At 48.2% G+C, this 71,908-nt stretch overlaps 1 protein-coding gene and 1 pseudogene across 1 annotated transcript; both read right to left on the bottom strand.

Annotated features, from left to right (window-relative positions):
• Positions 1-35,135: 35,135 nt before the first annotated feature.
• LOC117978492 (rho GTPase-activating protein 23-like) lies at positions 35,136-65,192 on the bottom strand. Its single transcript, XM_063598083.1, is given in 15 exon segments — positions 35,136-35,894; positions 36,482-36,523; positions 42,767-42,892; positions 43,741-43,830; positions 44,111-44,160; positions 44,386-44,545; positions 48,164-48,244; positions 52,164-52,285; positions 54,446-54,557; positions 54,847-54,903; positions 56,181-56,759; positions 62,332-62,475; positions 64,425-64,482; positions 64,694-64,805; positions 65,030-65,192. Coding segments are annotated over 15 exon segments (2,268 nt in total). The 3' UTR covers positions 35,136-35,522.
• A 1,338-nt stretch (positions 65,193-66,530) lies between these two features.
• LOC134729378 (immunoglobulin heavy variable 3-15-like) lies at positions 66,531-67,111 on the bottom strand (annotated as a pseudogene).
• Between the last annotated feature and the right edge of the window lie 4,797 nt (positions 67,112-71,908).

The raw sequence follows: 71,908 nt of genomic DNA, 5'->3' as shown, positions 1-71,908 counted from the left end.
TTATTACCCACACCCACCCCTGTCATGAAGCCTGCTGGATCAAGCTTATGCTGTTTTCAGTGAAAGTGAATCCAGAGGCTTTGCAGAAAAGGCAGAATTCCTGGTCTGTAGTATTTCTCTGTCTGACTCTGTTAGTTAACTTCACAGGGGACTTCTGCAAACACAGAGGCAACAGACTGAGAACAGCCCCACCTTTGAGCAGCCACAGCAGGGCCTGATCCACGGGGAACCTGGATATTGAGAGTGATGACAAGAGAAGCCCAGATCAGCACAGACCCCATGGTGTGGACACCGAGGAAGGGCACAGATGTGGGGTGGCTCCTCACCAGGATCTACAGGAACAGGGGATGAGCTACTTTTCATTTGCAGAGGAGGGGCTTCATTTCCATGTCTTTCTCCCTGGGGACATGAGTGCACTGCTCAGCAGGCCTCTTCCCATCTCTGTCTCTGGATTCCAGGGAGGGCAGGGTCAAAGGATTCCTGGGACTGGGTGTTCAGGGTTGATCTGCCCATTACTCTTTTTTTCTCATATGTGGACCCCTATAGGGTATCTTTATAGTATCAATATTTATCAACAAATAAGTACAGTAAACAAATAAAAATAAACCTTGCCCAGAGGAAATGGACTCCTGCCTGTAGGCTGTGCAATTAGAGCTGTAAAGGACTGTCTTCTACAATAAAGGAAAGTCTTCAGTTAGAATTTTAAAAATGACAATTTCTACAAACTATCAGAGCTAGAGTCCATAATTACCAGTATCCTAAGCTCATCTTGCCACCTAACTGTTCATTGTCAGCTATATGTGCTTGTCTGAGGAAAAAGTCAATGTGGGGACATGTGTGCTTATCTGAGGGAAGAGTTCACATGAAGACAGGGGTGCTTGTCTGAGGGAAGAGTCAACCTGAGGATGCATTTTCTGAGGGAAAGGTCCACGTGGGGACAGGTGTGGGCATTGTCTGATGGTAAATGCCCATTCAGAGACGGTGTGTGCCTGGACTGAGCTGAAGTTTGAGGGAAATCTTTCTCAGTCAAAGGAAGATGCGAATCATCTGGATTAATTGCTTGTCAGCAGGGAAACTTGGTTGCACATGAACCTGATAAAAGAAAGGTCTCTTGTGAATGGAAACATCTTATGTGCAAATGGGGAAAGTTACTTCATTCTTTGTTGCCTGCATCTCATGCAATTCCCTGCCCACACGGTGTAAATGTATTTGATATTTTATTTTTGTACACTCTGCATTTTATCCTGGGGTTCATGATGTGCTACATAATTTTGTAAGTTGTATATATTTAGATTCATAGTTTCCATCATAGAATTGTGAGAATTAACAAATTGTGTCATGCGTTCACTACTGCAGATCATAAAAAAGTTTCACTCTTTGCAAACAGTACCTGTTTCTCCTAATGCATACCCTCTCTCTAAATTTCTAGAAAATCCTCATATATTTATGACATCTACAGTTTTGTCTTTTACAGAATGTCAAATAAAATGTATACAACATATTTCAAATAACCTCACTGAAGAAGGTGGCACATAAAGTTTCTCACCTATATAACTTAGAAGTCAGGGTGTTCTGTAAATCTAAAGTATAAAGAAACTGCACTTAAACACTTTTTTCTAGTCAATAAACATACTTCCAACAGGGGTACAAGTTAACAATTCTAATACCATGATGCATATATTCTAAAATTGTACAACAAATTGAATGAATGGCAAATGATGGGAGGGGTTCCTCACTTTGCAGTAGGTGGTTATGGACAGGCAAGGAAGGAAAGCTTGAAACATTCATGTATCATCATAGTAGATTGTAGATACCAGTGTTCTAAAGTTTGATGCAATAAACATACAGAAGATTGGATACATAAATAGATTAGATGGGTCCATTAACATGGGTTAATATACACATACACATTTTCTAGGCCTGTTAGAGATTCTACAAACACTGACAGTATATTAACAACACACACACCCAACATCATAATTTTGTGTTTTAATATAATTCTTTAATATCAAGGACCAGCAATCCTTGGAGAAATAACTGATTCTATGTGTAGAAAAGAAAACAGAGATAATGAGCTTAGTATTTCTTGTAACACCAGGAAATAGGGAAGTGATCAAAAACAAAAGGATGGGCCATGCTGTAAAAATACAGAATCCAAACTAAATGAGCTCACAGAACCTAAAAAAAAGCTGTGGTGATTTGAGCGATAAAATAAATAATGTAGCACCGGATCTTCTCCATAGTAAAAAATAAACATTCATGAGCCAACACCGATATTAACAGATTATTGAATAAAGAAAATTAGAAAAAAGTCACCTTCCATTCAGAAGAATTCTAAACATCTTAATAATCTTCTCATTAAATAGGAGAAATTCAAATAATTATGCTGTGATTGTGGCCTGAGATTAGAGACAAGAGAAAAATCCTGTTAGTGGAATTCATAATTAGTTTTTAGATATCATGCCGAAAGTATGAGCTATGAAATAATTATTTTATGTAAGTTTACACACATACACACACACACTATATATATGTGCACACACACATATGTATATAAATATTTTTCTGCCACAGACACTGATATGGGAGTAAAACGACAACTACAATTTGGAGAATACACTTGTAAAACACATATTTGTTAATCAATTTTTTGTTAACTTCGTGAGTGACTTATATAATGGGTATATAAGGAAACTTACAACTGATCAAAAAGAATCAATGCAATAAAAAATAATCCACATACCATACGAGACACTTCATCACAATTATATGAAATAATTAAATACAAAATTTTAATTAGAAATATGTGCATTTAAACAACAATGAGATATCAATACTAATCTATTAGAATAGTTAAAATACGCAATACTCATAGTGCCAAATGGCAATGAGGATGCGGAAGAACAAGATCTATTATGCATTGCTGGCATGAACACAAAATTATAATTGCACAAAATGGAAAACATTAAAACATCTTGATATTTTATATAATGGAGATAAGTGTAGAGTTAAAATGTGATCTAGCAGCTGTGCTCCAAAACATTTACAACACCTGTTCCAAAACTTGTGCTCACACTAATATTTTCAGAGGAATTCTTTTATTGGTTTTATTAATTTGATTTGTTTTCCACTCCCTGAATTTTGCTGACAGAATAAAAGTTGTATGGAAAATTTCCCACATAATTAGAGTCCATACACATTTCTATTTTCCTTTTTTCAGCAATGACTTAAACTCGCTTTCTAAAAAAAGTCTTTAAAGCAAATAAAATCCCTGTCATCTCTCAAGCCCAGCACTGCTGCCACCTCCCTCAGGATTTCTAACTGTCTCAGGATGTGGGTTTTCACATTGTGTGTCTCGCACAGTAGTACACATCTATGTCCTCAGATCTCTGACTGCTCTGCTCCATGTAGGCTGTGCTCGTGGACATGTCCCTGGTCATGGTGACTCTGCCCTGAAACTTCTGTGCATAGCCTGTCTTACCATTGCCAGAGTAGATCCCTCCCATCCATTCAAACCCTTATCCAGGGGCCTGTCGCACACAGTGAATATCGTAGCTGGTGAAGGTGTATCCAGAGCTTTGCGGGACACCTTCACTGAGGCCCCAAGCTTCCTCCTTCAGTCCCAGACTGCACCAGCTGCACCTGGAATTGGGCACCTGTGGAGAGAATACAGGAGTGGATGAAATTCTTTTTGACTGAAAAGAGTCCTCTCATCCTTCGGAGTAGGTGGTCCTTTACCTGTAGCTGCTGCCACCAAAAAAATGATCCTTCAGGGCCAGTCCATGGTGAGGAGCTGTGTTCTCAGCAACTTCTCTAGAGGAGGGATGTGGTTGTTGGGTGATGCTCTCAGGGCACAGGAATAACCATATTTAATCTCAGTGGATCTCATGATATTTGCATATTCATGATTCAGAGAATTTCATAACTCAAGACCTGATTCAGGACAAGAAAGAGAGGATAAATGGCACATCAGCCATACAAAAGTGAGATGGTGATGGTCCAAGTCCTAATCCCACTTGAGGAAATGCATGCCCTGCTCCATTTCCAAACACTTTGTGGACAGAGGTCCTTTCACTGAAGAACCAGCACCCACAGGACGCATTCCTCACAGTGAACCCATATTTGATTAGCATGGAGACAATCTGGATCATTTCTTGGACCATCACTATGACACTGAGCAGATGCCTTTGCCTCATTCTGGTCTCATCAGCCACCAGCACAGACCACTGGTGACTCTGAGAAAGAGACTGCTGGATGTCCCATGTGAGTGTCCAGCAGGGCCTATGGACAAGCTATGAGATCTGCTGGGTGCTCCTGAGACAGTGTCTTCAGCATCTGCCTGAGATCCTAAGATCTTTAACAGAAGTCTTTTAGTTTACTGATTTGGCCTGTGATGTGTGATTGGCGCTGATTTTCTCATAAGACTGACAATAGCAATGAAGGGTTGGCATAGCAATTAGGAGTTCTTCATGAACTCCCAGCTCTCAAAATAATTTCCAAGGAATTTGTGTTTTGAATAAGCTTGGGTTCTATTTCTCACTCTATTTAAAATAATTTTGTGATGTATTTACATCAGGAAACAAGACACTCTAATGAGAAAGCTGTTTTTAGGTGAGGTGCAAAGTAGTGGAGAGATGGAGGTGTCCTTGAATTCTCAGAATTGCTGGAACTTGAATACCAAGTTCACCTCTGAAAGGCAGTAGTCTATCTGTGAGGATATCAATCAGCTCTGCCTTCAGGAATCTTTGGATGTGGAAAAGATCAAGAGTGTGATTTATTTTTATCCATCGTGGTTAGAGGGAAACTTCCGGTCCCAGGAAGTGGGTGATTTTAACAGAAGCACCTGAGACCTTTCCTTCTGAGTCGTTTTGAATCCTGAGATCTATTGGACATCTTAGGAGAAAGCAATGGGGCAGATCTCCATTCTCCTTAATGTGTGATCCTGAGGATGTGGCCTGACCTCTGTACACTTCCGTGTTAAAAGATGTAGATTGGGGATTGCAGTGACAATTTCATATGCAAACTCTATAATAGGTCAGCACTGGAGAATAGTCTCATCACCAAGATTACTGCAATTACCTTTCCTGGGAACCAGAGAGAACCTCCGTGACCCCTCTCATCTGAGCACACAAAGAACTCTGCTTCTGCCCTGACAGATCACACCTGTGACATGGGGCAGGACAACGACAATCAAGTCTAGTGTCCTCATTGATATATTGACCAATCTAGCTCGATCCTTCTATCTCTGAAAGGCCCTCTCCTCCACTGAATTGCATGAACATGCCTTTGGGTGTGGGGCATTACAGCTTTGTTATTTGATATTAGTTTAGTGAATTACATAATAAATAATCTGCCTCCATGGACGCTGGCAACAGGAGAATCATCAGAAGCTGGGTGAGTCATATAATCAGGACAAAACTGTGCTCTCTTCTTCGGACCTGGAAAGAGTGGGCTGACCTGGTGTGGGGCAACAGAGGGGAGGAGACAGACCAAACATCCAGAACCATGTGAGCACCTCACTTACTAGGTAGTCGCTGGGCCTTTTGTTTGAACACATGCAGAAGGACCTGTGCTCACCTTCAGGGAAATGGTGAACTTGGAGAAAAGATCACAGTGACCAATAATTTTTTACTTATCGAGAAAAAAGTGTTATAGGTCTCTATGCATCAACATGCATGTGTACAGGTTGCTACACAAAAAAGAGGAAATTATATTAGCTGGAAAGAAAACCAAAGAGCTTCTGAATGTGTAGATGTTGTTATTCTCAAATATGCTAGCTCCCATTTTAGGATGCTGCTCACTAGGGGCCAGGACACTGGGGCCAACAGAACTTGCTGCTGAGGCTCAGTTCTGGATAAGAGCTACTGAGAACCAGAGACTCACTTCTTCCACACAGCCTCACTGATGGATGAAGGCTCTGCCCTGGGTGCAGCAGCACTGAAGACGTTGGCCCTCTGGTTCCCAACCCTGCTTCTATGGAAGAAGGTCTACCCCAGCAGGAGCTGCATGCTGATAAAGCGGAAAGTTTCTCCCCAACCCTGCACTGAGCACTCAGCTCCTACATTGAAGAAGAAAAACACTCCTAATCTCCACCTGCAGAATCTTATCTTGGAGCTCTGTCTCAGGAGCGGGGATGAGGCTGAAATTTGGTCATAAAATAGAGTCCCGAATCTGGTCTGGAAGGACCTGACTTCATTTACAACACAGTGTGGAGAATTACAAAGCCCAAGAGTTGCTTCAAAAACGGTGGAGGCTGTGGTAAAAGGCACTTGGAAGGAGATGGGTGGATGCATGGGAGATCGAGGCTAAACTGCAGGGCTGCTGGCCTGCAGGACAGAACCAAGAAGAAAGAGAGCTGGGAAGAGTTCTCCTGGGATCAGTACAAATGTCAAGCACTGTTTGTTCAAAGGCGCCCATGTTTGTTTGGTTCCATCTGTAGAGCAACTTAGACCTCAGTGCATTGTTGAAAATATAAACTTCCAACTGCAAGTAGTGGAGCTCAACATCTGGTCCTGGTCAGGGAAGAGACAGAGAGAGCCCAGCCCAAACCAATGACATGCGAGGTTGACAGTGAAATCCACAACTGTGTCTCTGGGGATCTTTCAGGCAGGCCTTCTGTCACTCAGAAGAAAGTCTGGAGTTCACCTGTAATGCTTTATGTCAAATTTTCAAAGACATTCATGTTGTTTTTAGTTTCTAACATACACACACCACACACACACACACACACACACACACAATGTTAAACATCTGAATACATGTGTGTGAACATATGATTTCAATCCTGTAGGACATACTTAGGAGTGAGAGTCCTAGGTCATGGATTAAGGACATGTTTAATTTTATAGGAAACTGTAAATGATTTTCCCAGAAACTGTTTCATTTTGCATTCCCACTAGCAATATATTAGTCTCTAGGGTGCCTGACTTCTTCACCGACGCTGATATTGTCAGTATTTCTTCTTTATTTTTTGTCTTTCTAGAAAGTCTATGGTAGTGTCTCCTTTTGGTCTTGATTTGCAGTTCTCTAGTGGAAAATCACATTCATATGCTGGTGTGTCATCTGTACATCTTCGAGGTTTGCCGGTTCATATTATAATTACATTGGTAGATATATGACTTGCAAATATTTTCTCCTTTGCAGCTTGTCCTTAGTTTTCTTGATAGTCACTTGAGTAGAAAATGTTTTAAAATTTGAAGTTCAACTAACATTATTTTCATTTATTGGTCACAATTTTAATTTTCAGTATTGTTGATCAACTGTTAATAATCATATTTTAATTATATTTGTTTTTATTTTATATGTATAAATTTGTGGGGAGTGACTGCAATTTTATTACATATATATATTGCATAGTAGTCTTGGCTTTAATGTATCCATGATCCAAATAATGTACATTGTACCCATTAAGTAATTTCTCACCATTCTCCCACCTTCTGCTCTCCCATCTTTCTGAGTCTCCAGTGTCCATCATTCCTTTCTCTATGTCCCTGTGCACATATGAGTTAGCTCTCATTTATAAGTGAGAACATGTGGTGTGTGATGTTCTGTTTCTCAATTATTATACTTAAAATAATGATGAATTCCATCCATGTAGCTGCAAAAGATATGATTACATTCCTTAATATGGCTGGATAGTATTTAAATGTATATATATGTAACATTTTCTTTATAAAATTATCTGTTGTTAGGCATAGGTTAATTCCTAAGTTTGATGACTGGGCTATTATGAAGAGTTCTGCAAGAAAACAAAAGTCTGCTTATCATTCTGATATAATGATTTATTTTTCCTTTAGGTAGTTATTTGTGGTTATCGAATCAAAGTAGTTCTACTTTTACTTCTTTGAAAAATCTCCATACTGTTTTCCATAGAGGCTGTGCTAATCTACATCCTCACCACAAGTGTCCGAGCATTCCTTTTGCCTTCAATCCTCACCAATACCTGTTATTTTTGGCTCTTTAATAGTAGCCATTCTGACTGGTTTAAGAAATAACATTGCAGTTTTAATTTGCATCTCCCTGATAATTAGTGCTGTTTAGCATTGTTTACTTATTTATCATCCAGCATTTTCCCATGTATATCAATACATCAACTGGTGTACCTTAAATACATACAATTTTATTTGTCAACTTTAGCTCCATAAAGCTGAAAATGTAACTCAGTCTTATAATAAAAAAATGCATACTTATATTTCTATGTATTTTATCAATATGTGAGAATATAAACAGAAAAACTTGTACGAAAATAGTTATAACAGTTTGTTTATAATATTTATGTTGGAAAGAAATTTAAATTTCATCAACAGGAAAACAAATATACATATTGTCATTATTTCACATAATAAACTGATTTATTTACTTAATAAACTGTCATTTACTGATGTTATGGATTGATTCAGATATGAAATATTCATATGTGTATTAGTATGTACATATGTATATATATGATGACAAAACCTTGAGACATGAAATTACATAAATCTAAAAAATAGCAAAAATAAGTTCAAAACAGAAAAAATTAATCTATAGTGACAAAAATTAGAACATTTTTCTATTTGCATTTTTCTGATGGTTAGTGATGATGAGAATCTTTTAAAATATTGCTGGCCACCTGTAAGTCTTCTTTTCAGAAGTGTCTGTTCTTGTTATTTGCCCATTTATTAATGGGGTTATTTGTCTTTTGATTCTTGATTTGTTTAAGTTTCCTATACATTCTTGATATGGTTTGATTGTGTCCCCACACAAATCTTATCATGAATTGTTGCTCCCATAATTACCATGTGTTGTGGGAGGGACCCCGTGGGAGATAATTGAATCATAGTGGGGGGGGTCTTTCCCATGCTATTCTCATGATAGTGAATTAGTCTCATGAGATCTGGTGATTTGATAAAGGGGAGTTTCCCTGCATGAGTTCTCCTCTCTTGCTGATGATTTTATAAAGGGGAGTTTCCCTGCATGTCCTCTCTTCTCTTGTATGCCACCATGTGATATGTGCCTTTCACATTCTGCCATGATTTCGAGGCTTCCCCAGCAACGTTGAAGTGTGAGTCTATTAAACCTCTTTCTCTTGTAAATGCCCAGTCTCAGGTATGTCTTTATCAGCAGCATGAAAAGCAACTAATACAGTAAATTGGTATCAGTTGAGTGAAGTGCTACTGATAAGATACTCAAAAACATAAAAGCGAATTTGGAAGTGGAAAACACGCTGAGGATGAAACAGTTTGGAGGGCTCAGAAGAAGACAGAAAAAAATGTGTGAAAGTTTGAAACTCTCTAGAGATTTGTTGAATGGCTTTGGCCAAAATGCTGATAATGATGTGAACAATAAAATCCAGGCTGAGGTGGCCTCAGATGGAGATGAGGAACTTGTTGGGAACTGGAGCAAAGTTGACTCTAGTTAGGCTTTAGCAAAGATACTGGTGGCATTTTGCCTCTGCCTTAGAGATTTGTGGAACTTTGAGCTTGAGAGAGATGATACCAGGTATCTGGCAGTAAAAAATTCTAAGCAACAAAGTATTCAAGGTGTGACTTGGGTGCTGTTAAACACACTCAGTTTTAAAACGGAGGTAGAACATAAAAGTTCAGAAAATTTGCAGCCCGACAATGCAATAGAAAATAAAATCCCATTTTCTTAGGATAAATTCAAGCCAGCTGCGTAAATTTACATAAGTAATGAGGACCCAAATGCTGGTCACCAAGACAATGCAGAAAATGTTCCAGGGCATGTCAGAGACTTTTGTGGAAGGTTCTCCCATCGTAAGCCAGAGACCTAGGAGGAAAAAATGGTTTCATGGGCTGGGCTCAGGGTCCCTCTGCTGTGTGCAGTCTAGGGACTCGGTTCCTTGCATCGGAGCTGCTCCAGCCATGATTAAAAGGGGCCAAGGTACATACAACTCAGGCTGTGGCTTCAAGGGGTGAAAGCCCCAAGCCTTAGCATCTTCCATTTGGTGTTGAGCCTGCAGGTGCACAGAAGTCAAGAATTGAGGTTTAATAACCTCTGCCCAGATTTCGGAGGATGTATGTAAATGCCTGGATGTCCAGACACAAGGTGGCTGCAGGGAGGGGCCCACATGGGAACCTCTGTTAGGGGCAGCGAGGAAAGAAAATGTGGGATGTGTGCTTTCACACAGAGTCCCCACTGGTGCATTGCCTAGTGAAGCTATGATTAGAAGGCCGCAGTTATTCAGACCCCAGAATAGTAGATCCACCAACAGCTTGCACCATGCACCTAGAAAAGCCATGGACACTCAGAGCAAGCCAGTGAAAGCAGCTGGGTGAAAGACTGTACCCTGCAAAGCCAGAGGAATATAGCTGCCCAAGACCATGGGAACCCAACACTTACATCAGCATGACCTGGATGTGAGACATGGAGTCAAAATAGATCTTTTTTGAGCTTTAAGATTTGACTGTCCCACTGGATTTTGGACTTGTACAGGGCCTTTAGCCCCTTTGTTTTGGCCAATTTCTGCCATTTGGAATTGCTCTATTTACCCAATACCTGTACTCCCATTGTGTCTAGGAAGTAACTAACTTACTTTTGATTTTACAGGCTCATAGGCAGAAGGGACTTGCCTTGTCTCAGATGAGGCCTTGGAATGTCAGTTAATGCTGAAATAAGTTAAGAATTTGGGACTGTTGGGAAGGCATGATCCATTTCGAAATGTGTGTACATGAGATTTAGGAGGAGCCAGGGGCAGAATGATATGATTTGACTGTGTCCTCACCAAATTCTCATCTTAATTGGAGCTTCAGTAATTTCCTAATATTGTGGAATAAAACCCCTGTGAGATAATTAAATCATGGGGGCGGGTCTTTCCCATGCTATTCTCTTGAGAGTGAATGTCTCATAATATCTGATAGTTTTATAAAGGGGGATTTTCCTGCACAAGTTCTCTTTTCTTATCTGCTGTCATATGAGACGTGCCTTTCACATTCCACCATGACTGTGAGGCCTCTCTAGCCTTGTGGAACTGTGGATCAAACCTCTTCTTCTTCTTCTTTTTTGATAAATTGCCTAATATCAGGTATGTCTTTATTAGCAGCATGAAAACCAACTAATACAATTCTGGATATTAGGGCATTGTTGGATGCAACATTTGTGAATAACTTCCCACAATCTATAGGTTGTCTGCTTACTATGCTGATAGTTTTGTTTGTTTGTTTGTTTGGTTGGTTGGTTAGCTGGTTGGTTTGCTGCATAGTAACTCTTTAGCAAATTAGTCTCTCCTTATCTATTTTTGTTTTTGTTGCAATTGCTTTTGGATACTTAGCCGAAAAGTATTTGTCAAAGCTGGTGTTGAGAGAGTATTTTCATGTTGTCTTCAAGGATTTTTATAGTTTGATGTCTTACATTTAAATCTTTTATCAATTTTGAGTTAATTTTTATATATGTTGAAAGCAGACATCCAGTTTGAATCTTTGTCATATGGCTAGCTAGTTGTCCCAGTACCATTTATGGAACAGGGAATTCCTTTCTCATTTCTTGTTTTTTTGTCAGCCTTATCAAATATCATAGGGTTGTAGGTGTGCAGCCTCACACCACTCAAATTTTTATCACTAAAAAGTCAAAAACCAATGGATACTGATGGGGCTGTGGTGAAAAGAAAACACCTACACACTGTTAATGGGAATATAAATTAGTCCACCCACTTTGGAAAGCAGACTGGAGATTTCTCAAAGAACTTAAAACGGAGATATTATATGAACCAGCTATCCTTCTACATGGTATACACTACAAGGTAAACAAATAATTCTACCAAAGAGACACATGTGTGTGTATGTTTATTGCTGTGTTATTCACAGTGGCAAAGACAAAGATCAGCCCAGATGCACATCAATGGTAGAGTGGATATATAAAATGTGGTATATGTAAAATGTATAATACTACACAGCCATAAAAAAGAATGAAATCATGTCCTTTGCAGCAAAACAAATGGAGCTGGAGTTCTTAATCCTAAACAAATTAATTCAGGAAAAGAAAACTGAACACCGTATATTCTCCTAAGTGGGACCTCAGCATTGAGCACACATGGATAAATATGGGAGCAAAAGACACTGTGGACTGCTAGACAGTGGAGGGAGAGGGTGATGAAATCTGTATTCCAAACCTCAGCATCACCCAATAATCCCATGTAACAAATCCACACATTAACCCTCTGTTTCTAAATTATAAAGTCGAAATAAAAAAAAATCCTTATGTGAGAACTAACTGGAAGCACTGAAGAGGACACTTTGTGGGGAGATGGACCTGTTCCTCACCCTCACTTAGCTGCTGTAGACAAGTATGTGCACATTTGCCTGAAACCCTCTAACTGTACCTGGAAAATCTGTGCCTTTTGTATATGCTAATTTTATCTCACAAAAATGGAAAATAGACAATTGTAGAAAAATATTTTATATTAAAATTAAAATCTTAAAATAAATATGAAAATTCAAATACAAAATGAGAATGTGATTGTTACAATAATTATTAATGTGCATTCGGCTATATCTACTAGAATAAAATCACAGAAATAAGAAAGATAAATGTAACATCTGAAAATAAAAGAAATTAATGAACACACTAAAGACACCTGGGACCCACAGGTGGGGTGACTTGACCTTCAGTCATCCTCTTGGTGATTTGAGGGTTTTCCCAGGAAACGATGAGACGTAGTTTCTCAATGGGGCTCTGGTGACCCTGGTGAGATGTCTGAAGGTCCCCGAGGCCTGACCATCCAGCCAGCACCCCTGGCCTGTGGACGCCCTGCCTGCCCTGCAGAGGCGGTTGGCAGTGCCACCTGGCTTTTGGCCGGGTCCTGGGGAGGCAGAGATAGGCCAATTTTGGTTCTCACTCCTGGCCCCCCAGAGGGCACAGTGAGGAGCCAGTAGGGAGAGGATAGGAGAAGAGGAGGAGGAGAAGCGGTGTCCCTGGCAGCAGGATTCCCACGTGGAGCAGAAAGTGAAGCAAGCACAGGGGAGGGGGACTAGAATCAGTCCCCCACAGCAAGCACAGAAAGGAGGAGCTGCGCAGAAGGCAGAGCCCCCCAGCCCCTGGGGCCTGGCTGGGGAAAGTCCGCACTTGGGGAGAGCTGGGAGCTGTTGAAGGTTTGAGGGGAGGGGAAACGGGTTGTGTTTCTTCATTTCTTTTTTTGTTTTTGACTTTGTTGGTTCATCCTTGTTTTCTAGCTTTGGATCATTTTTGTACCAAGGCGAGCAAGCCTTTTTGAAAAATAACAAAAGAGGAAAAAAAAAAATCCCTCCTGGAAAAAAAAAAAACCCTGGAAAATAGAAAAAAAAAAAGGACCTCATAAATGATGCAATTACTTTTAGCTGCAGGCAACTCTTTACATTTAAGTGAAGTGTCTTAACATTTTATATGGTTTTAAAAATATATTTACATATTATATATATAATATATGTAATATATATAAATATTTAAAAAAGAAAAAAGAAAACCATGGCACTCTTCCTGGCCACTGTTTTGGCGGGGGAGGGGGACTGGGGGGGCGGGCACATCGGCCTGGCTTCTGTGGTCCCAGTGAAATGGTCTGGTTTGATTTGGCTGTACAGAGACCCCCTGACTTGGGAGGGGAGGGGGGAGTGGTGCCCCCTCCTCCCTCCACTCCATTACTCTCTGCTTGCTACTTCGCTTGCCCCCAGCTCCCACCCTCAGCCCTGTGACTGGAATGTGTGCCCCACCGTCATTGTCCTGAGTTGAATGTCCCTTTGTGGGGGAGGTGGGGGGGCAGTGTCCATCCACGAAGGGGCAGAAGGAAGGAGCCATGGGCCCTGCCCCACCCGCTCGGGGGAAGCCCAGTGGGATTTGCATCTTTCTTTCCCTTTGGTTCCTGCACATTTATGGGCTGGGAGGCATCCGTGTGGAATTGTGTGCAGCCTGTGTGTGTGCTGGCACAAGCCTATGCACTGTGTGTGCAGACGCATGGTGCCTGCACCCACAGGCATGGCCGAGCACATGTGTGGGGGAAGGCGTGGGCACATAGGTGCATGTAACCCATTTGCGCATTGGTGCGTGCCTACCTGAATGTTAGCGTGAGAGGAGCTTTGTGTGTGAGAACATGTGTAATGTGTGTGCAGACATGCCGAGCACCAGAGACTTGTGTGTGGTCCACGTACATGTGAATAGAGATGCATACATGGAGGTGCATGTAATCTGTGTCTCTGAGTGTGTGTGTGCACGTATGTGTGCTGGTGCAGACCCAGGTGTGTGGGTGTGCCTCTGTGTGCGTGTGTTCCATCATCCCTGCACCACTGGCTCCAGATCCCTTCCTGAGCCCCCGTCCCCACTGGCCCTCTCACAGCCTGCAACACATCAGTGCCCCCAGCTGCATGCGCCTCGCTGCTCTGTCCATCAGTGTGTGCTTGACCAAGAGAAAACTAAGACGTCTCGGGGGACCCCTGTACCTGGTCCTCTCAGCCCCCGCCCACTGTGCTGTGTTACTCGCATGGGGGATTTCCTGCCCCTTCCACAATATCCTGTTTCCCCCAGGAGCCTCAGGCTTGGAGTGGGGTCCCCAGGGGGCCCCTGGGGTGAGCCCCGGCTCCACACCCTGCCCCATCCACCCTGTAGGGCCCATGTTGGTGTAGCGGTGATGGCTTCTGTGGATATTCTGTGACCTCTGTTGGTGTAACTTGACAATGTCTAAATAGAAAAGGGTTGCTGTGTTTTCTCTGTCTCTTTTTTTAATGTCCTTTTTTCTTCTCCCCACCTCCCTGCTCTCTTTCCTTTTCAGTTTTTCTAGCTAAGTGTTTGGGGCTTTAATAAAACTTGTTTCTTTTTCCTCTCCTGGATCTCCTTCCTATAGGCTGATGTCTCATTATTTCTCTGCTTCACTCTGGAGGATCTGGAAGGTGCTGGGATGGGTGGGGTGGCAGGTGGGGAATCCCTGGCAGCCACTGGCCTTCAGCTGGCAGAGCATGAAGGGGAGGACAGAACAGGGCCCCTGGGATTAGCCAGGTGGGCTGGTGTAACACCAGTAATCCCAGCTACTCGAGTGGCTGAGGCATGAGAATCGCTTGAACCCAGGAGGTGGAGGTTGCAGTGAGCCGAGATTGCACCACTGAGCTCCAGCCTGGGTGACAGAGCGAGACCCTGTCTCAAAAAACAAAAACAAAACAAAACAAAAAACAGTTTTTGGCTTGGCATTCCAGGAGATGTCCTGCCTAACCCTCACAACCATCGGTGAGGTAGCTACCGACACTACCTACTCAGGCAAGTGACAAAGCTCAGAGATGTTGGGCATCTTACCCAGAGTCATACAATTGGTAGGTTGTAGACAAATCAGTAAGTTTGAATCCAGCTCTGCCTGACACCAAAGCCCATGGTTACCCTAAAACCAAGCAGGGCTGATGACCTCCAGCAGTCCCCTGAATTGGGTCTCAGCCTCCTGCCCTTTGAGTGAGATGACCCTTGGTGGGGGTCCACCAGTCTTTTCTTTCTTTTCTTTTTTTTCTTTTCTTTTTTTTCTTTTTTTTAGACGGGGTCTCCCTCTGTCACCCAGGCTGAAGTGCATGATTACAGCTCACTATAGCCTCAACTTCCCTAGGCTCGGGTAATCGTCCAATCTCAGCCTCCCAAGTAGCTGGGACTACAGGTGCCTGCCACCACACCTGGCTATATATTTTGTATTTTTTGTAGAGACGAGGTTTCACCATGTTGCCCAGGCTGGTCTCGAACTCCTGAGCTCAAGTGATCTGCCCACCTCGGCCTTCCAAAGTGCTGGGATTACAGGCATGAACCACCGAGCCCAGCCACACCCATCTTTTCTAGATGCAGCAGCTTTCAAACCCGTAAAGTGGTAACAATACAAAATGCATTTGACACCTCTGTGCTTTAGGTATGTACACACATGTGCACAAACAGCCACAGCAAAGCAGCACCTGCTACACAGAGCACCATGGTGTATGCCACGGGTCCTGATTGGGTTTTACAGGCTTTCCCGGAATTCTGAAGGCTGTGCCACTGTTCCAGCATGTTCTAAGAGTCCCCGAGGCTGCCTTCCAGCTGTTCTGCATGACTGAGGGCTGGCATGTTACCGAATCTCTTCTCCCCCCTCAGCATCACTTCACTTCCATCCCTGAAGGTAGTGACCGTGTCCTGGAGCCACAATCTTCCAGTCATCACAGGGGCCCCAGTTGCAGTTTCTTCTCCTAAAGACCTCTTTGGAGACAGAGGGCAGCAACCTGCCTACTGTCTGCAGGGAATGCCCCTCCATGAGTCACCCACCCACCAAAGCCCAGCAACCCTTGAGACTCACAGAAAGCCAGTCCCCAGCCTGCCCGTAGCCCATCCCTATGTCCTTTTTAGAATGTCAGCAGATCTTGCCTTCTCTCTGCCATCCTATTCCCCAAAAACTGGGAGAGGAGCCAAAAAAAACCCTCTCCCAGAATCACTGCACTCATGACAGTTCAAGATCAAGTAACAAACGGAACCATCCGCTGCACACCTGGAAGGAGGCCGGCACTCATTCAGCCGCCAGATGCCTATCCAGGATGCACTCCCTGTGAGGCACTGCTCATCCACTCCTTGGGGCTGGGGCTCTGTCTGGCAGGGGAGCTGCCAGGACAGCCAGCAGACAGAACACAGACACCCGAGCTCAACCAAGGCAGGTGCTGGGAGCACACAGGAAAGAGGCCAGTGACAGGTGTGGCGGCTAGTAGCAGGGTTGGTCACATTTGAGAGGAGACCTTGTGGGTGGGTGAGGAGTGGGCTTTGGGGGTGCTGGTGGCTGAGGGTCCCAGGCACAAGGCCCTGGGTGGGACGTAACCAGTGGGTTCTGGAAAATGAAGGAAATCCAAGAAGAGTGAGGAGGGGAAAGTGCAGCGTGGTGGGCAGAAGACCCCTCATGTGAGGCCTTATGGGCTGTGGTAAGGAAGGTACCATGGAAAACAATAGGAGGGTTTAAAATAAGAAAGTGTCATGAACTGACATGTTGTTTCAGAAGTTGTCTCAGAGTGGGCTGGGCATGATGGCTCACGCCTGTAATCCCAGCACTTAGGGAGGCCGAGGTGGGCAGATCACAAGGTCAGGAGTTCGAGACCAGCCTGGCCAACATGGTGAAACCTGGTCTCTACTAAAAATACAAAAATTAGCTGGGCATGGTGGCAGGCACCTGTAATCCCAGCTACTGGGGAGGCTGAGGCAGGAGAATCACTTGAACCCGGGAGGCAGAGGTTGCAGTGAGCCAAGATCATGGCATTGCACTCCAGCCTGGGTGACAAGAATGAGACTCCATCTCAAAAAAAAAAAAAAAAAGAAGAAGTTAATCAGAGTGGCATGCACCTGCAGTTCCAGCTACTGGGGAGGCTGAGGTGGGAGGATTGCTTGAGGGCAGGAGTTTGAAGTTTCAGTGAGCTATGACGGCATCACTGCACTCCAGTGTAGGTGACCGAGGGACACCCTGTCTCAAATACAATACTGCCTACTGTCTGCAGGGAAGGCCCCTCCATGAGTCACCCACCCACCAAAGCCTAGCAACCCTTGAGACTTACAGAAAGCCAGTCCCCAGCCCTGTCTCAAAAATGAAAAATAGGCCTGGCGCGGTGGCTCACACCTGTAATCCCAGCACTTTGGGAGGCAGAGGCGGGCGGATCACGAGGTCAGGAGATCGAGACTATCCTGGCTAACACAGTGAAACCCTGTCTCTACTGAAAATACGAAAAAAATTAGCTGGGCATGGTGGCGGGCGCCTGTAGTCCCAGCTACTCGGGAGGCTGAGGCAGGAGAATGGCGTGAACCCGGGAGGCGGAGCTTGCAGTGAGCTGAGATCGCACCACTGCACTCCAGCCTGGGTGACAGAGTGAGACTCCATCTCAAAAAAAAAAAAAAGAAAAAAAGAAAAACCGGAACTTATCCCTCCTGATAGCCATGCTTTATTAATGTTTTATAATAATAATTGCTGCAATTTATGAAGAGTCCGTTAATCTTCTAACAACCCAGACAATAGATATTATTACTTCTGTGCTATCAGTGGGGAAGGCTGACTCTGGCCAAGATTTGAGCGCGATCTGACTGCCTTCAGAGCTCAGGTTCCTGATGGAGAGGAGGCAGGCGCTACTTGACGTGTAGTGGTCGGGGAAGCCCTCAGCTTCTCTCCTTCACTGTCTGCACATCCTCTCTGGGCCCCCCTGGGCATTTTCTGACTGTTTGATCATTGAGTGGCTTAAGTGGTCCCTGAGCTCAGAGTGACAGAGCACCATCCACAGGATAGGGGCCTGGGGCTAGTGGCATCTGTGCCCCTTAACTGAGAACAGGCTTCCTCGAAGCTCACTGGTGCTGACTGGCTGATACCACTCATAATGGCACACCTGGCAGGGGGATCCCTCCATCCCCTCCCCTTTGTCATTGTTCCAGAAATCTTCACTCAAAATCTCAGTCTGTGCTTTAGTTCAGGGTGACAATCATGCTGCCTCTCCATGTCCATACTAGAAGGGCAGGAAAAAATCTCTATTTCTTTCACCTAAGCCCTCATAGATTTGGAGTTTTCCCAAAGAAATGTTTCCTGCCGGGCGCGGTGGCTCACGCCTGTAATCCCAGCACTTTGGGAGGCCGAGGCGGGTGAATCACGAGGTCAGGGGTTCAAGACCAGCCTGACCAACATGGTGAAACCCCGTCTCTACTAATAATACAAAAATTAGCCAGGCGTGGTGGCAGTCGTCTGTAATCCCAGCTACTCAGGAGGCTGAGGCAGGAGAATTGCTTGAACCCGGGAGGTGGTGGTTGCAGTGAGCCACTGCACTCCAGCCTGGGTGACAGAGCAAGACTCTGTCTAAAAAAAACAAATGTTTCCTATGAAATATATCAAACCCCACTGGAGGCCGGGCACAGTGCCTCATGCCTGTAATCCCAGCACTTTGGGAGGCCAAGGCAGGTGGATCATGAGGTCAAGAGATAGAGACTATCCTGGCCGACATGGTGAAACCCTGTCTCTACTACAAATACAAAAAATTAGCTGGGTGTGGTGGCGCATGCCTGTAGTACCAGCTACTCGGGAGGCTGAGGCAGGAGAATCGCTTGAAACTGGAAGGCGGAGGTTGCAGTGAGCTGAGATCGCGCAACTGCACTCCAGTCTGGGCAACAAAAGTGAAACTCCATCTCAAAAAAAAAAAAAACCCACTGGATAGGCAGAGCAAGTTTTACTGTATTTTATTTACCCTATTTTATTTGTTTGAGACAAGGTCTTGCTTTGTCACCCACACTGGAGTGCAGTGGCGCCATCATAACTCACTGCAACCTCAAACTCCTGGGCACAAGCGATCCTCTGGCCTCAGCCTTTTGAGCAGCTGGGACTACAGGTGCAAGTCACAACCCCTGGCTAATTTTTCAATTTTTGCAGAGACAGAGTTACCAAGGCTTATTTTGAATTCCTAGACTCAAGTGATCCTCCTGCCTTGGTCTCCCAGAGTGTTGGGATTACAGGCATGAGCCAGCAAGCCTGGCCTAGAGCAAGTTTTAGAGTACAGTTTGTTATTGTTTGTATGGCTGCTTTTTTTTTCTTTCTTTTTTTTTTTTTTTTTTCAGAGTCTCACTCTGTTGCCCAGGCTGGAGTGCAGTGGCACAATCTCAGCTCACTGCAACCTCCGCCTCCTGGATTCAAGCAATTTTCCCACCTTAGCCTCCTGAGTAGCTGGCACTAGAGGCATGTACCACCACGCCCAGCTAATTTTTGTATTTTTAGTAGAGACGAGGTTTCACCATGTCGGCCAGGCTGGTCTTGAACTCCTGACCTCAAGTGATCTGCCCACCTCAGCCTCCCAAAGTGCTGGGATTACAGGCATGAGCTACCACGACTGACCTGTTATGGCTTTTTAAAATTATTTATTTATTTATTTATTTATTTATTTATTTATTTATTTTTTTCAAGACAGGGTCTTGTTCTGTCACCACGGTTAGAATGCAGTGGTACTATCTCGGCTCACTGCAGCCTCGACCTCCTGGATTCAAGCAGACCTCCCACTTAAGCCTCCAGAGTAGCTAGGACTACAGGTATGTGCAACCATGCCTGGTCAATTTTAGTTTTTTGTACAGCCAAGGTCTCAGTATATTGCCCAGGCTGGTCTCAAACTACTGGGCTCAAGTGATCCTCCCACTTCCACCTTCCAAAGTGCTGGGATTACAGACGTGAGTCACCATGCTTGGCCTGTTACGGCTTTATTGAGATTTATTTCACATACCACAAAATGCACCCTTTTAAAGGCTACAGTTCAGTGATTTTTAGCATATTCACAGATATGTGTGACCATCACCACAATCTAACTTTAGATTATTTCAACTGCCTGAACCCTGACCACTTGACAGTCATTCCCCATTCCTGCACCCTCCTCTCTTCCACCTACCTCCTCACCCCGACCCACAGCCCTAGGGAATTAGTAATTTACTTTCTATCTGTATGGATTTTCCATTGCAGACACTTCCCACAAATGGAATTATACAACATGTCGTCTTTTATGATAATCTTCTTTCTACATGTTTCCAAAATTCATCTATGTTGTAGCATGTATCAGTACTGATGCAGGGCAGGCAAGCCCCCAAATTGGGGTTTAGCAGAGGAGGATTCTTGGTTTTGTCCGGGAAATAATTCAAGGGTGAGCCGGTGGTGTTAGACAGCAGCTTTTATTGAAGCGACAGTGCACAGCAGCAGAGGTGCTGTTCCTTGTGGAGTGGGGCTACCCTGCAGGCCGTGTGCTCAGAGTAGCAGCTCAGAGGTGGGTCTGCACTCATAGTTACACCCACTTTTAATTGTATGCAAATTAAGGGGTAGATTATGCAGAAATTTGTAGGAAAATTTTGGTAACTTTTGGATCATTGGGTCATTGCCATGGAAAGGGGTGGTAATTTCTGGCTATTGCCGTGGCAATGGTAAACTGAAATGCTGCACTGGTAGGCATGTCTTATGGAGAACTGCTTCCACTCCATCTTTGTTTTAGCTAGTTCTCAATTTGGTCCAGTGTCCAAGAGCTGACTCTGGAGCCGAGTCCCATCTCCTACCTCAGTATTTCATTCTTTTTTTTTCTTTCTTTCTTTCTTTATTTTTTTGAGACAAGAGTCTCTCTCTGTTGCCTAGGCTGGAGTGCAATGGCGTGATCTCGGCTCACTGCAACCTCTGCCTCCCAGGCTCAAGCAAGTCTCCTATCTCACCCTCCCGAGTAGCTGGGACTACAAGTGTGTGCCAGCATGCCCGGCTAAGTTTTGTATTTTTAGTGGAGAAGGGGTTTCACCATGTTGGTCAGGCTGGTCTTGAACTTTTGACCTCAAGTGATCCACCCACTTTGGCCTTCCAAAGTGCTGGGATTACAGGCATGAGTCACTGCGCCCAGACTGAATAATTTTTTCTTGTATGGATATATCATATTTTACTTATCCATTCATCAGTTGATGGATATTTAGGTTGTCAGTACATGAACATTTGTGTACAAGTTTTTTTTGTGTGTTGACATATGTTTCAGCTCTCTTGAGTATATCCTAAGGAATAGAATTGCTGGGTTTTACAATAACTCTAGGTTTAACATTTTGAGGAACTGCCAAATTGTTTTCCAAAGTGGCTGCCCCACCAGCCATGTAATAAGCATTCTAATTTCTCCACATTCTTGTCAACACTTGTTATTGTCTGTCTTTTTACTGCAGCCACCCTAATATGTATGAAGACGTAGCTCATGGTTTTGATTTGTATTCCCCTGATGACTACTGATGTTGAAAATCTTGGCCAGGAGCGGTGGCTTATGTCTGTAATCCTAGCACTCTGGGAGGCTGAGGCAGGTGGATCACGAGGTCAGGAGATTGAGACCATCCTGGCTAATGGGGAAACCCCATCTCTACCAAAAATACAAAAAAATTAGCTGGGCATGTTGGCGGGCGCCTGTAGTCCCAGCTACTTGGGAGGCTGAGGCAGGAGAATGGCATGAACCCGGGAGGCGGAGCTTGCAGTGAACCGAGATCGCACCACTGCACTCCAGCCTGGGTGACAGAGCAAGACTCCATCTCAAAAAAAAAAAAAAAAATTTTCATGTATATAATAGCTATTGGCATATCTTCTTTGGATAAATGTCTTCAGATCCTTTGCTTATTTTTATTTAAATTGGGTTGTCTTTTTATTGTTGAAGTTTTATTGTTCTTTATATATTCTAGATATGAGTCCCTTGTCAAATATATGATTTGCAAATGTTTTCTCCCACCAGGTGTGGTGGTGCATGCCTATAATCCCAGCTCAGGAGGATCACTTGAGCCCAGGAGGTTGAGGTTACAGTGAGCCATGATCATATCACTGCATTCCAGCTGGAGCCACAGAGTGAGTCCCTGTCCCAGGAAAACCCTCCCCCCACCCCCAACACACACACACACACACACACTTTTTTTCTTCCATCCAATGATTGGTTGTTTTTTCACTTTCCTAATAGTATCCTTTGACACACACAGTTTTTAATTTTTATGAAGTCCAATCTATCAATTTTTTTTCTTTTATAGCTTGTGCTTTTGGTGTCGCAGCTAGAAGATCCTCACACCTCAGCCTCCCAAGTAGCTGGGACTACGGGCATACACCACCATACCTCACTAATTAAAATTTTTTTTTTGCCTGTGCATGGTGGCTCATGCCTATAATCCTAGCACTTTGGGAGGCTGAGGTGGGCAGACCACTGGAGGTCAGGAGTTTGAGACCAGCCTGGCCAACATGGTGAAACCCCGTCTCTACTAAAAATACAAAAATTAGCAAGGCGTGGTGGTGGGAGCCTGTAATCCCAGCTACTCGGGAGGCTGGGGCAGGAGAATCACTCTAGCCCAAGAGGTGAAGGTTGCAAGGAACTGAGATCGTGCCACTGCACTCCAGCCTAGGCAACAGGGTAAGACTCCATCTCAAAAAAGAAAAAAAAAAAGAGAAAAAAATTTTTTTGGTAGAGAGGGGTTCCTGCTATATTGCCCAGGGTGGTCTTGAACTCGGTGTCCAAAAGTGCTGGGATTACAGGACCTGCCACCACACCCGGCTAATTTTTGTATTTTTAGTAGAGATGGGGTTTCACCACGTTGGCCAGGCTGGTCTGGAACCCCCCGGGCTCAAGGGATCCGCCTAACTCAGCCTCCCAAAGTGCTGGGATTACAGGCATGAGCCACCGGCCTGGCCTCTTCTCACATTCTTGATGATGTCTCGTGACGTACAGAAGTTTTAAATTTTTCTGTTTTTTCTTCCATTGTTCATGCTTTTGGTGCCAAATCTAAGAATCCATTGTCATATTCAAGGCCATGAAGATTTACCTTATTTTTTTTTCTAAGAGTTTTAGATTTTATTTTAGAGTCTATGATCTATTTGGAGTTAATTTTTGTAGACAGAGTGAGATAGTGGTCCAATTTCATTCCTGTGCATGTGGTTATCCAGTTGTCCCAGCACCATTTTTTTTTTTTTTGAGATGGAGTCTTGCTCTATCACCCAGGCTGGAGTGCAGTGGTGCAATCTCGGCTCACTAACCTCCATCTCCTGGGTTCACACCATTCTCCTGCTTCAGCCTCCTGAGTATCTGGGACTACAGGCACCTGCCACCATGCCCGGCTAAGTTTTTATATTTTTAGTAGAGACAGGGTTTCACCATGTTAGCCAGGATGGTCTCAATCTCCTGACCTTGTGACCCGCCCACCTCTGCCTCCCAGCATGTTGGGATTACAGGCGTGAGCCACTGCACCCAGCCTCCAGCACCATTTTTTAAGAAAAGATTATCATTTGCCCCATCGAATGGTCTTGGTAACATTGTCAAATATCAAATTGACATCCAGTGTGTATCATGGAGGTAAAAAATATATGTATCAGTTGACCATAAATGTTTGGGTTTATTTCTGGATTCTTAATTCTTTTCCATAGGTCTATTTATCTAGCCTTATGCCAGTACCACACTGTTTAGATTACTGCAGCTTTGTAGTAAGTTTTGATATTGGGAAATGTAAGTACTGCTACTTTGATTTAAATTTTGTTTTCACTATTTGAGGCCCCTTGGAGTTTCCTATTTAGTGGATTCCTTAGAATTTTCTGCATACAATCTCATGTCATCTGCAAATAGAGACAGTTTTACATCTCTATTTGTGGATGGCTTTTATTTCTTTTTCTTGCCTAATTGCCTGGGCTAAAACTCCCAGTAGAATGTTGACTAGAAGTGGTAAGAGTGGACATCTTTTCTGTTTCCTGATCTTAGAGGGAAAGCTCTCAGTCTATTAATTTAATAGCATGAAATACGATATTAGCTGTAGTTTTTTTTTTTTTTTTTTTAGACAGTGTCTCCCTCTGTCACCCTGGCTGGAGTGCAGTAGCTCAATCATGGCTCACTGCAGCCTCGATCTCCTGTGCTCAAGCAATCCTCCTACTTCAGCCTCCCAAGTAGCTGGGACTACAGGTGTGAACCACCGTGCCTGGCTAGTTTTTGTATTTTTTGTAGAGACAGGCTTTCACCATGTTGCCCAGGCTGGTCTTAAACTCCTGGGCTCAAGCAAGCCACCCACTTCAACCTCCCAAAGTGCCAGGATTATAGGCATGAGCCACCCTGCCTGGCCTAGCTACAGATTTTTCATAGGTATGTTTATCAGGTTGAGGAAGTTTCCTTCTATTCCTAGTTTATTGAATTTTATAATCATAAAAGAGTGTTGAATTTTGTCTTGCTTTTTCAGCATCTATTGAGATGATCATATAATTTTTATTCTTTATTCTCTCAATTTTGTGTGTTTCATTGATTGATTTTCAAATATTAAACCAACTTTGTATTCCTGGGATAAATCCCACTTGGTCATGGTGTATAATCCTTTGTATACGTTTCTTGATTTGTTTTGCTGGTGTCTTTTTGTTGTTGTTGTTTTGAGACAGAGTCTCGCTCTCTCTTCCATGCTGGAGTGCAGTGGCATGATCTCGGCTCACTGCAACATCCGCCTCCTGGGTTCAGGCAATTCTTGTGCCTTAGCCACCAGAGTAGCTGGGATTACAGGTGTGTGCCACCACACCCAGCTAATTTTTGTATTTTTATTAATAGTAGAGATAGGGTTTTGCTGTGTTGGCCAGGCTGGTCTCCAACTCCTGGCCACAAGTGATCTGCCTGCCTCGGCCTCCCAAAGTGCTGGGATTACAGGTGTGAGTCATCACACCCAACCGGTTTGCTTGTAGCTTGTGGAGGACTTTTGTTTCTATAGTCACAAGGGATATTAGTCTGAAGTTTTCTTGTGATATCTTTTTCTAGCTTTGGTATCAGGGTAATACTGGCCTCACGGTTCCTTCTTCTTCTTTTTTTGAAAGAGTTTGTGAGGGATTTGTATTAATTTTTCTTTAAATATTCTATAGAAATCACCAGTGAAGCCATCTGGGTCTGGAATTTTCTTTGTTGAAAGTTTTTAAATGACTAATTAAATCTTTTTCCATGTTGTAAGTCTGTTCAGATTATTTATGGGTTCTCCTTCTTATGTCAGTTTTGGTAATTTATGTCTTTCTAGGAATTTTTTCATTTCTTCTATTTATCTAACTTGCTGGCATGCAGTTGTTCACAGTGTTCCCTTATTATCCCTTTACTTTTGTGTGTGTGTGTGTGTGTGTGTGTGTGTGGAGATGGACTCTTGTTCTGTCTTCTAGGCGGAGTGCAGTTACACGATCCCAGCTCTCTGCAACCTCTGCCTCCCAAGTTCAAGTGATTCTCCTGCCTCAGCCTCCTGAGTAGGTGGGATTACAGACGCCCACCACCATGCCTGGCTAATTTTTGTATTTTTAGTAGAGACAGGGTTTCACATGTTGGCCAGGCTGGTCTTGAACTCTTGACCTCAAATGATCCATCCGCCTCGGCCTCCCACAGTGCTGGAATTACAGGCGAGAACCACTGCACCCAGCCCCCCTTTACTTTTTATAAGTATTGATAGCTCCCTTTTCATGCCTGAGGTATTAATCTGAGTCTTCTCTTTTTTTTTTTTCTTGGTCAGTCTAGCTAAACAGTTGTCATTTTGTTGCTCTTTTCCAAGAAAAAACTTTTGGTTTTACTGACTTTCTCTATTTTTTCTATTTTCTATTTCATTTATTTTTACTCGTACCTTTATTATTTCCTTCCTTTGGCTTTCTTTTGGTTGAGTTTGCTCTTCTTTTTCTAGTTTCTTAAGGCAGAAGTTTAGGTTATTAATTAGAAATCTTTCTTCTTTTCTAATATTGACATAGTTACAAATGTCTCTCTAAGCACTGCTTTAGCTGCATCCAGTAAGTTATGTTATGTTGTGTGTTAGTTTCCATTCATCTCAAGATATTTTCTAATTTCCCTGTGATGTCATCTTTCACTCATTGATTATTTAGGAGTGTTTTTAAATTTCTCCATATTTCTAGCCGGGCATGGTGCCTCACGCCTGTAATCCCAGCAGTTTAGGAGGCCAAGGCAGGCAGATCACTGGAGGTCAGGAGTTCGAGACCAGCCTGGCCAACATGGTGAAACCCCGTCTCTATTAAAAATACAAAAATTAGCTGGGTGTGGTGATACACTCCTGTGGTCCCAACTACTTGAGAGGCTGAGGCAGGAGAATCACTTGAACCCAGGAGGCGGAGGCTGCAGTGAGCTGAGATAGCGCCACTGCACTCCAGCCTGGAGGACAGAGCAAGACTTGCCTCGAAAAAAAAAAAAATTCTACATATTTGTTAATTTCCTCGGTTGTCATTTTCTAATTTAATTCCATTGCAGGTGGGGTACAGACTTTATATAATTTCAATCCTTTTCCATTTGTTGAGGCTTGTTTTAAGGCCTAGTATAAGTCTATCCTGAAGAGTGCATCATGTGTAGCTGAGAACAATGTGTGTTCTGCTGCTGTGTGGAGTGTTTCGATGTCTTTCAGGTCTTGGCTTACAGTGTTGTTCAAGGCTTCTACTTCCTTGTTGATCTTCTGCCTCGTTGTTTTATCCGTTATTGAAAGTGGGGGTGGGGAGCAGTGGCTCACGCTTGTAATCCCAGCAGTTTGGGAGGACGAGGTGGGTGGATCACGAGGTCAGGAGATCGAGACCATCCTGGCTAACACAGCGAAACCTCGTCTCTACTAAAAATACAAAAAATTAACCGGGCATGGTGGCGGGCGCCTGTAGTCCCAGCTACTCAGGAGTCTGAGGCAGCAGAATGGCGTGAACCCGGGAGGCGGAGCTTGCAGTGAGCGGAGATCATGCCACTGCACTCCAGACTGGGCAACAGAGTGAGACTCCACCTCAAAAAAAAAAAAAAAAAGGAGAAGAAAGTGGGGTATTGAAGTCTCCAACTACTATATTGAATGGTCTAATTCAGTTCAGTTCCCTTCAGTTTTATTAGTTTTTGCTTCATGTATTTTGGGCTCTGTTGTTAGGAGTATATTTGTTTACAATCATTTTATCTTCCTCATAAACTGCCTCTTTTATCATTATAAAAGATATTGTATCTTTAGTAACAATTTTTTTTTTTGAGACAGAGTCTTGTTCTGTCGCCTAGGCTGGAGTGCAGTGGTGCTATCTCGGCTCACTGCAACCTCCGCCTCCCAGGTTCAAGCAATTAGGAGCTCCTGTCTCAGCCTCCTGAGTAGCTGGGATTATAGTGCATGCCACCGCGCCCAGCTAATTTTTGTAGTTTTAGTAGAGATGGGGTTTCACCATGTTGGTCAGGCTAGTCTTGAACTCCTGACGTCAGGTGATCCACACATCTTAGCCTCCCAAAGTGCTGGGATTACAGGTGTGAGCCACCTCACCCAGGCTTCAGTAAGAATTTTTGTCTTAAAGTCTAATTTGTCTCACGCTTGTGTAGCCACCCTAGCTCTCTTTTAATAACTCCTCACATGGTTTCTTTTTGCATCCTTCTACTTTCAACTCTTGTGTCTTTGACTCTAAAGTAAATCTCTCACAGATCATTTTATTTTATTTTATCCATTCTGGGCTGGGCCCGGTGGCTCACACCTGTAATCCCAGCCCTTTGGGAGGCCCAGGTGGGAGCATCACTTGAGCCCAGGAGGTTGAGACCAACCTGGTTAAGATAGCATGACCTCGTCTCTACAAAAATTTTGTTTTTAAAATTAGCCAAGTGTGGTGGTGTGGCCCCGTAGTCCCAGCTATTTGGGAGGCTGAGGTGGGCGGATTGCTTGAGCCCAGGATGTCAAGGCTTCAGTGATCTAGGATCACACCACTGCATTCCAGCCTGGGCAATTGAGCAAGACCCAGTCTTATAAAAAGAAAAAAAAATAATCCATTCTGCTAATTTCTGCCTTTTGATTGGCGTGTTAAATTCATTTACATTCAATGTATCACTAATAAGCTAGGATTTATGTCTGCCATTTTGCTAATTGTTTTCATATGTCTTGCCTTTTTTGTTCCTCTATTCCTTGATTCTGCCTTCTTTCTTTCCTTCCTTCTTCCTTCCTTTCTTCCTTCCTTCCTTCCTTCCTTCCTTCCTTCCTCCCTTCCTCCCTCCCTCTCTCTCTCCCTCTCTCTCTCTCTCTTTCTTTCTTATTTTTTTGGAGACACAGTTTCACTCTGTTGCCCAGGCTGGAGTGCAGTGGTGCCATCTTGGCTCACTGCAACCTCCGCCTCCCCAGTTCAAGCAATTCTCCTGCCTCAGCCACCCGAGTAGCTGGGATTACAGGCGTGCACCACCACCCCCAGCTAATTTTGTATATTTAGTAGAGACGGGGTTTCACCCTATTGGCCAGGCTGGTCTCAAATTCCTGGCCTCAAGTGATCTCCCCACCCTGGCCTCCCAAAGTGCTGGGATTACAGTCATGAGCCACCATGCTTGGCCTCCTCTGATTCTTGAAGGGACCTGAAGTAGATAGGGAATCCCTGCATTCCAATATCTGTTGTCAATGCAAAAATTTCACGGCCAGTTCTCTGTCAGGGTCAGGGTCATGGGGAGGTTTCTTATGGGGCAAGGAATTTGAGGAACTTGAATAGGGCAGGGCCAGGGAAATCAGAGCCTGGTCAGGAGCTAGACTTCTCCCTGTACCAGTGGGGGTGCTCGGGGATTATTGCAGGCCATAAAGAAAGCTAAGCATTAGGCGAGGGACCACCAGAGAAGACAAAAGTGGTCCCCTTCCTCAAGAGCTTAGAATTAAGATGATAAGGAGAGTGGGGTGCCGTGGCTCATGCCTGTAATCTCAGCACTTTGGGAGGCCGAGGCAGCAGGATCCATTGAAGCCAGGAATTCAAGAACATCCTGCACAAAGAAGCAAGACCCCTTTTCTACAAAAAAATACAAAGACATTAGGCAGGAGTGGTGGTGTGTGCCTGTAGTCCAGCTAACTCAGGAGGCTGAAGCAGGAGGATCACTTGAGCACAGCAGTTAGGGGCTGCAGTGAGGTGTGTTCAGGCCACTGCACTCCAGCCTGGGTGACAGAGCGAGACCTGTCTCAAAAAAAAAAAAAAAGATGATAAGGGAGCCTTCTGAGTAAAGAACAGCTCCACTCCACCTGCCGTGGAGCTGAGAGACCACCATGTGTGCCTGCCCACACTCCTACCCGGGACAGCCTAAACGATCCACACAGGGAGGCGGGATCAGAATGTGGCTGTAACTTGGGGCACCGACGCTGCCTGGGTGTCCTGGACACAGCCTGGAGAAAGTCTAGAGACAGGGCTGTCACATCTAGATCAATGGTTTCTGATGAGCTTGGGAGCACCCTGTCCAAATTGAATCCTCCCTAGAAACCCAGCAATGTGAGACAGAACCAAGAGTGGCTCAGATGGAGGCCATGGAGCTTGGATGCCTGCACGCTTGGTCCTCTCATATACCTGTTGGTGGTCACAACCCCATGGTGGCTCCAGGGAACACAGTTTGACCATCACAGACTTGGGTTTTAGAGTCAGGCAAGAGAGACAGAGGCTGGCAGTCGTGAGTGTCCGGCACTTGCAGGATTTGTGCCCACCCTCAGCGCTCACAGCCTGGTGGGAGGCCAGGCCCTAGTGCCCAAGGCAGCCCCTTCCCTACAGCCGGGACAGGAGGCCACAGGCTCTCAGACACCTGGTGCCTCCTGCTTCCCTGACTCTGATTCCTGGTCTCCCCAGTAGATGAGACTGAGACCACTGCGGCAAACACAACTCAACGTCCCTGTCCCTGCAACAGTTATTCCTATCCCTGTACTTAATAGACCGGCAGCCTCATCCGTGCCTCCGTTTCTTAGAGGCTTGGCCAGCTGGTTTCAGCTCAGGCTCAGGACAGAGCCAGTCCCTGTGCCAGAAAATCAAGAAACACTCAGAGCCTGAGAACAGAGGATCAGAACTCAGATACCAGAGCACCACCAAGGAAGGAGGCCACCTAACCAGCTCCCCTGCCTGAGGCCCAAGAATATGTCCAACCTTCTAGTTACTTAAGTTCTCTGAGCCTTGGTTCTCCCATCTGTAAAATGGGGATGGTACAAAATTCAAGGTCTTCCGTAAAAGTGAAATGAAACTGATGTTTGTGAAAAGTTATCTGCATACTGGCTGGCACCTAGTAGGTCCTCAGTAAATGTGCATTCCCTCCTCTTTCATCTCATGCTAGTGACTGTGATGAACTCCCTGGGTCACAGTGAAGTCTCTGAGTCAGTTTACAGTAAAGACGTACTCTCTGAAAACCACGTTCTATTATTCAAGGCCCTATAATTGAGAAGGCCTCCTGCAGGAGTCAGGCAGGCCCAGACTGGGAAGCGGTAACTGCTAGGGTCTCAGGAGGAAGGAATTTCAAGCCAGGAGGCTTCAGGGAGGCAGTGGCCTGTGAGCTCTGGGGAGGTCAGTGTTGAGTCCACTGGAGATACGGTGGGGTCACAGGAAGCAAATGAGGACATCTTCTGGCCAGAAGGGACTCAGAAGGGGCTCTCCAGGGAGTGTGGAGAAGCCAGGCCCAAAGGGGCAGGGCACGGCTGCTGGGCAAAGTGCTGGCTCTCGAGAAGGGGCCGCAGCCTTCAGAGGCCTCAGCCTGCCCATGATGCTCCTCGGCCCCTTCAGGAAATCTGCCTTGCTTTATGGGACCTATTTCAGACTTCCTTCACTTTGCTCAGACTTTCCCTGCCACCTTCATGCCCAGCAGAGGTCCTCACCTCCCACTTCACTGAGGAAAGAGCCATCAGCTTGGAGCAACCCCCAATGACCTGCTGCCAACACTGCCTGCTAGTGTGCCCCTGCCACCTCCCTCTCTTCCTACTACACCTGGGGATGCATCTGCTAGGAGCACAGGCTACTGCTGCTTCATGGGCTCTGGGCCCAGCTCTTCCTCTCTCTCTGTCTCTCACCTGGTCACCTGGATCATTCCCATTGGCAAGTAAATATGTGCTTTTGTCTTTTTTTGTTTGTTTGCTTGTTTTTGAGATAGGGTCTTGCTCTGTTGCCCAGGCTGGACTGCAGTGGCATGATCATGGCTCATCACTGCAGCCTCAACCTCCCAGGCTCAAATGATCTTCCTGCCTCAGCCTCCCAAGTAGCTGGGACTACAGGCATGCCCCACCATGCCTGGTTACTTTTGCATTTTTTGTAGAGTTGAGGTCTCACTATGTTTTCCAGGCTGGTCTCGGACTCCTGGGCTCAAGGGATCCTCCTGCCTCGGCCTCCAAATGTGTTGGGATTACAGGCATGAGCCACCATGCCTGGCTGCTTTCATCTTTTAATGAAAGTTTCCCTCAAGCCACATATTTTCCCATTTTTGTTCTGTAAATATCTCTTCACAATCAGACTTCTCACAAGAGTGGTCTATGTATGCGCTCTTCCCTCCCTCACTTTATTAGCTCATTCCATCTGGTTTCTGCCTCCACTGTGCCTCCAAACCTGCCAGACAGATAGTCTATTTCTTCATTAGCTTAGTGTCTGTCTCTCAGTAGAAGATAAGCTTTGTGAGGGCAGGAACCTATCTGTTTGGCTCATTATTTATATTTTCAGTACCCAGCACAGTACTGATATAAAGTAGACATTCAACAAGTATTTGTGATATTATCATATGAATTAGCCCTATCTTTTTCAAAAGCATTGTTAGGTTTTGGTATCAGGGTAATGCTGGCCTCATAAATGAGTTGGAAAGTGTTTCTTCCTCTTCTATTTTCCTTTCTTTTTTTTGAGACGGAGTCTCGCTCTGTCACGCAGGCTGGAGTGCAGTGGCACGACCTCGGCTCACTGCAACCTCCTCTTCCCAGGTTCAAGCAATTATCCTGCTTCAGCCTCCTGAGTAGCTGGGATTACAGGTGCATGCCACCACACCCAGCTATTTTTTTTTGTATTTTTAGTAGAGATGGGGTTTCACCACGTTGGCCAGGCTGGTCTTTAACTCTTGATCTCAAGATCTGACCTCAGCCTCCCAAAGTGCTAGGATTACAGGTGTGAGCCATGGTGCCCAGCCACCCTCTTTTATCTTCCAAAAGAGATAGTGGAGAATTGGTATTATTTCTTAAATAACTATTTAAATAACATTTAAATAATTCAAATATTTAAATAACTATTTAAATATATCAACATTTAAAATTATACTATTTTCTATTTAGAATATTTTAAAATTATTAAAGTAAATTGTTTAAAAATTTAAAAAATTCCTTAAATATTTGGTAGAATTTAACAGTGAAGCCATCTGGTCCTGAAGTTTTCATTGTTGGGGGGTTTTAAATTACATATTCAATTTCTTTAGGAGGTATAGGACTATTCAGGTTATCTATTTTTTCTTAAGTGAGTTTTGGCAGTCTGAATCTTTCAAAGAATTGGTCTATTTCATCTAAGTTATTGAATTTATGGGCAACTTTATGCCCATAAATTCAATAACTTAGGCATCTATAGCCAGGCTTGGTGACTCACGCCTGTAATCCCAGCACTTTGGGAGGCCAAGGGGGGCAGATCATGAGGTCAGGAGATCAAGACCATCCTGGCCAACCTGGTGAAACCCCGTCTCCACTAAAAATACAAAAAATTAGCTGGACGTGATGGTGGGCACCTGTAGTCCCAGCTACTCAGGAGGCTGAGGCAGGAGAATGGTGTGAACCCAGGAGGCGGAGCTTGCAGTGAGCCGAGATGGTGCCACTGCACTCCAGCCTGGGTGACAGAGCAAGACTCCATCTCAAAAAAATAAATAAATAAAAAATAAAAAATAACTTAGGGGTCTGTAGTGATGTCCCTCTTTCATCCCTAATACTGATGATCTGTGCCATCTTTCTTTTTATTCTGTTAGTCTGGCTAGAGGTTTATCAATTTCATTGATTTTTTTTCAAAGAACCAGCTTTTGGTTTCATTGCTTTTCTTCAACTGTTTTCAATTTCATGGATTTCTGCTCCTCTCTTTATTTCCTTCTGCTTGCTTTAGGCTCTCCAAAGACCTTAAAGGATATCTGTTTTATTTATTATAGCACCCCACAGATTTACTGATATTCCCATTTTATAGATGAGGAAGCTAAGGATCAGAAAGTGGTTAAGTAACTTGCCCAATGTCCAAAACTACTAAATGGTGGAGCCAGAACTCAAACCCAGGACTGTCTGACTCCAGAGTCTGTGCTTCTAACTACTGAGTGACATTGCCTCCTAGCGACATAACTCCCAGGCCAGGTCCTTCTACTACAGCAGATGCCTCACCAAACACTGCCAAGGTAAGCAACTTCTCAGCTTACCTTGGGCACTCGGTACCTCCTGCCTTCCCTCCCAGGGACCATCAACTTTCCCCACGGTCCAATTGCCATTCCCTCAATTCCCTTGAACAAAAACCAAAGTGGGCTGGCTTGTACAGGGATCAAGCCTTCAGAATTGCCTTCATACGTACCTTGGACTTGACTGAACTACAGGTGGTAGAATCTGTTGGTGAAAGACAGAAAAAAAAATGAAAGTTGCATCAGGGAAAAAGAAAGTTGAGTCTTATGCACACAATTCCTCTCCTCAAAGGCTTCAGAAACCAGGGAATTCTGAAACATGAGATCTCCCCAGGCCCTAGGAGTATGATGGACCTCTGATGTCCATCTATGGGAAAGGGATGGAGCAGAAAATGATGTTAATTGCCACTTCCTCTAGAGGCAGGAAGTGACATCAGGCTGCCAGCCACTGGCCCCTCATTTACCGATGGCTAAGGGCAAGGGGGCATTGTCTTTGAGCCTAGTTCCTCTCCCCTTCCCCGCCCGTCCCTGTTACTCTGAAGCACTGGAGAGAAAATGCCAAATATCAGGTGCAGTCCATGGAAACCACCACAGTGAAACACAGCACATCACAGATGCTCTGGAGAAATGGAGACCACACAGTGCACAGAGAGGTGGGTGCCCTACATCCACCCCCGAGCACACAACAAAGAAGAGGGACGACATGAATAATGGATAAAAGGGCAGAAATGAAATGGGTGGGAAGCAGGAGGTGGAGTGGGCTGGTGATTAGAGCCTTGATAGGTTCCACCTCCAGACCTGGGGTCACCCTGCCTCATGGGCAGGGTCCCCAGTTATTACCCAGTTATGAAGGAGACTAAAAGCATGATTTCTATGGGACTTGGGTCCCACTCCCTTAATATCACTGGGGTGGAGAAGGAACCAGAAACACGTCCTGGTGGGTCCTCTCCAAGGCTAGAGAGGGAGCAGGTTGGTCCAAGGGCCTCCTGGGGTCCCACAGGGTAGTGGGCTGGTGTGGTTAATCCACACTCTCTGGCAGGCAAGTTAGATGCCCCCCTCTCCGGACCCCTCCCCCTGCACAAGGTGAGAAAAGCAAGATGGGCGACCACACACGACACACGGGGCGCGGGGGGCGGCGGGTGATTAGAAGAGACATGGGGTCCCTCTCTGCCATCCCACCCCCATGTCTTCTGGCCCCTCCTGAGCCTGCCTCTGGTGACTAGGGAGCTCCTGTGTGCCTCTGTCAGAGACAAACAGAAATGCTAAAACTAAAGGGAGGGACAACAATGGCGGGGGGAGGAGTCAGTGGCTGCAGCCACAAAGGGAGTGGCCCTCATCTGTCTCTGAGCATGTAAATCATCTGTCCTCTGCCATGAGAGGGCCACAGGCCCTGCAAACAGGACTTAGGGCCCCGGTTTCTTAAGCAGGAGGAGGCGGCCCATTGGGGTGACTGAGGCAGGAGTTAGAGATAAAGAGAAGCTTCTGGGCGTGGCATCGCTGGTCTCCAGAGAGTGTCGGTCCCCAGCCGGGATGACTAGCAGTGGTGAGACTAGGCAAAGAGAGGCCACAAGGTCTGTGGCACTGCAGAAGGGCAGCAATTCGATGCCCAGGTGTCCAGGCAATGGGGAGGGCCCTGGGCCCAGTGAGTGCCTCCTTCCTCCTGAGAAGGGGCTCTAGGATGGGAGGGACATGGACTGCTGGGGTAAGTGGATAACAAGCAGGGGTAACTGGCATGTCAGTGTGGGGTCCTCACAGTCCGGGACATTCTGCCTGCCTCTGTGCCCACCCAGCCTTCTTATAATCACCCGCCACTGTTAGGGACCGAGGCCGCGACACTGCACTGTACCCTTTAAATCTCCAATGGGTCCACTGGAGGAGGGGAGGGGGAGGAGAAGAGAAAGGGGTAGGAGGAGAGCACGGGGAGAGGAGGAGGGAGAGGTGGGGGGTGCAAGGAGAAAAGGAAGAAAAATTAAAAAGAGGAACATGCCCAGAGGGACACAGCCAGCCCATGAGAAATTAAAGGCTGAGGAAAGAAACCAGTGAGAGAGGGGGAACAAAGCTCTGACCCTGCCTGGGGCGGGGCAGCTGCACAGACAGGAGGTGGGCACGGGGCAAGCTGGACTTCCCCAGGGAGGGAGAAGGCCCCCAACAGCCCCATCTCCATGGTGGCTGGCAGGGGAGGGCCCCACTGGGGTGGCACAGGGAAGCTGGGCATCTGGCCAGGCATCTGGGACCCTCAGGAATGCAGTGTCCACCCTCCCGCCTCCCCACTCCCAGGCCCCTGCGCTCACCTGACCCTGGGTCGCCAGGGGGCACTGTCCTGCCAATGTTGGGCAGGAGGTACTCAATGTTGGGCACTGCCTGAGGCTCCTTGCTGCCCACAGGGGTCTGCGAACAGGAGAAGGGGTCAGCTGGCATGCCCTCGGATGCTGGGCTGCCGACCCCCCAGAGGGGTGTGCCCTGATGACAGAGGCCGTGTCTCCTCCATCAGACCGGGCTCACTGGGGCAGGGACCGTCTCCCTCATCAGCCGGGTGCTCTTGAGGATGATTCCTACATGTCCCCTGTTAGACAGCTTTGTGCCTTCCTCAACATCTCAGAACCATGAAGGCCAGAGCGGCCCCTTCAGCTAGGGGCAGGAGCTGTGTCTCCCGCACTAGACTGGAACTCCTCCAACCTAAGTCCTTCTCAGTAGCCTGGAGGGCAGGAGCTGCCTTTACTCCTGAATTGGGTTCCCTCTGAGCAAGGCCTATATCTCCCCCATTTAGACTGGGGATTCCTGAAGGCAAGCTTTGTGCTTCTCTATCAGACTAGGGGCTCCTGAGGAGAGGGTCTGTGTTTCCTCCATCAGACTTGAGGGAAGCCTCAAGGACAGACACCTTCCCCAGCTTAAGTCTCGCTGCCTGCCCCACCCCCAAGGACTGGGGCTCACCCCAGACCAGCCCCCATGCCAGCCCAGCCCACAGCATCACTTACTCTCTCTCCCTTGTCCTCTTCGTCACTGAAGAACCAGTCTGACTGCAGAGAAGACAAAAGGAAGGGATGAAATCAGCATGGGAAAGAAGAGTCTCTTCCACCTGCTCATTCCAGAGGACCCACTCAGGCGGCAAGGGGCGCCTCTCTCTCAACAAACCCCAGGGTGGCGGGGCTGCAAAAGAGGGCTCAGAGGGAGCTTGATGGACGCTAAAACCTGACTCCACAGACTATGAAAAGCCCTGGGGGAGAGAAAAGGTGGGAACCCAGTGTGGGAGGAGACACGGCAGTGAGTGGGAGCGGCCACCTCAGACGAGAGATAGGCTTAAGGAGAGCTTCACTTTTACTTGCTTTTCTCTAAACACTGTCCTGGGCACACCCCTATGGTATACTCCCCACAGCGAGCCGGAGGGCAGGGAGGCACCAGTGCCGTTAGTGTTGGCCAGGTCCATGGCTGCGACAGCCGAGCATGCCCCACGCCACCTGCCACCCTTGGGTGCCACACTGACAACAGGGGTGTCACGTACTCAACCCAGAAAAGGAAAATGACAGGAGAAAGGTGTTGGAGGTTTCCTGAGGGGCAGGAGGCGAGAGCTTTCTCATAAAGGCCAAACAAGAGACAAAATAAAGACCCCCACAGTTTAATATATTTTGTAAAATTTGAGAATCTTGAAGATAAAATTCTAAGTTTTCTGAAAAAAAAAATCCAGATTGCTTATAAGTGAACACGTATCACAGGTACTTGGAACTTTCAGCAGCAAGACACAAGAAGACAAGAAAAGAAAGTAAGTTTTGATGTGTTGAAGGAACCTAGAATTTTGTACCCTGCTAAACTCTCATTTAAAAAAATGAGAATGTAAAATAAAGCTATTCTTTTTTTTTTTTTCCAACAGAATCTCACTCTGTCACCCAGGCTGGAGTGCAGTGGTGCAATCTTGGCTCACTGCAACCTCTGCCTCCTGTGTTCAAGTGATTCTCTGGCTTCAGCCTCCCAAGTAGCTGGGATTACAGGTGCATGCCAACACGCCTGGATAATTTTTGTATTTTTAGTAGAGATGGGGTTTCGTCATGTTGGCCAGACTGGTCTCAACTCCTGACCTCAAGTGATCCACCCACCTCCACCTCCCAAAGTGCTGGGATTACAGGCATACCACAGATTGTTTTAATCACCCCTTAAGTGAACCTCCTGCTCTCTGGAGCCACCACACCTGGCCTTGAAATAAAACTATCCTGAGACAGCAGAAAATTTATTACACAAAGACTCTCTTAACTGAATACTTGAGCAAGTAAAGAGATGGACTTCGGCAAGCTCCAAGAAATAACTAAGGCACTTTTGGCTTTTATTGTATTTATTAATTTATTTTTGAGATAGGGTCTCTCGCTGTTATCCAGGTTGGAATGCTGTGGCATGATCCTAGCTCACTGTACCCTTGAACTCCTGGGCTCAAGAGATTCTCCCACCTCAGCCTCCTGAATAGCTGGGACTACAGGCATGTGCAACCTTGCACAGCTAATTAAAAAAAAATTGTAGATTTTGGGATTACAAGCATGAGCCACTGCACCCACCACTTTTGGCCTTTAGATGTGGTGGAAGGAAGACACAGAAACTGATAAGCATTAGAAATTGACAGTGACAGGCTGGGTGCAGTGACTCACACCTGTAATCCCAGCACTTTGGGAGGCTGAGGTGGGTGGATCACCTGAGGTCAGGAGTTTGAGACCAACCTGGCCAACATGGTGAAACCCCATCTCTCCAAAAAATATAAAAATTAGCTGGGCATGGTTGTGCGCACCTGTAATCCCAGCTACTCGGGAGGGTGAGGTGGGGGAATCACTTGAACCCGGGAGGCAGAAGTTGCAGTGAGCTGACGTCGCACCACTGTACTCCAGCCTGGACAACAAGAGTGAAACTCCATTTCAAAAAAAATAAATGAATAAAAATTAAGGCAATTACCCTTTACCCCCCTCAACACCTATGAAAGAACAGGAACAGGCAATTTATAATCTCATTATGTAGACTTAAAACACACAAAGAATATTATATATATTTAAGGATAGCCATGCATTTACAATAAGTGGAAGGTGTCCTGGAAGGACACATATTAGCCTATTAAGAGTGGGCACCTAGGGAAATGAAGAGGGGAAACAAGGGGACTTGCCTGAGCATGCGCCATGAGCCTCAGTTATTATTGCTCAAGGTCTGACATGTGATTAAATCAAACAGCACAGGAAGGCCAGAAGGGAAACAAGAAAGAGACAGAAGAGAAGAGAGCGAAGGAAGATAAGAAAAATGCAAGCTCTGGCAGGGCACAGTGGCTCACACCTGTAGTCCCAGCACTTTGGGAGGCTGAGGCAGGTGCATCAGCTGAGGTCAGGAGTTCAATACCAGCCTGGCCAACAGGGTGAAACCCCAGCTCTACTAAAAATACAAAAATTAGCCCGGCATGATGGCGTGTGCCCATAATCCCAGCTACTTGGGGGTGCTGAGGTGGATCACTTGAGCCCAGGAGCCGGAGCCTGCAGTGAGTGGAGACCACGCTGTTGCACTCCAGCCTGGGTGACAGAGTGAGACTCTGTCTCAAAAAAAAAAAAAGAAAAGAAAAGAAAAAGAAAAATGGAAGCTCTGGAGTCAGTTATCTTGGTTTGAGTTCACCTTAGCCAAGTTACTTTCCCTCTGTAAGTCTATTTACTTATCTCTAAAACGGGCATGATGTGAGTACCTCCTTCTAGGCCTGAGGAGGATTGAGATGAAATACTGTATGGAAGACGTTGAGTGCAGCACGTTGTTAATGTATAATAGATGTCAGCTACTGTTATTCAAAAGTGCGGCTTCCAGAGACAGGCTGACCAGGGGGAGCTTGAGGATCGGCCCAAAGAAGCCAGCTGTTAACTCAGATTGGAAGGTGCCCAGAAGTACTCTGCAAGCCACAGCGTCTACAGGAAGTGCCCGGGTGGCCACGGCTCTCAAGAGGAATCCACACTAGTTCCTGCCACCCTGTTTCTGCACATGCTGTTCTTTCCGCCTGGGATGCCCTTTCTCCCTGCTCTGCCTGGCTAAGTTCTCATCATGGTCCTCTAAGGCAGTTCAAGAACTCCATGACTATGACCCCAGCCCTGCACCCAGGGGCAGGGTGGGTCCTTCTGTGGGGCTTCCTTGGACATAGCCCAGAGCAAAAAGAGACACAGCTCTTACTCTGATAAACATTATTAAATGAATAAATGAATGAGAAACATCATTTTATGGATTTTTTTTATGTGTGTTTGGCAGGGTCTCACTCTGTCACCCAGGCTGGAGTGCAGTGTTGCAATCTCGGCTCACTGCAGCCTCCCACCTCAGCCCCCCAAGTAGTTGAGACCACAGACACGCACCACCACACCCGCTGGCAATATTCCTTCTGAGCAGGCTCCCATTCACCTCCGTGTTCCCAGCACGGGGATCTGTCTCTGGCGTGGAATAATGACCACGAGGAAGAGGATGACAGTCAGTTCTCACACAACACTTAGGTCCTGCCAGGCACCGCCGTGAGTGCTTTAGCAGACATTCACAACAATGTGAGGTAAACAGTATTGTCATCTCTACTTTACAGGTGTGGAGACTGAGGCACAGCAGGTAAGGAACTTGTCCAAGGCCACACAGCACATAGGAGCAGGCTGGCCCCAGAGCCACTGCCGTCAATCCCCCACCCCAGGGGGCACTTGGCAATGTCTGGAGACATTTTTGATTGTGACAACTAGAGTGATATTCCCAGCATCCAGCAGGTAGAAGCCAGCGATGCTGCTAAATGTCCTATAACACACAGAACAGCCTCCCACAATAAAGACTTATCTGGACCTCAGTGGTCACTAGTGCTGAGGCTGAGAAACATTAGGTATCACTGCCTTTGCTGAGTGAGTCCCTGAGCAAATGCCCTGGGTGATCTTTGTTTGGGTTCCACTTGACTTCGTAAACATAGGTAGAGGCTCCTGGCAACTTGCCCGCTGCAAGATCAGACATCCAGGTTTGCTCTCCTCTCTGCTCTGCCATTATCTTGCTGCGTGGCCCTGGGCAAGTCTCTGTTCCTCTTTACCCCTCAGTTGCCACCCTCTTTCCGACCTGAAGACTGGTCTGGGTGCCCCAAGTGACAGCAGCACTGCCCTGGCTATGGAGCCTCTGGGCTAGACAGAGCTGGCACGCTTGGGTGGGCAGGCTTTCAGGGCTTGCAGAGTGGGTGGCTCATTCCCCTGACAATCATCCAGGGCTGGTTACATTCAAATGCCAAGGAGGCAGTGAAGGGAAGGACACTAGCTCAGTTAGCTCTCGGGAATGAATCTCTGAGTAGAAAAGCCCAGCCTGGCCGGGCGTGATGGCTCACACCTGTAATCCCAGCACTTTGGAAGGCCAAGATGGGAGGATCGCTTGAGTCCAGGAGTTCAAGACTAGCCCTGGCAACATAGTAAGACCTCATCTCTACAAAAGAATACAAAAATTAGCCAGTTGGTGTGGTGGTGGCATCTCTAGTCCCAGCTACTCAGGAGGCTGAGATGGCAGGATCGCCTGAGCCTGGAAGTGGGCCATATTTGCCCACTGCACTCCAGTGTGGGCGACAGACTGACTTTATCAAAAAAAAAAAAATCCAGAAAGCAAAAAGAAAGAGAGAGAAAGAAAGAGAAAGAAAAGCCCAGCCTGATATAACCTCAATTAGCAATTTACTCATTCATTTATACTCCACAAACACTGAGTATCCACTGTGTGCCAGGCGCTAGTGTCAGTGCTAAATGAGACAAACTCCGCCTTCTCCACCCTGCCCAGAGCAGGGACTCCCCCTTGGGGCTTTGGCCTCCTTCCTCCCTGAAGGCTGCAGTTCCTGACACCTCAGCTGACCTCAGACCTTGGGCTTCCAGGGGCTTCTCCAGGAGCACAGGGCCAGACACCCACTCTTCCCTGCTGCTGCCCCCAAAACACACCCTCCTGGGAGGTTCCGGGGCTCCCTGGTGCCCTGGAGAGCTAAGCTTTCCCAAGGCCTCACCAGGATCCCCGACACTGCAGGGCAGCCCTGGCCTCCCAGACAGCTCTGGAGTGGTGTTCCCAGTGTCCGGATGCAGCAGGCTGTGATGCTCCCTCCTGTGGCTCGGAGCCCTGAGCATGCAGTGAAGGAGGAGATGGGCAAGCAAGGCTGTTAACATGGCTCAGCTGCCCACCACCTCGCATCCTTACCCTGGCCCCCTCCCTCTGTCCCAAGCCAGCTCAAGGAGGGATCTAGGAGTCTGGCCTTTGGGTTGATAGCAGGAGGAAAACACAGGCTTTGGTCAGTCAGATCTGGCTTGAAATCTTGGGCTGCCACTTATTAGCTGTGTGACCATGAGCAAGTTGCTTTGCCTCTCTGAGCCTGTTTCCTCCTCTGTAAAATGAGGGTGATAGGGCCCAGCTTTCCTTCCCTAAAGTGTCTAGGGGGCTTGGGACTGAGGCTTCCCTTACTCTGACCAGCTGCCAGTCATTTCCCCTGGCAGGAGGGGCTCTGTTCTCATCCTCTGTGGGCTGTAACAAGAATTGGAAATGGAAAATCTATGATTCATAATGACATCTGTGTGTGCCCCAGAAGGTGGCAGTGCTGCCTTAGGGTTGGGCTCTGGAAGACCAAGGCCTCCTGCGCCCTCTGCTGGCCACTCTGGGTTCTCCTCCGCCCATGCACAGTAACAAGAACCTACAGGACCAGGGCTGTTGGCATCCAGGAAGCCATGAGAAGGGAGGTGGCCAGCCCAGTACATGCCAAGCACTGGTGCAGGATCCTGCCTCAGGCCAAGGCCCTGTGCCTTGCCCCATCCACCCCTTGTTACCATGGACATCACCACTACCTCCCCAAAACCTCAGTGGGGCCAGCAGGGAAAGTCACTAGAGCCGGGGCCTCCTGATGTCAGGCCAGACCTTGGCCCCCGTCTGCTCGTGTCTGCCAGGACACCTCTCCAGGTGCCACCTTCTGAAGCTGCCCCTTCCGCCCTCCACCAGTAGCACCTTCCCTGCCCTTCCTCCTCTTCTGCCTTTCCCAGGCATCTTGGATGCTCAGGGGCCTCTTGACTCTCCTGCTGGGGACACAACATCCCAGGGCAGCAAGGATTCCAGGATCCATTCCTGCCTTGCCTTGAAATGCAGCCCATGGCTTTGGAGGAGTATATACCACCCTAGCAGCATGCTCTAAAGCTGTCGAGCCCTTCCTGGGGCACACCCTGCCAGGCTGAGCAAGAGTGAGGGGCTCAGAGGAACATGGCCTGGGCCCCAGGGGCTGCTGGGTGACCCCCGGAACAGGGGCTTACGTGCTGGGTCAGTGTCTCCATGATCTTGTAGCGGTCAGGCATGTGGGTCACCATGTCTGTCATGTTGTCCTCAGACGTCCTCACCAGTGCCGGCCCAAAGACCAGGGCCAGGTTCCGGGGTTCCATCTGGGCAGCAGGGAAAGCAGGTCACTGTCAACATCCTGAACTCAGTCCTCCCTCACTCTGGCCGCTAAGGCCTCTGTCCCCAACTACATCCTCACCGGTCCCCAGCTTAGAGGGTGGACACCCCCTTGTATGGGCATGGAGATGCTTGATGAGTAGAGCACAGGCTAGATTTCAGCCCCTTTCATCCCCAGGCCCAGCAGCCATGAGCAGTGCCCAACCTGCACACCTATACAGGGCAGCCCTGAGTGGTCAGTGCCAGCAGTGGGAGACCCTGCAGTAGGAAACATGTTGGAGGTCCCAGGGGTTATTTTAGGCCTGGGAAAAAATCTGATCACTTCCAGGTGCCTGTAATCCCAGCTACTCGGGAGGCTGAGGCAGGAGAATTGCTTGAACCCGGGAGGTGAAGGTTGCAGTGAGCCGAGATCGTGCCAAGGCACTGCAGCCTGAGTGGCAGAGTGAGACTTCGTCTCAAAAAAACAAACAAAAAACACAAAAAATCCTATCACTCCCGTCATTTTCCCCACTGCAGAACCAGAAGGCATAAGGGGTTTGATGAGGAAAATGCAATGCGAGGGACTTGAGCTAAGTCGGAGGATGGCAATGCATCGGATACGGGGAGCCGGGGTTCCCTGCCTCTGGAAAGCCCTCAGAAACTCAGGAGATGGCTCTCTGGGGGAAAGCACTGACCAGCATGTAGGAGAGGGATGGGGATGGAGCAGTCATAGGAGGAGGGCGTGCCTAGAGGGGCCTGAGTTATTGGACCTGCAGGAGCTCAGTGCGTGCTGAGGGCCCCCACACAGTAAGTCCGTGCTTGCCTCCCCCAGACTCCATGCGGGACTCCTACCCACTTTGTTTTTCTCAGAGTGGTCAGCGATGGTCTTGAGATGGCCCACAAGGAATTTGAGCGTTTCATAGTAGTGTCCTGGGAGATCCCGGATCTGAGCAGGAGAGAGGAGGGGCATGGGGACAGGCTGTAAGGGCCTGCCCCTGTACCCCGTCACCACCATGCCCCAAAGATCTCCCACTACCATGCTTCAGGGAGTCTGGAACCTATCCTCTAACCCCCCGTTCTCTTGTGTGGATGGGGAAACTGAGGCCCTGAGTGGAGCAGGGCAAGGCCACAGGGGTCGTGGGCAACACCGGACTCCCTGCCTCCTGGGACAGAGGTGCTCAGGCAGCTGCCCCACCTCGTGCCTGGCAGCACCTCTCTCTCCTTACCAGCTTCCGCAGCGTCCTCATCCGCTCCCGCGCATCCTCAATGCAGTTGGCTCATCCTCAATGTCATTGTATTTGTCTAGAACACAGCAGAGACTCTTTAGAGAGGTAGGGGCAGCACCTTCCCCTGTTCTCCAGGCCGAGGGCCCTGCTGGGAGGGCTGTGTTTTGAACTCCTCCAGTTCGGGGGCTCCAGCGTGGGTGACAGCCTCTTGTGTATGTGAACACACCCACCACAGCTGCACTCACCACAGCTGCACTCACCACAGCTGCACTCACCACAGCTACACTCGGGTGTGCACCTGACCTGGGGTAGCCCAGCTGTGTTCATTTGGGAGGCAATACGACCTGAGGTGCATGCTGATCGCAGAAAAGGGGTCCATGCCCCCGTCTCCAGGACATGGACACCAAGGTTCAGCAGGTCAGAAGAGAAGGGCACCTGGAAAGGAGGAGGGGCTTCAGACAGCCTCGACCAAGGATTCCCCCAACTCCCTTCAGAACAATTCCATGGGGACCTTTAAAAAATGGAACATGATAAGCCTATTCTGAAATTCATCTGGATGAGCTAACGCACAAAGACAGCCAGGAATAGTTTTTAAAGAAAGAGTAATGCGGGAGGATCTGCCCTACCAGGGACTGAAACATCCTGAATGGATGGCACAGCTGAAGCCGGCTGGCACGGCAGAAAAGGCAGAGCAATGTTAAGGCTAGAAAGGGGGGAAGTGGGCCATGTGGATATTTATTATATGATAAAGGCAGCACTTCCAATCGGGGGGAGGGATGGGGGCCTCAACAGATGTCCCCGGGACAAATGGCTACCATCGGGGGCGGGAGGGATCATTTCTAGCTCACAATACACAAATGCAATCACACGGCAGAGCCAATTGTGAAAATTATAAAAGCACTGGGGAAAAAATAAGAAAATATTTTTATAATCCTAAGGCCATCCTAAACATGAGATGCAGAATCCATGAAGAAAAGATGAACAGCTTTGGTCACATTTTAAACAATTGTTTTCGGCCAGGCACGGTGGCTCACGTCTGTCATCCCAGTACTTTGGAAGGCTGAGGCGCATCAGCTGATCACTTGAGGTCAGGAGTTCAAGACCAGCCTGGCCAATGTGGCAAAACCTCATCTTTACTAAAAATATAAAAATTAACAGGGCATGGTGGCAGGTGCCTGTAATCCCAGCTACTTGGGAGTCTGAGACAGGAGAATGGCTTGAACCCGGGAGGCCGAGGTTGCAATGAGCCGAGATCGTACCACTGCACTCCAGCCTGGGTGACAGAGTGAGACTCAGTCTCAAAAAAATAAATAAAATTAAATAAAAATAAAATTAAAAATTGTTAGGCGGGGCGCGGTGGCTCACGCCTGTAATCCCAGCACTCTGGGAGGCCAAGGAGGGTGGATCATCTGAGGTCAGGAATTTGAGACCAGCCTGGCCAACATGGTGAAACCCCGTCTCTACCAAAAGTACAAAAATTAGCTGGGCATGATGGTGGGCACCTGTAATCCAGCTGTTCGGGAGACTGAGGCAGAAGAATCGCTTGAACCCAGGAGGCAGAAGTTGCAGTGAGCCGAGATCGCACCATTGCACTCCAGCCTGGGCGACAAGAGTGAAACTCTGTCTCAAAAAACAAAACAAAACAACAACAACAAAAAATTTGTTTTCAGTTTCTATACTGCAAAGTGAAAAGGCAAATGGCAGGCCAAAGCAAATATTTGCAAAAACTAACAAAGGGTTAATATGTGTAAAACACAAAGAGCTTTTCTCCCACAAATCAACATAAGAAAAAGATAAACAACCCAACAGAAAAATGGGCACATGGTCTGATCAAGCAATTACAGAGAAAATAGAAACAGCCAATATGCTAATGAAAAAAGATTTAATCTCCCTAGTAATGAGGGCAATGAAAATAAAAACAATAATGAGATACCATTTCTCTTATCTGATTAGCAAAAGTTTAAAATATTAATAATATTTAATGCTGTCTGGGTGAGGTGGCTCAAGCATAAAATCCCAGCACTTTGAAAGGCCGAGGAGCGATGATCACTTTAGACCAGGAGTTGAAGACCAGCCTGAGCAACGTAGTGAGACCCTGCCTCTACCAAAAAAAATTTTTTTTTAATTAGATGGGTATGGTGGCACAAACCTGTAGTCCCAGCTACTCAGGAGGCTGAGATGGGAGGATCACTTGAGCCCAGGAGGTTGAGGCTGCAGTGAGCCATGATTGTGCCACTGCATTCCAGTCTGGGCAACAGAGCAAGATCCTGTGTCAAATAATAGTATTTTTATTTTTATTTTATTGTATTATTTATTTATTTATTTATTTTGAGATGGAGTCTTGCTCTGTCACCCAGGCTGAAGTACAGTGGTGCGATCTCGGCTCACTGCAACCTCTGCCTCCTGGGATAAGCAATTCTCCTGTCTCAGCCTCCCTAGCAGCTGGGACTACAGGCACCCGCCACCACACCCAGCTAATTTTTGTATTTTTAGTAGAGACGGGGTTTCACCACAGTCAGGCTGGTCTTGAACTCCTGACCTCAGGTGATCCACCCGCCTCAGCCTTCCAAAGTGCTGGGATCACAGGCATAAGCCACCATGCCTGGCCTTCAAATAACAATAATAGTTGTAATATCCAATGCTGTTGGGGATGTGGAGAGACAGACTCCTACATTGTTAGTGGGAGTCTAAATCAGGGCCTCTTTCTCAGAGTGCAATTGACACTGGTCTCAGAAAGGTTCACCAGGACTTTGACCCAGCAATTCTACATCTAAGAATCCCCTTAGAGAGCACAGATCCAGGCGTGCAAGGACTTATTCAAGGAAAGCCATTGCAACATGTTGTGTGATAGCAAACATTTGAAGACAAGCTAAATATCCATCAATACAGGAGTACTTAAAGAAATTATAGCCTATTCAAACCATGAAATTCTATGTGGCTGATTTAAAAGAAGAATGAGGTAGAGCTCTCTGCACTGACACGAATGAATCTCAGAATTACAACTCTGCTTTTGTTAAAAACAACTCAACCAGCGGTGTGCTGGAGTCCGCTCACACCAGCTCCTGAGAGCGACTGTGTGCCTCTCTTCCCAATTCCATGTTGGTGACATCATGTTGGTGGCTTGAAATAAACCATGGTAGGAGTATTTACACCATGGAAGCTGGAAAACGCTAGGCATTAGGGCTTTTTTCTCCCAGAAACAGATGTTAAACATCTGCCAGCACACCCCTGAACCCACCCAACTCCAAACCCCACGCAGGCACGTGTGTATCTCTGCCATGCATATAAGAGGGCCAGGAGAGAAACACAACAGATTGTGAATAAGCAGTTCAGCAAACGACCAAAGCCCATCGGAGCCCGACGCCTGGGGTGGAATCCTGGCTCTGCCATTTACAACCTGTGTGACCTTGGGCAAGGCATTAAACCTCTCTGAGCCTTGGTTTCCTCATCTATAGAGGGAAGGCAATAGCACCTTCCTCATGGAGTTGCTGTAGGGAGTTGTGCTTGGCACACACTAATGCTCAGAAAGTGTTAGCCACAACCTCCCGTGAAAGGGAGGAGGAGATTCACAGGGTCCTGTGCTGTTTTCTTTATTCACATCTGTACAATCTATGTTTTTTTTTTAATAAGCTTTTGTGTTAAAAAAAAAAAGCCAGCGTGGTGGCTCATGCCTGTAATCCCAGCATTTTGTGGGGCTGGGGCAGGCAGGAGGATTGCTTGAGCCCAAGAGTGCAACACCAGTCTGAGCAACATAGTGAGAAACTCCCCCCATCTCTGAAAAAAACTTTTAAATTAGCTGGGTGTGGTGGTGTTCACCTGCTGTCTCAGCTACTCAGGAGGCTGAGGTGGGAGGATCGCTTGAGCCCAGTAGCTTGAGGCTGCAATGAGCCATGATTGCGCCACTGCACTCCAGCCTGGGCGACAGAGCAAGACTGTCTCCAAAAAAAAAAAAAAAAAAAAAAAAGAGTAAAACCAACAAACCAAATGCAAAAGTAGTGGTCAGGGTGTGGCACAGACTGGTGTCCCCTCCCCACCCCCACTTCCACCTCCTACTCCATCAGTGAAAAGAGGCTTGGGCAGCTTTCGGAAGAAGGACTTGAGCAGGCTGCTGATCACATTGATGTCTTGCCAGCGCTGGGGGAGGAGTCAGATGTCAGGCCACAGGCAGGCCTAGCCCAATGCCCATGCCTCCATGATCATTCTCCCCAGAGCCCAATCAAGCCCACCAGGCCCTCCCTGGGACCCACTTAGACTAAGCTCTCTACTCATCAGGATGGTGGCAGCAGAACTGAGTCCCCAGAGAGGTCCTGTGCCCACACTCACACTTGGCCCCAGCCCCTCCCTGCTCCTGCCAGCACGTGGGCTCCAACACCTCACCATTCACAGAAAGTCCCAGGCACTGTGGGGACACAGTGAGTGGCAGCTGCTGCCTCCACTGGGCACAGTTTAAGCATCCGTGACACAGCAGTCATTCGTGCCAGCTCCTTCCTGTCTCAGGTCCTCTGCATGTGCTGGTTCCCTCAACCAGAACTTTCCTCCCCGCCTCCACACAACTGGCTCCTCATCCCCGCCTAAAAGTCGCTCTTCAAAGAGGCCTTCTCTGACCCTCATAGCTAAAGCAGCCACCTTCACCACTGCCCTGTCACCTGCACCCCAGCCCTGACTTTGTTTCCTTCATGGCGCTTAACCCAATTTGTCATTATTTTCTGCTTTTGTTTCTATGTTCATGCCTGTCTCCCTGCAGGACTGTAAGCTCCAGGAGGAGCCAGGATCTCGTCTGTCTCATTTCCCACTGTGCTCCTATCACCTAGCTAGGACAGTTAACCTGATACTTACATGGCCCTAAATCAGTAGTTCTAACAGAAGGAGGCAATTTTGTCCCCCAAACTCCCACTCCACCCCCAGAGGACATTTGACAATGTCTGGAGCCATTTTGATTTTCCCAACTGGGAGGTGACACTTGCGTCTAGTGGATTGAGGCCAGGGATGATTCCAAATTTCCTCCAGTGCACAGGGCAACCCCACACAACAAATAATTGTTCTTCCCAAAATGTCCACTGAGGTTGAGAAACCCTACTCTAAAATAAATGGTTGTTGAGTACAAGAACTAACGGCCGGGTCGTTGTCCCTTCTGTCCTCCAGGGGGCACCATCACCCCACATTGCAACCAAGCCGGGCACAGCCGCCTCGCTGGGAATGGCTCAGAATAACTCAGGCCCAGAAAGCGACCTAATACCCCCAACAAAGAGACACAGCACAGCAGTACACACACTCATCACAATGGATCCACAGCTTAATGCCAGACAATCTCATAAACAATACACTCCCCACAGGCTCACCAGGGGTTAGATTTATCCCCCACTACACTTACTCCCAGCACGACCCACAACAAATGACACAATGATATCCAAGACAAAACAACACACCCAATATACCTTGTATGCCCCCAGCTGGCCCTGGCTTGGACCAGCTGCCTGCCAGCATGGCCCCCTCATCTCACACACACCCAGTGCAGCTCCTGCCCACCCGACTCCGTTACCTCCTGGCCCTCGGGTGTGAGCTCCTCTCATCTCCCAGCTGCCAAACCCAATGCCCTGGCCAGTGCTTCCTGGCTCCTCCAGAGTGAAGTGTCTGCCCTCACCCCAGTGTCACTGGCGGTCCTCTCCTTCTGTCCCACTCAGCACGTGGTCCCTGCTGTTCTGCGACCCACCCTTGGTCATCCCATGCCCCAGCTGCAGCAGGACCCATGTCACTCTCTAGTCCACGCTCAATCTAGCGCCTGTTTATGCCCTCGCCCCATGCAAGGGACTTTCCATACCCCAAATCCAATGGAGCCACTCCCTGAGATGGCCCCTCCCTTCTACCTCTCCTCACGCTGCCCTACTCCCTGGTTTCTGCCAGGGGAAGATACCACCAGCCCCAGCTCAAACATGTGGCTCTTCCTCGCCCCTCCTTCCTCCCTCTCATGCAGCCAACTCTTAGGGTTGCTCCCATCCTCCCCCTTCCCCCGGGACCACCAAGTCCTCCCGACACTTAGCGCTTCCATAGATCAGTGACTTCTCCCCAGACCCCTGCCCTCTGCATTCGTATCCAATGGACATGAGCAGGAGCATTACTCTTTCTTGAACTTTGTACTCACGATGCCTCCCCAGCTTAAGAACCATCAAAAGCTCCCTACTGTCCATCAGATCAAGGTCGAAGTCTTCAGTGAAGCCATCAAATGCCCTCTCTGTCCCCCTGGGGCCTCACCCTCCCCACCTTCAAGCCCAGGAGGTAGATCCACTCTCTGTCCTAACCCTCAAGCCCTCCCTGGCCCTTGCTGGGGTTTTGGAAAATGCCATCATCTCACACCCCGAAAGGCTTCCTGTCCACCTGCCCCCTCCTATTCATTCCTCCAATACTCAAATCCTCCAGCCACCACCTGCTCCAGCCTGAGCACCCTGTCCTTCCTCATCACAGTGTGGTCCCTGATGAGAGATCATCTTTTTCTCCTGTCCACAATTTCACACACACTTGTCTCAGCTCCTCATTCTCCAAGGACAGGAAGACTTGTGTATTCCATGAGCCTTCACGTGTGTGACTCATGGGACATCACTGCCCATGTTCATGGTTTTCCAAAATATCTTTTTTATCAGAGCCCCTTTGGGCAAATAAAATTGTACGTGAAAACCCAGTACAACAGACAGGGCAAAGCAGGGTTGCTCTAGCAAGGACACGGGGTCCTGACCTGACCCTGGCCTCCCAAGGCCCCTCTGGGGAACCCTAGGACTCTGGGGAAACCCCTTTGAGAATCGCCGGCCCTACTGGAAACACTTAAGTGTGATTGCAGATTCCTTCACAGGCTGGTCTCATCTCACCTGATCAGCCACTTCTCTTTCCATGTTGCAGCCACCCAAATGGCTGGCCATTCTAGAAAACATCATATATTCCCCTTTTTCTAAGCCGGCAGTTTGTAAAACATGATCTGTAGGCAATATCTAGCCACAGCCCTCTTTTGGATGGCCCTTGAGCTAAGTATGGTTTTTATGTTGTTAAAGGATTAGGAAGAGAAGGAGGAGGAAGAGAAGGGGGGAATGCAACAGAGCAAACTACAGCAGAAAATATTTACTCTCTGCCTTCTACAGAGAAAGCTGGTTGACTCCTGGCACACTTTTCGCGTCTACACCATTGCGCAGGCCATTCTGCTACCTGGAATGCCCTCACCTGGCTTTCACCGGCCTTTGGTGAACTCTACTCATCCTAAACACTCGGACAAAACTGCCGTTTGTGAGCCTCTGCCTCAGAGCTCCCCAGGCCATGACTGCATTTACTTGGTCAGCTTCAGCCTGGGGTGATGCCCATCCCCAGGCTGGCCAGCGGGGGCAGTTGCCATCTTGCCCATCTTGGTGTTCTGGACCAATGCCGGGCATGTCATAGGGCACAATGCATGCAACACAATAGACCACAGAACTCTCCAAGCGGAGCACCACCCACACACCATCTCAGCCCCCCTTCCACAGACACCCCAGCTTCACCCACCTCATCCTGCTGGTTGATGTCACCAGGCCCACGGTTGAGCTGCTCCTGTAGGCTGGACACCACTGCATTGTTGCCAAGCACTCAGTAAAAGCCTGTGGACTCCAGACCTCGTGCCTCCACAATGTGACAGCATGCAGCCACGATTAAGGGGACATGCTGGGGACACAGGGGAGGGGTGTTAGGGGGGACAGGGGCCAGAGGAGCTGGGGAGGCCAAGAAGGGGACAATGCAAGGCCCAGAGCTGCTGCCAGGAACCCTTGGGGGGAACAAAAGGCCCTTGCTGCCTCCAGTCTGGGAGCTACAAATGACACCAAAGCCTCGCCATGGTCTGAGAAGGAGCTGGGCTCAGCCTCAGCCCTGCTGCTCCCTCCCTGGGAGGCCCAGGGCAGGCGGGGACCTTCCCTTCTCTGGGCTGTTTTCCCAGCTGTGTTTGTACAATGAGGTGGAGAGCTTGTTCCATGTCCCTTGCTGCTCTGACCCTCTGTGCCTTGGTCTCCCTCTGCCGGGCCTGCTCTGGCGTGTGGCAGAGACCCACCTGGTTCTCCGTGGCTGGCTGGCACTCCTCCAGCCTGACCCCAAATGCCCTTGGGGCGGCCTTCTTATTTTTCTTGATGATGTTGATGCCCCAAGGGGTTTTGGGGGCTGCAGCAGTGTCATCTGAAGTGAGGGAGACAGAGGCAGAGTGAGCTGGAGTATCCAGGAAGGTCGCACACATTCACTGCCACATTCACACATTTGTATGTATGGGGATTCCATCAGAGAAGAAACAAGATGTCCAGGGCTGATGGGACATTGTATGGCAAGAGAGAAGGCCTGAAGGGGAGGATGCTTACCCCAAAGGAGAGGCCCAGAGCAATGCAAGGACTTCTGTGTGGCTCGTGGGCCAAAACTACAAGGCGGAAGCCATAGAACTTTGTATCTTTAGAGACAGGGTCTCTGTCGCTCAGGCTGTAGTGCAGTGGTATGATCATAGCTCAATGCAGCCTCAAATTCCTGGGCTCAAGCAATCTTCCCTCCCCAGCCTCCCGAGTGGCTGGGACTATAAGCTCATACCACCACACCTGGCTAATTAAAAATTTTTTTTTTGCCAGGCACAGTGGCTTATGCTTGTAATCCCAGCACTTTGGGAAGCTGAGGCCGGCAGGACCACATGAGGCCAGGAGTTCGAGACCAGCTGGCCAACATGGCAAAACCCTGTCTCTACTAAACATACAAAAATTAGCTGGGCGTGGGCTTGGTGCGGTGGCTTACGCCTGTAATCCCAGCACTATGGGAGGCCGAGGCGGGCGGATCACAAGGTCAGGAGATCGAGACCATCCTGGCTAACACGGTGAAACCCCGTCTCTGCTAAAAATACAAAAAAATTAGCCAGATGTGGTGTCGGGCACCTGTAGTCCCAGCTACTCAGGAGGCTGAGGCAGGAGAATGGCACGAACCCAGGAGGCGGAGCTTTCAGTGAGCCGAGATCACACCACTGCACTCCAGCCTGGGCAACAGAGCAAGACTCCGTCTCAAAAAAAAAAAAAAATTAGCCGGGCGGGGTGGCGCATGCCTGTAATCCCAGTTACTAGGGGGGCTGAGGCACAAGAATCGCTTTAACCCAAGAGGTGGAGGTTGCGATGAGCTGAGATCATGCCATTGCACTCCAGCCTGAGTGACAGAACAAGACTCTGTCTCTAAATAAATAAAGAATATATAAAAAAAATTTTGTAGGGATAGGACCTTGCTATGTTACCCAGGCTGGTCTCAAACTCCTGGCCTCAAGCAATCCTCCAGCTTCAGCCTCCCAAAATGGTGCTGGGATTATAGGTGTCAGCCACCATGCCTGCTGGCCCAAGGGAACAACTTTCTTTTATTTATTTATTTATTTATTTATTTATTTATTTATTTATTTATTTTTTGAGACAGGGTCTCACTCTGTCACCCAGGCTGGAGTGCAGTGGTGTGATCTCGGCTCACTGCAACCTCCACCTCCCAGGCTCAAGTGATTCTCGTTTCTCAACCTCCCAAGTAGTTGGGATTACAGGCGCACACCACCATGCCTGGGTACTTTTATTGTATTTTTTTTTTTGAGACAGAGTCTTGCTCTGTCACCCAGGCTAGAGTGCAGTGGCGCGATCTTGGCTCAATGCAAGCTCCGCCTCCCAGGTACATGCCATTCTCCTGCCTCAGCCTCCTGAGTAGCTGGGACTACAGGTGCCTGCCACATGCCCAGCTAATTTTTTGTGTTTTTTAGTAGAGATGGGGTTTCACCATGTTAGCCAGGATGGTCTCGATCTCCTGACCTTGTGATCCACCCACCTCGGCCTCCCAAAGTGCTGGGATTACAGGCGTGAGCCACCGCGCCCGGCCTTTTGTATTTTTATTAGAGTTGGGGTTTCGCCATGTTGGTCAGGCTGGTCTTGAACTCCTGACCTCAGGTGATCTGCCTGTCTTGGCCTCCCAAAGTGCTGGGATTACAGGTGTGAGCCACCTTGCCCAGCCAGGTAAGAACTTTCTAATAGCCAAAGGTGAGGGAAATGGGAAAGGTTGCTCTTGGAAAGGGTGGGCCTCTCATCCCTGCAGAGACACCAGCAAAGATTAGAGGACCACCCAGCAGGGATGTCAGGGAGGGGAATCAGGCTCCAGGCCCTTCCACCCCAAGACCCTGAGAGCCCCCAGACCCTCACAGGCATGCACACGCAGACAGACATACCGGTAACCCTGGCACACAGTCAGGCACACACGAGCAGACACAGCCCAATACACACACATGCCCTCCCCTCTCCATGCTCTCTTCCCCAACACACCACCCTGTCTCAGTGGCCACCTTCCTACCCTTGCTCCCTGCGGGCAGGTCCTGAGTCCTGAGGCCACGTGCCGCACTCTGCTTGAGGAACTCAGACTTGAGGCCCCCCCAGGCCGTGAGAGCCTTTGGGGGAGGAATCAGCTTTGGGCCCAGAGCTATGGCTGTGTAGGAAAAAGGGGGAGAGGAGAGGTCTTCACTTGGGGTGGCCAAGCAGGCCACCCACCCTGGCCTCCTGCCCCTCGGGACATCCCCTCCACCCTGAGGCAATGCCTCCATGCCAAACTGCAGCCTGGAGACCCTGGATACCCTGGATACCCCTTCCCCCAGCAGAGGGCAGCCCTGGAGGTGGTCCAGGAAGAAATCCTCTGCCTTCAGCCCCCTACCACCCCCACAGAGGAGACTGCTCCACGAGGGCTACGCCTCACCTCACTTTGCGATAATCATTAAGCTTCTTGCTGATCAGAGCTTGGTTGGCACAGCCAGGGTCCTGAAGCAGGAGAGGAGAGAGCGGATCATGTCAGTGCCCACAGCCAGCCCACCCCTGGGTTCATCCCTAGCCCTGCTTCCCCTCTTGTCCACCTGCCAGGTGGACAGCCCAGACCCTGGAGTGAGAAAGACCAGGCCTGGACTCCCCAGCACCCTCTCACCAGCTGAGGCCTTGGGGAAGCCTCTTAGCCTCTCTGAGCCTCAGTCTCCTCGGTAATAAACATGGGTGACTAAAAGGGAAGGCTCGGGGCTGGGTGCAGAATCATGCAGCAGTCGCCACTTTCCTGGCAGATGCTGAGTAGGCATGGAGGAGGTGCCCCAGGAGGGACTGCTACTGCCATAGTGATGTGACTTGGAACCCCCCTGACTAAGCCTTGTTGGAGACAGCCAAGCCAGGCCCCCAGAGGAGGAGGCCCAAATTCCAGGTGCCTTCCTCCCTGCAGTGGGGAAAGCTGTTCCCGGGAGAGCAGAGCCTGGTCAGCGAGAGGATGTGTCCTCAGCAAGAAGCCATGCACTAGCGCCCCCTCCCATGGCCAGAGCAGGCCCAGGCCCACTGCCCTCTTGGCAGAGACCCCAGGCCCGGGACGCCCACATGACTTTGTGTGGGTGTCTCAAGGCACTTCTGTGCAGGCTCCTGGCCAAAGAAGTAAACAGGGAGGAATCCCTACCTAGGCCCCTGGAGTGTAGCTACGGCTGACCACAATGGGCGCCATTAAAAAAAAATTCTTCGGCTGGGCGCAGTGGCTCACACCTGTAATCCCAGCACTTTGGGAGGCTGAGGTGGGAGGATCATGAGGTCAGGAGATCAAGACCATCCTGGCTAACACAGTGAAACCCCGTCTCTATTAAAAAAAAATTAGCCAGGCATGGTGGCATGTGCCTATAGTCTCAGCTACTCAGGAGGCTAAGGCAGGAGAATCACTTGAACCTGGGAGGCGGAGGTTGCAGTGAGCTGAGATCGCGCCACTGAACTCCAGCCTGGACAGCAGAGCGAGACTCTGTCTCAAAAAAAAAAAAATTCTCCCAAAATCCCTGCCGAGGCCCTTGGCTCCAACCCTGCCCACCTGTGGCCAAAGGCCAAGCCTCTCAGCCTCCTCACAAGGTCAATGTGTTCATCCTCCTGCAGACAGGCCAGCCCAGTGCAGTTCTGGTGTGGGGACACTCATGCCCTAACACACTCCATAGGAGGCCCCTGCCTTCCTCGCCTGCTGAGAAAAGCTGAGACTGGCCTGGAGCTGACCACTCCACATCAGAGCCTGCTCAAGGCGATCCTAACACAGTCACAATAATCCCTGTCATCATTAGGGTCAGGATGGTGACTGCTGGTCCCCGCACCCGAGGACGCCAGGTCCTCCGTGAGCCCTGCCCTTGCACCCTCGTCACCCCGAAACCTAGGGGGACACAATCACGAGGTGCACTCCTGTCAGGCCCCCTTTCTAGCAGAGGGAAGTGAGGCTCAGAGCGGACATCCCAGGTCCACAGCCGATGAGAGGCCACCCCGCCCGCCCTCTGTGGCCGCCGGGCTGGCTGGGCCCTCACGTCGCCCTCAGCCCTGCTGTTCTCTCGGATCGCTCTGATCCAGCCCAGCATGTCATCCCGGTCCTCAGCCTGAAAGAGATATTCACAGAAGTCAGCGGTGGTCAGCCGGAACACGTGCCTCCTCTTGGTCTCGCTGTAGGAGATGTCCACGAGGCAGGAGCCCATGCAGACGGGCGCCGCCTCGTCCTCACCTGTGCCGGCCGCCGCAGCCCCCGCCGCCGCTGGCCCGGGCTCCCACCGCTCCTTGCTCAGCGAGAGCGAGCGCACCAGCAGCGCGGCGTACACCCGCTTCCACTGGCGCAGGCCGCTGCCCGCTTTCTGCAGGGAGACACGGGGTTGGGGGAAACAGGAGTGGTGAGAGGTCAGTTCTGCCCACTGCTCTCACAGTAGCAGACAGAGGACAGCCAGGGGATGGACCCCACGCTGCCTACCAGGAGCCCCCTGCTCCACCTGGCTAGACCTGGGCAGCCTCCTGCCCACAGCCCACCAATGCTTTCTCAGTCCCTCGCCTGCCTAGACACCCCTACCCATCACCCTAAAGCCCGCCAGCAGACCCCAACCCTCTCCCCCTTTAAACACCAGCATCAACACTCACCGAGCAGTGGCAATGCTCAGACACCCAGCATGGCCCTCCGTACATGAAATCCTCAGGAAGCCATTCCCAGCCCACGCCCCTCCCCAGGCTGCCCCTCATCCCAGCAAACCTGCTCAGAAGCTGTCTGCACTCTTAGAGGGTCGTTCTCCCCACTTTCCTGCCACCCACCCAAGACTCCACTTGCCCAGAAGCTCCTCTCAGGGACACCCAGAACCGCCATGTGGCCAAAGCCAATGGCCGCTTCTCCCCAACTTGCCTTAACCCCTTGGCAGCATCTGACACAGCCAGCCCCTCCTTCCCTCTCCAGACCCCATCTCGGCACCTGAGACCCCACGTTCCCGGCTTTCTTCCTAATGCCACTGGCTCCTTCCTAGTCTTCTCTACTTCCCCTCCCCCACCCTCTACACCTGTAGTTAAACAGCCAGGAGACTCGTCCCCATGGGACATTTGTGTGGAGGGAGCTGGAGGGTGTGCTATGGCATCTGAGGGATGCGGCTAAACATTGCGCAATGCACAGGACGGCCTCCCCCAACAAGGAATTATCTGGCTCAAAATGTCAGCAGAGCGGAGGGTAACACACCCCGCCCTAAAGGAGGCGGAGCTCCAGAACTTTGTCCTGACTCTCCCCTCCTCTCCTCTCCCTGCACACCTCCCTCAAGGATGTCACCTGTGCCGTGCCTTTAAACCAGGTCCATCTGCTGATGGCCATTCCCAAGCCCAGCATCTCCCCCAGCCACAGCCCAGCACCCCCACCCTGCTCAGTGTCTTCATTTGCAGGTCCCATGGGCACTTTGCACAATACTTGCCAGGCCATGTGATTTCTTACCATCAAACCTCTTCTCCACTCTCTACCCCCACTTTTCCAGCTCAGTCAACCCATCCAGTTGTCCAGAAACCTGGGAGCTGCCCTTGCCTCCTCCCTTTTCCTCGCCCTTGACATCCCGTCCATCAGGAAGTCACAACGGTTCTGCCTCCAAAACATCCCGTCTCTGTCTTTCCTGCCAGAGGAAAGACATCTTTCCATGCCATCAACGCCTCTTGCTTGGAGGATGCACAGACCTTCCCAGTCTCTACTCTTGCTCCTGCATCCATTCTCCAGCAGCAGCTGCAGTGATCATGTTAGAATGAAAAGGAGATCACATCTCTCCCCTGCTCAGCATCCTGTCAAGAGATCCCATCGCCCTCAGAATCACATCTAAAGTCTCCTGTGGTCTGTCCCTGCCTTTCTCCAAATTCATCTTCACACCTTTCTCACTATGTCAAGCCAGGGGGCCCTTGCAGGTGAGCGAGCCAAGCCTTTCTTTTCTCAGGGACTCGCCGCTTGCTGTTCCTTCTGCCTAAGCCCCCCTCCCTCACTTCTATATGTGGCTGCTTCCTTCTTCCCCTTCAGATCTGAACTCCAGCATCACCAATGTCACCTCCTCAGCGAGGCCTTCTCTGGCCATATTTTTCCCTCAATGCAGCTCCCGCTTCTGATCAGCTTGATCCTTTCCAAGAACTTACTGCAGCCTCAGGCTGTCCTGGGGACAGGGAGCTTGTCCGTCCTCTCATTTCCATATCCCAGGGCCTACAGCAGCATGCAAGCGCTCATCAATATTTGCTGAATAAATGAATTAATGATCCTTGGAGCACCCTGAGGGCAGGAGCTCCATCTCCCATCAGACCAAGAGCTCCTCTCTGCTGGCTGGTGGCTCCACATCCAGCACAGGCCTCAGCTCTCCGAACAAACCAGACAAAGAGATCCCGTGGCTGGCAGATGGGCACAGCCCACATCTGGCCTCCCATCATGTGGATCCTGAGCTGTGAGCCCTGCTCATCACAGAACTGCTGGAGGGGGACAGGGACATTCAGAGTAGGAGACAGCAGAGCCCTCCAGGGAGAATTTTAATGTGACAGTGAGATGGTGACAAGGGCACCTCTCTGAGGCTAAACCAGCGGCATGACCTAGGACAAGTCAACCGCACTCCCAGGCCTCAGTGTCTCTGGCTGGTAAATGAGTGAGGGAGTTGGTCACCAAGGCTGCATGCAGCTCCCATGCTGGGGCTGAGGCTGTGGGGACAAGTCACTGTCCCTTTCCCTCCTCTGCCTGACAGTCCATGTCTCTGAAAGAGGCTGGGGCTGGGAGGGAGCACAGAGAGGGTGCCCACGGCCTGGGTGGACCAAGGGCCTGAGGCTGACTTGAAGACTCTCCTCTAACGCCCAGGCCACGGCACCAAAGGAACAAGTGACATCGGGTTTTGGCCAGCAAGGGAGTGGAGGCCTGGTCCTCCAGAACTGGCCAGTGAGCAGGAAGGGGACAGCTCCTGTCCCTGAACTGGGCTCAGGGCCCCCAGGAGCTGAGGGTCAGGCTCCCCAGCAGGGGGAGCCAGCCACCCTCACAAGGACCCTTCATGTGGCTCACACGTTAGACTGGAAGGGCTGGCCCACTTGCGGCTCTCCTCACACAGTGCACGTGGCTGGTCCCTCCTTGCCTCATGGCTCCCACCCCACGGGTTGCTGCCAACTTGCTGGCTCTTTTTGGTCTCTGTTGGCCTCCCCGGCCCCCCCACTTCTCTCAAGGCTCAGCCAGGTCTCTTGCCTTCTTCCTTCAAGCCCCTGCACAGAGGCATATGTAACTCGTGGGTGCTGACAGACAAAGGCCGTCCCCAGGTGGGCCTCCCTCTAGTAACACGCCCTCAGAGCCTCTGTGCCCAGGACATCTCCACTGGGGTCTGTCCCAGGGCCCTCAGACTCACATAGCCCAAGTGGAGCCACTTGGCTTCCTCTCCCCAAACCTGCTCCTCCAGTGTGCCATGGCCCAGGGAGGGTCCCACCACCCACCACCCTCCCTCAGCCCAAGCCAGGAATCCAGGAACCTTATCGCCTCCTCCTCCTTCCATACCTCCCAGCAGCCGGCAAGCCCTGGCCATCCTTCCCATGGAATCTCTCTCTAAAGTGTCCGCTCCACCCAGCCCCACACCACTGCCTTGGGTCGGGGCCCCCACCCTCACTCACCTGGACAAGGGCAATGGGATTGGCTCCTCCTGTCACAGACATAACCCCAGTCTCCTGCCAGCCCCAGCCCACATTTAAAACCCTGGACAGAGCCGGGCACGGTGGCTCATGCCTGTAATCCAAGCGCTTTGGGAGGCCAAGGCAGGCAGATCACTTGAGGTCAGGAGTTCGAGACCAGCCTGGCCAACATAGTGAAACCCAGTCTCTACTAAAACTACAAAAATTAGTTGGGTGTGGTAGCAGGCGCCTGTAGTCCTAGCTACCCAGGAGGCTGAGGCTCGAGAATTGCTTGAACCTGGGGGGCGGAGGTTGCAGTGAGCTGAGATCGTACCACTGCACTCCAGCCTGGGCAACAGAGTGAAACTCCGTCTCAAAAATAGATAAAATAAAATAAAATAATAAAACCCTGGACAGGCTATTTCTGGGTATGAAGGCCCCACACTCTGGGCAGGCGCCCAATTCCCCAACTCATCTTCCACCTCTCGCCCTGGCTCCCAGCACACCTCTCCCCACCTCTCCCCAGGACCCTCTAAAGAGACATCCTCCCTGTCAGGCCCCTCCACTGTCTCCCAGTTTTGTGGCTTCTCATCCTTTCGTGTCTCAGCCTCTGGATACCTCCCTACCCATGCCCACCTGCCCCTGCACCCGGGCGTCACGGCAGTCTGTGCACTTGGAACCATGATGCCACATGCATTCTCTCTGCTCAACAGGAGCAACAGGAGCCCCAGGAGGGCAGGGCTGCCCTGGCTCCCTCACCACTAACTCCCCAGAACCTCCACAGAGGCTCCCGAGCAGGGAGGCCTTAGTCATTCTCCACGGAGGCGCATCAGTCCCGCCTCGACTTCACCCTCACTTAATCCACAGCAGCCCTTGGGGTAGGATAACATTGTTCCCATCGTACAGATCAGAAAGTGAGGCTCGGGGAAGGTAAGTGGGGTGCCCAAAGCCATGTGCTTGATATGTGGCTGGATACGAACTCGAAGTCTGTCTGCTTCAAAGCTTATGTTCTTTCCAGGGACCCCCAAGACCCCAGAAGGCAGGGCAGAAAATTCAAATAGCAGTAAGTGGGCTGGGCACAGTGGCTCACGCCTGTAATCCCAGCACTTTGGGAGGCCAAGGCAGACAGATCATTTGAGGTCAGGAGTTCGAGACCAGCCTGACCAACATGGTGAAACTCCGTCTCTACTAAAAAAATACAAAAAAAAAATTAATTGGGTTTGGTGGTGAGTGCCTGTAGTCCCATCTACCCAGGAGGCTGAGGCTGGAGAATTGCTTGAACCCAGGAGGTAGAGGTTGTAGTGAGCCGAGATCGTGCCACTGCCCTCCAGCCTGGGCAACAGAGTGAGACTCCATCTCAAAAAAAGAAAACAAATAGCAGTAAGCAGAAGTACAGCAGCTTCAAGTGGCGGGCACTGGGTAAACCCTTTACTTAGATCATCTCATTTAATCCTTAGCAATAGACTTATGAGCTAGGGATTACTGTTAGCTCCATTTACAGACGAGGACACTGAGTCATGACCAGGTGAGTCACCCAGGCTCTCAGAGCAATGGGCGATGTAGTCAAGAGTCAAACCCGGGTTCATCCTAATTGCCGGGAGGGAAGGCAGTGGTCTCTCCTCCCACTTCTCCAGCCCACAGCGCAGCCTGGGGCTAGGATTTGCACCCCATGGATCCAGGGGCTCTGCCCTTCTCCTCTCAGAGTCCTGCTGGTTCCCTCCCAGGCCCTCCCCAAGTACTCCCCAAAGCCCCCTTTGCCTCTCACCTGGATCTCCACGGTGGCTCTAACTGGTCTTCTTGCCTCCAGCGTGGCCCCTCCCTAACTCACTCTCAGGGAGCCAAATCAATATTTTAAAGCTGTAACTCCCTTGGCAAGAGCCCCCAAGAGCTTTTGGTTGCCCTTAGGATGAACACTAAGCCCTTTGCTGGCTTGCCTGCATCTTCTTGGGCCTTAACTCTCCTACAGAAAACACCCCGGCCTTGCTCCTTGTTTTCCATGAGCCCCAGCGGCCATCTTCAGGATGGCCTGTCAAGCCAGGGCCACTGTGGGATGGTTTTGCCAGAATTCCAAGCACGACTCGATCAGATCCATCCCACAGCAAAATCCACCTCTCTTGTTAACTTCTTTTACATAAGTTCTTTAAATCCCCCTGCCAGGAAATTCTTCCTAGCATCTAGCCTCCATCCTTCATGCAACAACCTACACTGGTTCTCTCTGGCTCCAGAGGCTGTCAGGGTAGGCCTAGGAGAGGCTGGAGGGTTCTGCTGGAGCCAGCTTCCCCCTCATTCCTCCACCCATCTTACCTTCCCCTTCTTGGTGAGAATCTGCTTATAATACAACCAGCCTTCTCTCCTGATATTGCTGAAGGTCGCATCTGAGAGGTCAGAGGTTGAGTGTCACTTAGAAGGAGCGTCAGCATCTTCAGAGGTGCCCCAGCTATCCAAGGACTGCAGGGAGACAACAGAGGACAATTTAGGGTGGCTCCCACAATGCCAGCATCTCAGGAACCCCATGGACCACTTATGGCTGCACAGTCCTGATATATGTCTGTGCTACACCCCGATGTGCCGTGCGACCTCATGGGCATTGCTTGTCCTCTCTGGACCACTTGTGTTGAGGTCATGAGACATACGTAAAGGAGAAGCCAGAAAGGAGGAAAGGCTATGACCTGTCAGCAGACCACACGCCTCACCACGCTAGAGGAGCCAATTCGGAGCCTCCCGTAACTTTATAGACTTAGAAGAATTAAGGAAATGGAGGAAGTGATCGTGTCAACGAGGAGTTAAATAAACAGGGGAAGTGGGAACATCAACAAAGGCTGAGTGAATGGAGCAGGTAGTCATGTCCACGAGGCATTAAACAGAGGAAGTGACAGTGTCAACAGGACTCCAGCCAGAGGGCGCAAGTCAAGGGAGAGTGAAGTAAGCAGAAGAAGTGATAAGAAATAAGCTAGGTGCCAATATCACCGGGGTGTTCAACCAACCAATGAGACAGAGCGCTTGACATCAAGATGGCTTTTCCAGTCCATCTAGAATCAAAAACAGCCAGGGAAAGGTGGGGCGGGCACGGTGGCTCATGCCTGTAATCCCAGCACTTTGGAAGGCTGAGACAGGCAGATCACTTGAGGTCAGGAGTTCAAGATCAGCCTGGCCAACATGGTGAAACCCCATCTCTACTAAAAACACAAAAATTAGTCAGGTGTGGTGGTGCATGCCTATAATCCCAGCTACTCGGGAGGCTGAGGCACGAGAATTCGTTGAACCCAGGAGATGGAGGTTGCAGTGAGCTGAGATCGTGCCACTGCACTCCAGCCTGGGCAATAGAGTGAGACTCCATCTCAAAAAAAAAAAAGAAAAATTGTGCATGAAAAATATATATGTGATTTTAAAAACAACAATATGTCCAGGTGTGGTGGCTTATGCCTGTAATCCCAGCATTTTGGGGGGCCGAAGCAAGAAGATCACTTGAAGCCAGGTGTGGTTGCTCACGCCTGTAATCCCAGCACTTTGGGAGGCCGAGGTGGGTGGATCACCTGAGGTCAGGAGTTCAAGACCAGTCTGGCCAACATGGTGAAACCCAGTCTCTATTAAAAATACAAAAATTACCCAGGTGTGGTGGCACACGCCTGTAATCCCAGCTGCTCGGGAGGCTGAGGCAGGACAATAGCTTGAACCCAGGAGGTGGACGTTGCAGTGAGCCAAGATCATGCCACTGCACTCCAGACTGGGCAATAGAGTGAGACTCTGTCTCAAAACAAACAAACAACCAGGGCTATCACAGGCCTGATCCTGCCTCCCCAGGTCCTGAGGCTGGGAACTCCACCTGTCCACCAATCTCAACCCTGTGTCCAGGCCACACCTTTCCAGTGTCCACCCCGACCCCATCCCATGAAGACAAGACGCGTTGCAAATACTGACTCAGGGTAGTGAAGGAAACAAATGAAGCCCCAAATATAAGCTTGGGGAGCTTCTATTCTAGCTGGGGAGCCAGGCAGGGAGGAAGGGAAACACCAATTGTGCATGAGGCGTGCTGAGGAGGAAAACAGAGTAGCGAAGGGAGGCATGAAATGTCAGGAGTGGAGACTGGAATTTCAGGGAAGACCTAAAAAGCTGCGAAGACAGTGGAGAAGTGAGTCGTGTGGCTATGGGGGATGGGGCTGGAAAGAGGCAATCCAGACAGGGGCCCCTGGGTGGGGCTGCATGGTGTCATTCAGGGATGTCGGGTCCCACAGCAGAGGGCCGGTCCCGCGGTGGACACAAGGGTGAGGGGTGCAGGGAGGAGGGGGAAGGCAGGAGCTGGAGCAGGAACCCCCATGCCGAGGCTGTGGCCCCACCTCCCTGACACCCTCTCTCCCCACACCCTCACTCCTGCGCACGCACACACACTTGCATCTCACCCCGTCTGTGAAGAAGCTCCGGAGCAACGGCAGGCTGGGTATGCGGTTTGGCAGGTGCCTGGGAAGCAAGGGTCGAGGGTGAGGGATGTGGGCAGCAAAGCTGGGACCTCACTGTCTCGTCACCCACCAAACCCCAAGCCCAGAAGCCTTCCAGCGGGGGAGGCACACTGTCCCATGCATAGAGGACCCCCAGGGCCAAAAGCCCTGCCCCAGAGCAGCTGGCCAGGGTGGCTGTGGCCACCCCACCCCATGTCCAGACAGGGCCTCACCGCAGAACCTGGCCCTCGTCGCGGAAGGTGTTGAGTCCATCATCGCAGGACTTGGAGCGCTCCGTGGTGATGGCCAACAGGTAGGAGGAGCGGCGGCCAGCCTTGATGCTGCCTGCAAAGCCGCCCGCATCGGGCCTCAGGGTCAGCGGGGCAGCAGGTCAGGGGCTTCCCAGAGCCCTCCCTTCTAGGCAGGGGCAGGAGGTGACTCTCCCAAGGTGCCCCAGGAGAAGCGGAAACCAGAGGAAGAGGCCAGACATCAAGCAGCGGACCCAACAGAGACCCCTGGGACTGGGCAGCGAGGGAAAGGGTGGGGCTGGGGGTGTGGGGAGCGCTCACTGCAGTCCCGCGAGTAATGCCGTCCGAGGGTGAAGGTGAAGGTCTGGGAAGATGGGCTGGTGCCCAGGACAGCGGCTGAGTTCATGGCACTGGAGACCACAGCAAAGGCAGGGACATGCTTGGCTTGGAGGTCAGTGCTGGGGCTGGTGGGCTCTCTATGCATGTGGAAGGAGAAAGGTGTGAAGGTGGCAGACAGCGGAACCTGCTTGCCTCCACCCTAGCCTTGCCAGCCCCCGTGCCACTCGCCTCCAGGCTCAGACACATCCCAAAGGGTCCTGCTGGCAACATGCCCACTGTCAAGCGTGACTGGCCCACTGTCCAGACTGTGGCCATGGAATCCTTACCCTCAGGAGTGGGGCTGAGCCACCCTCCTTAGACCGGGCTCCTGAGGACAGAGCCAATATTCCCCCATCAGACTGGGAGCCTCCTGAGGGCAGGGACGGTGTCTCCCCCATCAGACTGAGGGCACTCAGAGAGAATGAATTATGTCTCCCCTCTCAGACCAAGAGCCTCCTGAGGGCAGGGACAGCGTCTTCCCCATCAGACTGAGAGCTTCCTAAGGGCAAAAGCTCCCCCATCAGCTGGGGCTCCTCAAGGGCAGAGATGACATCTTCCCCTCAAACAGAGTGTGCTCTGGAAGAAGAGACTGCCTCTCCCGGCCACAGCCTAGAGCCTTTCATCAGGGGTCAGTTGTGTGGATGGGGCCCTTGAGACAATCCAGTGAGATCTGGAAGTGAAGAAAAAGATTATAATCTGGGATAAATATAAAAAATTACAATAAAAATTTTATTGCAAATTTACAAATTATGGTTGTTTATATGTACATGGTAAAGGGCAATGTTATGATTTGTGAATACAATATGAAATAACTAAGATAATTAAGAAATAACTGATATAATTATCATTCATTGTTTCAAATTTTTATCTTTTATTGTGACATTTAACATTTACTCTTAGCTCTTTAAAATGACCAATGTACTATTTTAAATGAACCAATAGAAACCAATTTATGTAAACAATTGAAAATCTGGGAAATCAATTATGAATTACTGTAATAATTTAATAATTAAAAGTTAATAATGTAGTTAATTAAGTTTGATTTTTTCAAACTTTTTTTATCATTTCATTGTAATGTTTAATACAAATGCCTACATATATATGCATTGGTCTGTGTATTTATACATCTTTCTGTGGGTATAAATTTTTGTCCCTATAGCTATGTAGTTGCTGATGTCAACAAATGTTAATAAAACTCTGGAAGAATCAGTGCAAACAATTAGGAATGTTTATCTCTTGAAAGTATATACTTAAAAATATAATAATATGTAGAATGTTAATAATTACTAAAATTTAAATATTAATGATAAAATTCATAATAAATATAAGTAACAAAATATGACAGCCTAGAAGACTCCAGAGTCCTGCGAAGATAAACGTGACTTTTCCAGCTGAGGAGAAAGGAAACCTCTCCCGGCACCTGCTCCTGGGACCTGTCCTGTCCTCAGTGGGTCCCGGGCGCCCCCTGGTTGCCCCGCGCGCCCCTGCAGGGAGGTTTGTGTCTGGGCTCACACTGACCTCCCCTCACTGTGTCTGTGGTACAGTAATACACGGCCGTGTCCTTGGTTTTCAGGCTGTTCATTTGCAGATACAGCGTGTTTTTTGAATCATCTCTTGAGATGGTGAATCTGCCTTTCACAGGTGCAGCGTAGTCTGTTGTCCCACCATTAGCTTTGCTTTTAATATGGCCAACCCACTCCAGCCCCTTCCCTGGAGCCTGGCGGACCCAGCTCATCCAGGTGTTACTGAAAGTGAATCCAGAGGCTGCACAGGAGAGTCTAAGGGACCCCCCAGGCTGTACCAAGGCCTCCAGAAGACTCCACCAGCTGCACCTCACACTGGACACCTGCAAACACAGAGACACTAAGGTCAGAAACTGCCACACATATCCACTGTTTCTCTCACTCATGTCCACTCACACTCAATCTCTCTAGCTCTCCATAAATCACCTTTAAAAATAGCAGCAAGGAAAACACAGCTCAGCACAAACTCCATGGTGATTCCTGTGTGTTCAGTCCTTATCACTGAATGAAAATACTTGGGAATCCCAAGGCTGGGGCTCCTCTCCCAGAGCTGCAGGGTCAGGACTGGGCTGGTTTTCATCAGGAGAGGGAGGGCCCTATTTGCTTGTCATCTACTATATAGCAAGCTCTGGGGTGGGACGCCTGAGCAGAGGGCAGTGCCCAGATAAGGTAATGATGCCCTGCAAGAATCTGATGACAATGATGGTGTTTGGAAAACTTGCTGTCTTATTAGGAAATTGTGCTGTGATAAACACTTTGCACTAATCACTCTCTTACATTTTTACATATTTGTGTAAATCATATTTTTAGGGGTCAATGGTTTCTCTATTTACAGATGGCGAAGTAAACCCATACGTGGAGGGGCTTTGTATGTATCTAAGAGCTCATACCTGAGGTTAGTGAGCCCCAGTATCTGGGCCTGTGCTCCTCATCCACTGGCTCTATATTACTCCCTAACCCAACTCCAGGACAGAGCTGGGCATGCCTAGTGTGGTTTGTGAAACCCACTTTCTGTATTGAGAACATGTGTAATTTTGCTGCATTCTAGCATTCACCTAAAAATATGGTGAGAACTAGGGTTCACAAAGATAAATTATTAGGTGTTTCTGAAATTTAGTATTTTTTCTATCTTTATATCACTTACTTCTTGTGCAAGTTTTCATTTGTTTGCTGGTAATAAATTTTATAAATTTCAGTTTACTGATAATAAACTTCACATATTTAAAGTGTACAATGATAAACCTGATGTAACCATCCTAGTTATCAAGGTGAACCAGAAAATTCTCAAAATTTCCCTCTCATTCTTCCATATTCCTCCTCCTTTCCTCTTCCCTTCTTCTACCATTTCCCCAAATGGTAAATTCTGATCTTCTTTATATTGCTGTAGAGTCAATTTAATTTATCAGAATTTATTAAAATGGAATAACATATACATATTCTTGTTTGCTTTATTTTCCTGAACATCAATACTTAGATATTTTACTTTGTTGTTATATTGCTTAAGTTCAGTTTTTATTTTCCAGAATTTATATAAATGAAATTATATGGTAAATCTTCTCATTTGTCTGGTTTATTTTACTCAGCAAAAATACTTAGATATTTTACCTTCTTGTTGCATGTATCAGACAATTATTTATTATAAATGTTGTGTAGTATTCCATTGAACAAATTTAACATAATTTGATTTTCTGTTAAGCAGCTTAACAATGTTCAAATTATTTTATTACTCTGGTAGTACTAAAAATCTACTACTCAACTTGAAAATGTACATAAATGAGGAATATATTTTCTTTTTTTCTTACAACTACATCAACAATAACAGATAAACAGTCAAGATGAAATTTTGCAAATTTCTGAATGCTTAGGATAACTGAAGTTAAAAAAAATCTCAAATTTAACAAGAAGCAAGTTCTTGTAGAGAGTAACAAAGCCAGCATATGAGATTACCTAAGGCAGAGTCTGGCGTATGAAATATAGGCTGTTAAAGATAAAAATACAAATATATATGGGATTGCTTGAAATTGAATATAGTTAGCTTGTTGTAGTTTGAAATTCTAAGGGACCGCATACTGAAGAGCTTTTCTATCCTCTTGAATCCCTTTCCCCAAAAAAGGGGCAGTCACAAAATCTTCCTTTCCCAAAGTGTCTGTCTGGGAGAGAACAAGAGCCCCCATTTTTTAAAGGCATTCAGACTCGACTCCCTTATATCCACTACAGAACTAAAAATTACTTTGCAGGGGAACCACCAAAACCAGTACCCTAGGGGCACTGGTGCAACTCCTCAGGAATTGAGATGGGAACAGAGGTCACTGCCACGAAGTTCTGTTGAGACATAACTCTCTTTCTTATGGAATCAGAGCTTTAGTCTGCAGGGCAGGGCAGCAGATCTGGGAGGTGATGACACTGATGGGGAACACTGGAGCTGTGGGAGGGAACACCTGGGGGAAACAGGGGGGCTGTACCCCAGTGGAAGGGACAAGAACACACAGATGAGCATCTCATCTGGAGGAGGGTCAGGAACACTCAGAAGGTCACACCCAGACTTACGGGCACAATGCCTTTCTAGGAATATGGACCGAGATGAGGTCAGAGACTCTTCCTTCAGTGTAAGGGCTTCCACTAATTTATCAATTGTCAGTTACATATAACAGAGGAATGCACCTGTGGGAGCTGAAAGAGATTCTCTGGAGGATGGAACAAGGAGAAGAGACACGATCACGCAGCAAAGAAAAACAAGATATCACTGGAGCATCTGTAGTCTCTGGTGGACATAGAAGAACAGACTTCAATTAGTTGTTGAAACCTTTATATCAGTCTTTACTAATTTATATGCTAAAATAGTTGGCCTCATCAATGGAGTCTTATTATCCCCATCAGGGATGAGTGTCCATGTGGGCACGTGGTGCAGTTCTAGTCATGGGGGCAGGGGAGGTGGTCTGTTCGGGTGTTCCTGGTCCTTCAGAGGAGAATTGCAGAACTGTCTCTGCCCCTTTTCCAGCCAATATATAAAATATGTATGTGACCATGGGAATATTGTCACCATGTAACTGCATGATGGGAGTCACCTGAGGGGTGAAGCTGACTTTCTGGATGCATCAGTGTGGAAAATTGAGAAAAGAAACTTCTTGGGCACATGAGCTGTCAAATTATTCAATCCTGGAGCCACTCACTTCCAGAGGCTTCCTGTTTCATCAGGTTGTGATTTTCCTCATTGTGTAGTCAGCCTAGGTTGTCTTTCTTCACTCTCTGCTAAAATAGTCACACATAATATCTAGAAGCATTAAGATTAATAAGTAACTAATTTGAAAATTAGAACAAGTCCCAAGTGAAGTCAAAGTTACTGTGTGGTTGACAGGAAACATGGCTGGATACTAAGAGTGTGTTCACATCTGTTTTATGTAGATTAGCAACATATTTTGTATATCCCTTAAGTAATACTTTCATTGAGACTCCTGATTTAACACTATTTCTTGATGAATAACACCTAAATCATAAAGGTGGAGGTTATTACCTAATAATTCATATTACTGGTACAAACTTTCACTTAGGGTATATGCCTATACCTGATGTAAAATCAGCCCAGAATGGAGAAGTTACTTCTCTTATTAGAGCTTGTCAATTAACTAAAAACCAGGATTAAATACAGATGTTCTACATTAGTGTGTAATTTTGAAATGTGTTACAAGCAGAGGAGGTTCTTATGTCTCCTAGAAGCCCCATCAAAATGGACAAAAAAGACACTTTTAAATAAATTCCTACATTATAGAGACCTGACATATGAATTTGAAACCAAATGCCAACAAAGGAGAAGACAAACAAATAAAACTACTAGTATGGAAGCTAGAATAATGTGATGCACCATTACACCAAATATTCAGTCTTAACATGGTTTTTAATATTATGTAAACATGGAAGGTATTGCCATTGTTCATATGATACAGAATCAATGGCACTCACAATCATCTGAATATGTTGAAAAATGGCACCTTCAAATAAAAATTATGAAAACTTCAATAAAATATTGAACTCTATTCACCAAGGGTTATACCATTAGCACTATGGCATGATGGTTTCCTCCCTCAGCACACATCAGTTATTACCCTATGACTTGGTAGCTGGAAGATTCACACTTTCGAGATTTTACCCTCATCACATACCTTTGTCCTATTGCATGCATGTGTTACAAAATATTGAAAATGATTTTTGTGTTATACACACTCCAATGACTAAAAATTTAAAGTTGCCTTTTTACCACATCTTTTAACAGCATTTTGTGATATCCGACCATGAAGTTATGTCTATTGTGTGTCTTTTATCACACAATGTGAATCTAGTTAGGAATCGCAGGAGCTTCCTCCTTTGACACCAGTGGGTGTTTCACACTGTGCAATCCCCTTCCTGTGAGTGGGAAGCCTCACTCTGACCCACCACGAAACCATCACAAAAGCCCTGAGCCAGTCTGCTTTCTGGCTCTATCGAGACATTCTGGGTGTTCCTTAGAGACCAGCACTAATCTCAACAGACGCCTCAAGAGGTAATTAACTTTTCCATATTCACATCGAGGGAGTACGCAGCACCCACAGATGTGGCATCCACATGACATTTTAGTTGAGATCCCTTCGCCTTTTTGAGGTGTCAACTAGAACTGACGCTGTGAGCTTGTTGTCATGGCTGCTAAACACAGGACCCACCTGTTCCCTGAACCAACTCCAGGACAGAGCTGGACATGCCTGGTGTGGTTTGATAAACCCCCATTTTTAATAAAATCATGACATTATTTTGCTGTATTCTAGTGTTTCCCTAAAAATACAGGTAGACCCAGCGTGTATTCATGTGTATATTCAGGAGTCACTGATTTCTCATATATATTTAATGGAATATGTAATCCTTTCTTTAAATTATACTTTACGTTCTGGGGTACATGTGCAGAATGTGCAGTTTTGTTACATAGGTATACACACGCCATGGTTGTTTGCTGCACCCATCAACCTGCCATCTACCTTAGGTATTTCTCCTAGTGCTATCCCTCCCCTAGCTCTTTACCTCCTGACAGGCCTCAGTGTGTGATATTCCCCTCCCTGTGTCCATGTGGTCTCATGGTTCAACTACCACTTACGAGTGAAAACAGCGGTGTCTGGTTTTCTGTTCTGTTAGTTTGCTGAGAATGATGGTTGTCAGCTTCATCCATGTCCCTGCAAAGGACATGAACTCATCTTTTTTTATGGCTGCATAGTATTCCATGGTGTATATGTGCCACATTTTCTTTATCCAGTCTATTATTGATGGACATTTGGGTTGG

This window comes from Pan paniscus, chromosome 18 (genome assembly GCF_029289425.2).
Source record: "Pan paniscus chromosome 18, NHGRI_mPanPan1-v2.0_pri, whole genome shotgun sequence".
NCBI lineage: Eukaryota > Metazoa > Chordata > Mammalia > Primates > Hominidae > Pan > Pan paniscus.
The sequence above is the reverse complement of the archived record's forward strand: the minus strand, read 5'-3'. Positions and strand labels throughout refer to the sequence as shown.